The sequence below is a fragment of a genome, unplaced genomic scaffold (assembly GCF_019419815.1).
Source record: "Pyrus x bretschneideri cultivar Hongxiangsu unplaced genomic scaffold, Pyrus_bretschneideri_v1 Contig18, whole genome shotgun sequence".
NCBI lineage: Eukaryota > Viridiplantae > Streptophyta > Magnoliopsida > Rosales > Rosaceae > Pyrus > Pyrus x bretschneideri.
This window is the reverse complement of record NW_025999479.1, coordinates 6891275-6963363: the sequence shown is the minus strand read 5'-3', so window position 1 is coordinate 6963363 and position 72089 is coordinate 6891275. Positions and strand designations below refer to the sequence as shown.

General features: G+C 37.7%; 4 protein-coding genes, 1 non-coding gene and 1 pseudogene across 5 annotated transcripts in view; 2 read left to right on the top strand and 4 right to left on the bottom strand.

The window, feature by feature from the left end:
• The window catches only part of LOC103945763 (nuclear envelope integral membrane protein 1), a 4747-nt gene extending 267 nt beyond the window's left edge, over positions 1-4480 (bottom strand). The window contains exons 1-9 of the mRNA XM_009356355.3: positions 4298-4480; positions 3510-3726; positions 3154-3311; positions 2917-3062; positions 2723-2785; positions 2546-2638; positions 1229-1390; positions 935-1119; positions 1-532 (exon numbers count right to left, since the gene is read on the bottom strand). The exon at positions 1-532 is cut by the window's left edge and continues 267 nt beyond it. Coding sequence (XP_009354630.2) covers positions 223-532; positions 935-1119; positions 1229-1390; positions 2546-2638; positions 2723-2785; positions 2917-3062; positions 3154-3311; positions 3510-3726; positions 4298-4403 — 1440 coding nt within the window. The 5' untranslated portion in view covers positions 4404-4480 and the 3' untranslated portion in view covers positions 1-222. The remainder of the gene's footprint in view (positions 533-934; positions 1120-1228; positions 1391-2545; positions 2639-2722; positions 2786-2916; positions 3063-3153; positions 3312-3509; positions 3727-4297) is intronic.
• A 33186-nt stretch (positions 4481-37666) lies between these two features.
• Positions 37667-43024, bottom strand: LOC103945765. The gene is made up of 3 exons (XM_009356356.3): positions 42101-43024; positions 41747-41886; positions 37667-38200 (listed from the first exon to the last, which is right to left on the bottom strand). The coding sequence occupies exons 1-3, from the start codon at positions 42348-42350 to the stop codon at positions 37844-37846; spliced, it is 747 nt and encodes a 248-aa protein (XP_009354631.2). The 5' UTR covers positions 42351-43024; the 3' UTR covers positions 37667-37843.
• A 16256-nt stretch (positions 43025-59280) lies between these two features.
• Positions 59281-62446, top strand: LOC103945767 (heptahelical transmembrane protein 4). Its single transcript, XM_009356357.3, has 4 exons — positions 59281-59589; positions 59963-60225; positions 60474-60798; positions 61509-62446. Exons 2-4 carry the CDS (start codon positions 59966-59968, stop codon positions 62160-62162), a joined length of 1239 nt encoding a protein of 412 aa, XP_009354632.1. The 5' UTR covers positions 59281-59589; positions 59963-59965; the 3' UTR covers positions 62163-62446.
• A 65-nt stretch (positions 62447-62511) lies between these two features.
• Positions 62512-62585, bottom strand: TRNAT-AGU. The gene has a single exon. It is a non-coding gene; the product is annotated as a tRNA-Thr (tRNA).
• Positions 62586-65678: 3093 nt separating this feature from the next.
• LOC103945770 lies at positions 65679-68893 on the top strand (annotated as a pseudogene).
• A 1415-nt stretch (positions 68894-70308) lies between these two features.
• On the bottom strand, positions 70309-71173 carry LOC103945768. The gene is made up of 3 exons (XM_009356358.2): positions 71058-71173; positions 70667-70976; positions 70309-70514 (listed from the first exon to the last, which is right to left on the bottom strand). The coding sequence occupies exons 1-3, from the start codon at positions 71130-71132 to the stop codon at positions 70426-70428; spliced, it is 474 nt and encodes a 157-aa protein (XP_009354633.2). The 5' UTR covers positions 71133-71173; the 3' UTR covers positions 70309-70425.
• Positions 71174-72089: the final 916 nt, after the last annotated feature.

Below are 72089 nucleotides of genomic sequence, written 5' to 3'. Positions count from 1 at the left end.
AATTTCCATTCCGGTTGCTCAAAAAACATCAACTGCGCACAACTATGAATTTTACAACATTGCAACCGTTCCTGCTACTCTCTAGAGTCCAGACCACAAATTTTACAGATCCGTTCAACACATCTTTATTTTCTTCCAACTCAACTTTGAAATACGGCAGCCTTTTCTTGCATGTGCCATGCCCATGTTGACTTCGCAAAGGAGGTGTTGTAAGCTGCTTGTTTACCACAACCAAAGGAGCCACCAGTGGCGCGGTTGATCAGCAACTTTTCTAGTGCTCCGGGGAGTGACACTGATTCTTTCTACATTTGAGGAGCACCATCTGTGATACTCAGGAGAAGAAGCAAGTTCCTGCAAGGCATTTGTTGTTGTCTCTCTGGTGAATGCGTCCCACTCTTCTTTTGAGTATTTTCTCCTTTCAGGTGTGGTGTGGAAGGTAGAAGGAAATAACCATGCATCTGAAGGTGGAGAAGGCGGAGAATCAGGAATTTCCAATCTGCGGCGGTTCTTTTTGGGTGTTTTCAGCGATTTCCTGCAGGAACATTCCATATATGTCATGAATGACAAAACCCAAAACCCATGGCAAAAATCAAAGAAAGTTAAGAAACATACATGCTATACTGCACATCATCTAATACATGTTACTAGGACTCCAAAAAACCATTACCAATGTACCAGCATGCATAAGAATAACAAATCACATTGTCCCTTTGATTACCAGAATAGTGAGAAACTGAGTAACCATTTGACATTTGTGTTTTTCACACGCACACAACACAACTACTCGCAATTTAAGCAACTATTGACATTTGGAGATGACTCCTATGTAACACACTTCAATTATAAAAATACATTGCTGTATTAGAAAAAAAGTTGTTCAGTATTTACTGTTTACTTGTATTGCCGACTGAGGAATATTATGGTGGTTACTTACACGGTAGATATCGACGAAGGAAATGTTGGCAGATACTGGAAGGCCATGACTAAGCTCCAGAATTGGAAAGACATAATCTTGCACACGCGACGAAGGAATCTCCATCTAAAGATTTTCTTTAGTATAGCAGAGATGACGAATCCAAATACTATAGCTTCTGTTGCCAGTAGGTGATCGACAGAACTCTGAATGCAAAGGATACATAAAATCCCTTTTCAGATAATGAGATATATATAAGCACCATTAGTGAAACTTTGATAGACAAAATTTGAAATGTATACTTATCTAACGTACCTGAAAAATCACAGTAGCACCCAGAATTTTGATGGAACAATTAACAAACTGAGATGTCATTATATCGATTGATCCATCTTCTGTAAGGATGAGTTTGTGAACTGCCCAGAAGCCCAACCATGCTCCAGCCAGAAAAAGAAAAGCCAGAAGAAATATAGCCAACTGCAAATTATGAGAGAATTTCCCCAGTATTACCAACAGTTAACTCTGCAATCATTAAGCATACAGGTCGCAATAAAAGTAAAATAAGGTGCAGCAATGACTTAAATAATAATAAAAAGGTCAATTTCAGGGTATCTTAAAGAATGAAGAATGTGAAGTCTACTTGTAAACTATTTCCGCCCAAAAGAAGGAGAAGCATTAATTCCAACTTACAAAACATAAAACCTCTATATAATACAAGCCACTAGAACAATAACTAGCCTAAAGAATGAAGGTGTGACTTGATGAATATCTTGAGAATAGATCAATATCATTATGATCTATCAACTATTACATGCCTAACGGACTGACAACTTGATGCAAGATGAAAACCATAACGTAACAAAGACTAGAACAAGAATAACTATTATCAGAATATGGCATAAAAACCAAGTGTGTGCTTGTAAGCCTCTAAGGTATTACATGCCATTAAAAACTTGAATTCTGATTCTGGCACCAATTAGTAGTTAGTACACACCTGAATAAAACTAAAATCCAAGATGGTAAGAGAAATGTAGTGCAGAATTATAAGCAGATCTTACCTGAAAGAGAATACAGAGTACATCAAAACCCAAAAGAAAATAATGAAATGCATATTAGAGAGCATATTTTATTTGAAAGAGATGTTTGATATAAAAGATGTTTACCGGTTCGTATTTCATCAAAGCATTCAACTATATGCTGACGTCAATGCGATACAAGGAAAATTTGTTCCCCCTAATAGATGGCTATAAATTGATTATTCCATGCATATCACTTGAAATACCTATAACATAATTTTTAATGAAAACACAACTCTAAGGGAAGCTTTCACTGAGTAATCAAATGATGTCGCTATATGCCCCATAATTGTTATCGTTGTTTAAATAACTTAATAGTTATAACTATATCGGGCTGAGTAAACCTGCTAGATTTCAGCAACAATACCAAAAGATAAACACGGTAACATCTTGCAACTAGAAAACAAAAAACATGGATGATTTTATCTAAAATAAAGGTCACCGGCCAAACATGACGATACATGCAATAAAAAAATCTGGATGGAAAAAGAGGAAGGCATTTTTCTTTATGGTGAAGATAGTTAGGCAACTAAAAGAATAATTCAAGATAACTTACAGGATTATACATATCTTCGCTGATTCCAATCTCTATGAGTACTGTACGCAATAACCCAGGTAGGTAGCTAAGGAGAAAAGATCCCAAACCAACCTGATAAAGTGTGAGAATTACATCAATCATTATCATGTAAACGAAAAGTGTAGAAAGGTAAATTAACTGAGCTTTGGTACATACCACAGATGAGTACACAAAAATTGCAAGAGAATTCTTCCGACCGGTTGGAAGAAGCTTCATCCCCTGTACACAACCACAAAAATTAAAACATCATACTCGGTCATATCTTGGATGGTGTAAGGACTTCATTGGACAATGGACATTCAGCAATCTTATCAAGAAAAAGGATTACAGCAGTATGGCAACTATTTTACCTGAAAAAGTACAATCAATATTACAAGGACCACCCCAATTGCCATTCCACTGCCGTAATAAAATACTAATGAATTGCTCAGGAGGGACGCCAAGCTCATCATGATTATGCCCAATATCAAAAACGTCACGCGATATTTAACAAATTCTGCAAAACAAAGAACACATTAATCAACTGGTCACTAAATGGATTAGAGTACAACGTAAAATCATGTGCACATTAGACTCAGGAATATTACCTTCTTCAATGGACACCTCCAAGCTCTCTAAGGGTGAACCATATGTTCGTATATCTAAGAGTTGGTGCTCAAAAGGTGACATGGACCTTGACCAGGAGCCCTTGGGAACCTTCTGCCAACGGCTTTGAGGGCACATCCCTAGCCCAAGAGATGTATTTCTGCAAAGAAAGAAAAAATTCATCATTCCACACATAAATAACGTCAAAGCAATGGAAAAGATATCTCAGAGACACTGGTAATATGATATCGCACAATAATTAGTTTCTTCCCATTCAGTTAATTAAGTTCTGTATGCAGAGTGTCTGACAGGGGAGTTGTATTAAAAACTCACATGGCCCATAATATTGATGACTCACCTGTGGAAACAAACCTCAAAGGTCGGTATATGAGTGCTTGAATTTGTTCCTGATACCTTCACCTTCACCGTGTTGGCAAACTTCCCAATATTTTTAAGCCTTGACAGTCCACGGATATGAACTCTTTCACACAGCACTGAAACGCCAGGCTTGGAGCCAGGAGAATTTTTTACTAGCGCGCCATGAGATAATTGTAACCTATCCGACTCGGAAATAACTGCAATACCAAAAGAATAATCATGAGTAACAGAATTCTAGAACTCAAAATCATAAACATGAAATAAGCCATTTCTATCTGCCTACACTTCAAACTAATCTAAATGGCCATTTTCAACCTTAACAAAACGTTCCGAAAAGCTGTGTTCTTGGAGGCACATTTTTGTTCCCAAAAGAAAAACCCATTCTAATACATCCAAAACCTATAATGTAGTAGTTGTATCAGAAAAAAATAATTTGATATAATCAAAGAATATCCCACTCCAAATCAAAATTTGAAATTTCCCACAATCTTACTTCTTCAGAAAAATTAAGAAACCTAACGCAGAAATCTACTCCCATTCACTTCATATATATATATATATAAATTGGGTTTTCGAATCCTTGATCAATTCGTAGCAAAAGATTCAAATTTTCCCTCGGTATTCTCAGAAGCCCAACACATCAAACAAAAAAACAGTTTTGGGATTCAAATTACTGTTTATCTTACTTAAAACCCTAGATTTTATAACTTCGTTAAGCTGGATTTTGTAATCACAGTAAAATTTGATGGGGAATTGAAAAGAAAGTACCTAAGGAATGCTCATTGGAGGGTTCGACGGCGGATGAAAGCGGGAGCGAGAGGAAAAAAAGCCAGAGAATGGAGGCGAAGATCCGACCCGAATTTGCAGAAGCCATTGCTTCTGGTTCTTGGTTTCGACTCCGAAATTACAGAGACGGGGTGAGAAGGCGCGCGTGGAAAATACGAGATGATATTAAGGGTATTTTGGCTATTTTACGAAACGGATTAGAAGTCCTTTTAGCCCAACCGACTTTGGTGGAACCACGGCTTGGACGCGTTTGATATTAGCAGGCTGGGTTTGTTATTAAAAATAGAGGCTTGGATTAAGATCCACTTTGAAAAAGAAAATTTTAAGGCTAGACGTCAGGATGATAAAAAGCTTAACAACTCTCACTTTTATTACTTATATCGTACTATGAATCATTTGATTACCCAATAAATTACTTATTTCTTTTCTTGTGCATCGGGGAGTGAAATAGAACATAAAACCGTAAGCTCTCAAACAGTGGGAGAAGTCCAGGGCTCTAATCGTGTGCCAGTTGAAGAATGAGCCGTTTCGGTCACCTGTGCACCTGGGTTGTCCATGATTTGTGCATAACTTGCATTAACAATTGTCGCATCATATTAAGGATATCATGCATGAGCATGACTCGGCTAGATAGTATATTGATAATGTATCCCAAGCATATTGACAATATATAAATAGTGTATTGTGAGTGGCAGAGCCAGAATTCGCTCGCATAAGCGGCCCTTAAGCCATATAAAAGAAATTAGATCAAATAAAGTAATATAATGTGATGTTGTATTGTTTTGTCAATATAATATGACGACGTATTGTTCTGTCAATTTAATGTGATACATCATCAATACAGATCATTATGTTTTTTTTACGTTAAGTTTCAACCATGTTTCCTTGATGTGTATTCTTGTAACGACCCGTCCCGAATTTTACGAATTTTAGAACGAGGGTAAAGTAGTAATTTCACGTTTGAGAGATATTTTTCATATTTTTCTTTTATGGGATTGTTTCGTGTGCCAAGTGGGACCCGCATCCCACTTAACCTCTCATCCCCTCTTGCCCCGTGTCCTTTCCCCCTCCCCAAACTCTCGATCATCTCTCATCTCTCCCCCTCACTTCTCTCTCTTCTTTTTTCTCCCTTTCACCTCTACACTATTCTTTCCTCTTCGAGGCACTAACCCACACGAACAAAGAAACAACATTGGCGAACCGTCGTCACCACCACCTGAACGTCATCATCTCGGGCCCAGACCAAGGTCTTGGAAACTTGACAGTGGGCAGAGGCCATTGTTCACCTTCTTCCCGACAAACCCAAGGCAATTTTTCATCACCCCCGACATAGGTAAGTCCCTAGGACCTTTTGGGTTGTATTTTAGGGTTAGATTAAGGTAGGCTTTAAGTTGTTTTCACATGTTGGACGCAGAAACAGCTTGGGGATAACGAACCTAGTTTCCAGTGAGGGATGCCATGACTTGCAGGTCATTTTTCGACCAACACGGGCCACGACATAGCTCCAAATTGGTAAGAACCTCTTCTCCTCATTCCAAGCTTCATTTCCATAACTAGAATGTGGAAAATGGCGAAGAAATGAGCTTGAACGGAGCTCTAGAACCCTGCCAAGAATCCTCCCAACCCACGACCTGAAATTGGGTCGACCTGACTCGTAATCCAAAACTAGATCCAAAACCCATCAACCCGGCCCAACTCAGCAACTAGGCCTAACCAAACTTAGCCCAAACCAACAACTTGACCCTACCTGGATCCGACCTGACCTGGACTCGATGGAATATTCATCGAAATATTCCATTATGAAATATTCTAACGGAATATACCATAGAATTTTCTTGGAATATTCTCTAGAATATTCATGTTGACTTTTCATTGACTTTTACGAAATTTGCCCAGGACCCCTTTTAGGGTATTTCGATGCTTGATTCCAAATCTGCGCTCCGTTTTCCCAAATTCAATCATTTTAGTAGGATTTTACTAATTGATCCCTTTATGTGCTTAGATACATTTATCAATGGTGATTTCGTTCTCCCTTGTTCGAATGACTCTTCGACAACGAAGTTTCTGTAAGTGGACCCTTTCCAAAATGCATGATTTTATGACTGCGTTTTATGAAACGTTTATGAGTTATCAGATCTACGCTTTATGAAATATCATGCTTTATCGAATTCACGTTACTGAGATATTTATGAATATGATTTATGATATGATGTTTGAGCTATTGAGCTTCGATGAGATATATTTTGGAAATATTATGTCCATGATTTTCTATGCTCACTTAGTGGATATTTATTTATATATGCCTTCAAACGGTCGATGTAGGGCCTTCGGGCAGAAGATTTATATATGCCTTCGCATGGGCGATGTAGGGCCTTCAAGTGAAAGATTTATATATGCCTTCGAGTGGGTGATGTAGGGCATTCGGGCGATTGTGATACCACTACTAAGCACCCGATATACGATATATGTTTTATGAAGGTTTTTATGGCATGATGGGGCTTGCAGAAAACCTACTACATTTTATGCTATATGAGTTTTCTAAAACTGAGGGCTAGTACGTTTGAAGAGAACTTGTTTTAGTATTACTTATATATAAACTTGGTCCGCTCATCATTTGTTTTGTGCCTTATTCAGGACTTAGAATCGAGGCGTACAATCCCGACGTCAAGGCATTCCTGCATTGGTTTCTTTGAGTCATCTCGGTGTAGGACCCATTCCTTTATTTGTACATTTTCATAATATTCCTTCTACAGTATTCTTGATTAGTTGTATTATTTATGTGTACTATTTACGCTCGTTCTTTCTTCATAACTTAATTGCATGTTAATATTGATAGGAGCATATTTATGCTACTTAGTTATGATGATTCCTTGCATTTAGTTAGCTAATTACTACTTATTATAGTGTTTTAAGCTATTTTCATGTGTTTGTAGGTCCTAATGGCAAAGTTGGCAAGAAAGTGCATTTTGGAGCCATTTGGAGCAGTTTTGGGCATCAATTGGATAGCTTGTGGGTAGAGTAAGATGGATGGACGAATTTGAAGACCAAAGGTGTCTAGGAATGTGCTAAAGAGCAGGAGAAGCAAAATTGGAAGTTTTGAAGATAAGGAATCAGCTACAAAGAAGGAACCTTATCCTATCTTATCCAAAACATTATCCAAACAACCTTATCCTAACTTATCCTAATCTAATCTTGTTCTACCTTATTTCTAGCTGCAAGGGGACCTAAATACCTGATTTCTAGAAGACCCTATCTGTTCCTAAAAGGGTGCCGCACCCTTCCCCTTTATCTCTTCTAGAAGTACCAAAATCTGCCACAAAATACAAAGTTTCTAGAAGCCCTAATTTCTGGCGAATTTTCCTAACCTTCTTTCCTCTTGGATTTTGAATTGAATTGGCCTTATTCCTTGTGGATTTGGATTGTACAAAGCCTTTTAAAAAATTAATTAGGTTTTGACCCTTTTCTTGAGGCCTAAGCCTTGTGCCACACCCTAGTCCTTCTCCCACCTGATTTCTACCAAACCCTAGACCTAATTCTAATTTCCCTAGGGTTTTGCTGTGCATCATACATATATATACATTTATGCCGCACCAAATAGGGGAGAACTCAGAGAGAAAATCAGAAAATTCAATTTGTATTGCAGCAAGGAGAAAGAAGGAATGGAGAAGCCTTTGTGCCGTGCATATGCCCAAGCTTTTGGGAGTGTTGGAGCATCTCTGGGATGTCTTTTATCCTTGTCTTAGTTTTACAATTATGTTGATTTCGTTGTTAATTTTTGCAATGATGAGGAACTAATTTCTTTATAGTTGGAGGTGAATTCGAAGCCATGATTATATGTTTTATATGAATTGATTACATTCAATTATTGTTTCTTGATTCTTGAATGTGATTTGCTTATCTGAGTTATCAAAACTTGTTTATGTATGTTGGTTGAGGGTCGACACTTAATTTGCATGTATGAATTTGATGCTAGAGTATAAGGGAGTTTCACCTAATCGTTATGAACTTATATTCACAAGTAGTGGAAGTCACTAGTCATGATTGTGTTAAGTAAATCCTTGGTATGAGTATCATGCTTTTCATAGTTACGAATGCCTCGTCAATGCTTATGGTTTTCAAAGAACTTAATGACCTTTGATATGTCTTTCTATCATGCTTTTCATAGTTAGGGAACTTGATAAGGATAATTTGGTTGTGATGCGTATCTCATCCAATTCAATAAGTTAAGGAAAATCTGAAAGTTAATTTGTGCTTTTCACGGTTAATTTGGGGCATTGTCATTCATAGTCTAAAGGAATAATAATTGGAAATTGGTTTGTATGCATATGTCATGTGTGGAGATGAACCCTCTAACCAGTTTTTCACCCTTTTTCAATTCACCAAATTCATTTTTATAAAGTGTTTTATGCAAAGTTTCTGTTTTAAGTTTTAAATTCGTCAAAAACAATCCCCCTTTCATTAAGTCTTGTTAGTTGAGTCAAAATCTGTTTTCTTTTAGTCTTTTGAGTCAAGTTAAGTCTTATTTTCGTCAAAATCACTTGTTAGGTCTAGAATTGAGTCTTTTTGATTGTTTGTTGCTGTTTTGAGTGTTTTAAGTCAGTTTTGAGTCTATAGAGTCTAATTTAGTGTTTTTAAGTCTTATTTGTGTTGATTAGCATCCCTAGTTAATCCTCGGTCTAGAATGATCCCTACTTACATATATACTACAATTGTCAACAATAGGGTTTAATTTGTGTGTCAAGTTAATTTTCACATCAAATTTTGGTGCCGTTGCCGTGGATTAGCAGACTTGCTAATCCCTTTTGTTTATGTTGTGTCAAAGTGAGTCTTAAGGTCAAGTGTGTCATGTGTTTCTTTGTGTCTGTTTGTGTTTGCCGTGCTCTTTAAAAGTGGTTGCTGATTTGTTTTGATTCTTTGTTTTAAGTACTAGTTTATGACTCGCAGTTCTCAACCTATTCGTGCAAATATCTTTGAGTTTGACGACAATTTTGAACGAACTTTGAGAAAGAAGAGGAAGAATCCAGAACCTAGTCCATCTAGTTCTGAGGCCGAATCTGAAGAAGAAGAAGTGGAAGAAGAAGAACAAGCTATGACTGCGAACAATCGAGCAATCAAAGAACTTTCAGCCTCGGGATTAGACAATGCTGTGCCTTTATGCATTCAATACCCTAGGGCAGCTTAAGGCAAGACTGATAAGTTCTATTTGAAGTCTAGCTTGTTGCATCACATTCCCAAATACCATGGGCTGTCCATGGAAGATCCAAACAAGCATCGTAAGGAGTTTGAAGTGGTATGTTCAAGCATGACACCCATCAATGTCGATGGGAACATTTTGAAGATGAAGGCCTTTCCATTCTCTATTTTGGAAAATGTTAAAGCTTGGCTATACGAATTGGCACCCAGAATCGTCACTTCTTGGGAAAGCATGAAGCGAGCATTCTTAGGGAAGTTTTCCCTAACTTCGAGAGTCATTCTCTTGAGGAAGAGAATTAGTGGCATTTAACAAAACCAAGGAGAGTCTTTTCCAGCGTACTATGAGCGTTTCAAGACTCTAGTTGCATCATGCCCTCAACATCAAATGAAGGAAGAGCTCTTAATTCAATATTTCTACGAGGGACTCCTTTCAATTGAGAGATAAATGCTAGATGCCTCGGTAGGGGGTGCTTTGGTTGACAAAACATTGGTGGCTGCCAAGGTCTTAATTGCAAATCGAGCCTTGAATGCACAACAATATGAGGGAGTTGGACAAAGAAACCCTCCACGGCAACAACAAGTGAATGAGGTAAGTGCAATTTTTGAATTCAATCTCAATTGGCTAATCTCACTATTCTTGTGTCACATGTTGTCGATGGATCCAAAGTGCAAGGTGCAAGAATATGTGGAGTGTGCTCTATGCAAGGGCATCTCAATGATCAATGTCCTCAATTTATAGAGAATGGAGGATGGGAAAACACTAATGCCATAGGTTTTCAAGGCCAAAATCAGCAAAGGAATGATCCATACTCAAATACATACAATCCGGGATGGAGAGATCACTCAAATTTCAAGTGGGGGGAGCCTTAACAACCTTAACAACAAGGAGGAATTCAACAGCCACCCCCTGGGATATATCAAAGGCCATTTGCACAATCTCAACCTCAATCACAAACTGCCTAACAAAACTCAGGCTCGCTAATTGATAATTATCAAACTATTCAATTACTAACTTCTATATCGTAGGGATTACAAAATCAAAATTATAGAATACCAAACCAAGAAAAGGAGATGAGTGACATAAAGAAGCAAATAGGGCAGATTTTTGAGTTCCTTAGGCAGTTTAGAGAACAAGGCAAACTTCCTAGTTCAACCATTGTGAATCTAAATGGAGGTTTTGAAACCGCAAAGGCTATCACCTTGAGAAGTTGCAAGGAAGTTGGAACCAACCCCAAACCAACCAAAGCAAGTCAAAAAGAGGATGAAAAGTTGTTGCTCGAAGAAGAAGAAGTAGACAAAGCCACGGCAAGGGTAGAACAACCCTTGCCGCAACCCCCTAGTGTACCTAAGCTGTCCCAAACCACCAAGGTAAGTCCAAATTTGAATTTTTCTAGTTCTATTCCACTAAATGTGCTCTTTCCTAGCAGGTTTATGCAATCTAAGAAAATTGAGGATGAAAAAGACATTCTGGAGACGTTTAGGAAGGTGCACGTCAATATCCCGCTCCTTGATGCTATAAAGCAAATCCCGAAGTACGCTAAGTTTTTGAAGAAGCTTTGTACAACAAGGAAACGGATTCGGGAGAAAGAGGTGGTACATGTAAGTGAGAATGTCTCTGCAATGTAAGTAAGAAAATTGAGGATGAAAAAGACATTCTGGAGACGTTTAGGGAGGTGCACGTCAATATCCCGCTCCTTGATGCTATAAAGCAAATCCCGAAGTACGCTAAGTTTTTGAAGAAGCTTTGTACAACAAGGAAATGGATTCGGGAGAAAAAGGTGGTACATGTAAGTGAGAATGTCTCTGCAATGTTGCAAAGAAAGCTGCCACCTAAATGCAAAGATCCAGGTAGTTTCACTATCCCTTGTGTAATTGGTAATACAAGGTTTGAACATGCTATGCTAGATTTAGGTGCATCAATTAATGTCATGCCATATTTTGTTTATGCATCTATGAATCTAGGAGAGCTTAAAAATGATGGTGTTATTATTCAATTAGCCGATCGATCTAATGCATACCCGAGATGAGTTTTGGAAGATGTTTTGGTGCAGGTAGACCACTTGATTTTTCCTGCAGATTTCTATGTGCTTGACATGGCGGATTCAGCCCACTCTCCACCATCGCCAATCTTACTTGGACGACCTTTCATGAAAATAGCCCACACTAAGATTGACGTGGCCAAAGAAGCCTTAACTAAGGAGTTTGGTGGCGATATGATTAACTTTAAAGTTTCTGAATCAATTGAGAGTCCTAATGATGTTTGTTCTTGTTTTGCCATTGGTGTAATTAAAAATATAGGGTAAGAATGTTCAACACCACTCAAGAAGGATGCATTTAGAACCACCATCAAAGAAAGAATTGGAGTGGCTGCCCTAAAAAACCCAATCTGGCCGAAAGCAGCCATAGTGAAATTGTTGTCATTGCTGCCACTTTTGAGCCTCCATTGCAATATGATTGTAAGTCTCCAATCCCAATTCCAATTCCCATTTCAACTAACAGGTTGTTACCTTCTTTGGTGTAGGTACCCAATCGATTTCAAGGTGGTGGGAGCATTTACATGGACTTTAGGCACCAAAACACCACAATCAGGGAAGATCACTATCCCCTCCCATTCATTGAGCCATACTATGAGCACTTTGATGAGCATGTAGTGAAGGATATACCCCTATATGCCGTGGGCTCCAATAAAGCTTAAAAGGAGGTATCATCCGGCTGGAAGACGTTAAAGCAAACGCTTCTTGGGAGGCAACCCATCCATGCAAATAAAGAAGACCTAGGAATCTCCAACACTCCACAACCAGATTTATGTTCCTAAACTCTACTCTTTATTGCTTTTACTTTGCCATGATTGTCATGTTTGTTAGTTGTGTTATTTGTTTGTTTGTTTGTGAGTCTATGCTTAAAACATTGAGGACAATGTTTGGTTTAAGTGTTGGGGGGGGTAAACAAGCTGTTTTTGCATGATTTTCGTGGGATTTTATCACCTATCACTTCTAATGTTGTTATTCACTGTTTTAAGTGTTTTTAGTGTGTTTTGAAGTGTTTTTATGTGTCTTAAATAGAAAATCCGAAAATTTGAAAAAAAAAAATCGAAAAAGAGTGTTTGAAAAACCCAAAAAGAGTCTTTTTTTTATGTTTGTTTGTGTCTTAGGGTACATTCCAACACAATGATGAGGATTTGGTTTTTAATTGCATGATTGTTAAAGAAAGTTACCAACATGGATGGAAGTTTGATTTGCTCCTTGGTTTATGCTTAGTTGTAGTTGACATTTATGAATTTACATGTAATCACAAAAAGGAAAAAATCAGTTTTTGTAACATGCTTGAAGGAAGAAACTCAAACTAACGCTACAACCTTGAGAGACTTGAGCCTGAACTTTATTTGGAGAGTTATTAATCTTGATGTTTTTGTTTTCTAAAGTCGTTGCATGATCTCATTATTCTTTGCTTGGTTACTACTTAGAATGTGTTTCATCACTATAGTTCCAAATACTAGAACTCATGCCCATTTCATTCAAAGCATGATATTGATTGCATAACATACAATAAGATGAAGTTGTTTAGTTAAACCAGAGCCAAAAAGCCTTACCCTATGCATATGTATTATAGGTTTAACCCCTTTGAGCCTTAGTTAGCCTATTTTCTTTGTTAACCACATTATCCTTACCTAGCCTAGAATATGACTATCCATACCCTTGTTCTTAAAGTATAGTGAAGCATGACTTAGAGGCAATTCATTTTGTTCTACAAATTTGCAGAAAAACAAGTGTGGGGGAAATGATTTTTCATTTTAAAATCTATGAAGTTGTGTTTAGTGTGTCGAAAGAAAGAAAATGGCACGAAAAAAGAAAGAAAAAAAAATGTGAAAAAGAAGAAAAAGTTGAAGAAAAGAAAGAAAAAGAGTTGAAAATAAGTGAGAATGAACTCACAAGTGTTGGTTGTTGAAGAAAGGGTCCAAAAGTTTTAATATGGCCCTAAGTGTTGTGTGAAGTTTCCCTTGGTGTTCAAAGTTGATTTCTGCATTCAAAAGTGAATTCTAAGTGTTTATTTCATTACTTTGCTTACTATTGCTTTAAGAACTTTTGTTTAGCCTTACCTTTCTTTGTTAGCCAATACCTTAGCCCGTTACTACCCTTAGACTTCGATCTTGATTGTTATGTGGTTCAATATGTGGAGTTTAAAATTGGTACGAGAATATGGTATCCTTGATTCTCACGTCTAAGTAGTGACATTCCATTCATGAGATCATATACATATTAATAACTCCAGAAATTGCCTTCTTTGATTATAACTTATGGGAGTGCTAGTCTACATATTTACATCAATCTTCTCACATATACCTAGTGTAGGGAGTGTAGTCAGAGAATCTGTGTGAAAATATAGAGTATATCCGGTGAGGAATTGAGGAAATTCTCTAAGGCATGTTACTACATTCAAAATCATGTTTTAATTGATTAAATGCGAGCTAGTGAGTGGTGACTATGGTTAAGTATATGCTCGAGGGTAGGGATAACTAAAATCTATGTGAGTAGTGATTTTTAATATGTCGTGTTGCATTGGAAATCCCTGAGGCAATTGTTGGAAGGTTTAGGTTTGTTTTGTTTTGCTCAAGGACTAGCAAAAGCTAAGTGTGGGGGAATTTGATAGGATCATATTTATGCTACTTAGTTGAGCATATTTATGCTACTTAGTTATGTTGTTTCCTTGCATTTAGTTAGCTAATTACTACTCATTATAGTGTTTTAAGCTATTTTCGTGTGTTTGTAGGTCCTAATGGCAAAGTTGGCAAGAAAGTGCATTTTGGAGCCATTTGGAGCAGTTTTGGGCATCAATTGGATAGCTTGTGAGTGAAGCAAGATGGATGGACGAATTTGAAGACCAAAGGTGTCTAGGAATGTGCTAAAGAGTGGGAGAAGCAAAATTGGAAGTTTTGAAGATAAGGAATCAGCTACAAAGAAGGAACCTTATCCTATCTTATCCAAAACATTATCCAAACAATCTTATCCTATCTTATCCTTACCTAATCTTGTTTTAACTTATTTCTAGCTGCAAGGGGACCTAAATACCTGATTTCTAGAAGACCCTATCTGTTCCTAAAAGGGTGCCGCACCCTTCCCCTTTATCTCTTCTAGAAGTACCAAAATCTACCACAAAATACAAAGTTTCTAGAAGCTACTAGTTTTGATTGTGTTAAGTAAATCCTTGGTATGAGTATCATGCTTTTCATAGTTACGAATGCCACGCCAATGCTTATGGTTTTCAAAGAACTTAATGACCTTTGATATGTCTTTCTATCATGCTTTTCATAGTTAGGGAACTTGATAAGGATAATTTGGTTGTGATGCGTATCCCGTCCAATTCAATGAGTTAAGGAAAATCCTGAAAGTTAATTTGTGCTTTTCACAGTTAATTTGGGGCATTGTCATTCATAGTCTAAAGGAATAATAACTGGATATTGGTTTGTATGCATATGTCATGTGTGGAGATGAACCCTCTAACCAGCCTTTCACCCTTTTTCAATTCACCAAATTCGTTTTTATAAAGTGTTTTATGCAAAGTTTCTATTTTAAGTTTTAAATTTGTCAAAAACAATCCCCCTTTCATTAAGTTAGTTGAGTCAAAATCTGTTTTCTTTTAGTCTTTTGAGTCAAGTTAAGTCTTATTTTCGTCAAAATCACTTGTTAGGTCTAGAATTGAGTCTTTTTGATTGTTTGTTGCTGTTTTGAGTGTTTTAAGTCAATTTTGAGTCTATAGAGTCTAATTTAGTGTTTTTCAGTCTTATTTGTGTTGATTAGCATCCCTAGTTAATCACCGGTCTAGAATGATCCCTACTTACATATATACTACAATTGTCAACAATAGGGTTTAATTTGTGTGTCAAGTTAATTTTCACATCAAATATGGCTTCATCACCCTCGGGTGTCGACCAGCACGTGCCTACCTTGATGTTTGGAGGATATTGGGGTCGGACGTGTCAATTGTTCGCCTTGCTCATTAATGAAATTTTACTACTCAGCTTTAAGCATATTGCCAGAGCCTAGAATTCTATCAAGTTTACTGGCTTAATCTTTAAAGGGTCCTTGTTAGCAACCTTTCATCTAATGGTGATTTTCGGATGTATCAGATAGGAAGCAACGCTTTCAATTTCCATTCCAAAAGTTCAGAATTGTATCTGATCAATGTTGGAGTTATGCCCTAAAAACCAATTTTGTAATATTGGATATTCAAGGGCGGAGCCAAGTACAAGGCTACCTTGGGCTATAGCCTAGGTATCTCTTGTGGATACAAATCAATTATTTCCTATATTCATTTATTTTTATGTGCATCTCACTATTAGCCCATGTTATTTATTTATTTATTTACTTAATTAACCAATACTATTTATTTCCTAACAAAATCTATTTTACACTTCATATACTATCCATTTATGGTTAATCATGACAATAATTACTTACTCTAATAGTGCTTTTAATTCTTTTCAAAAGCAACTCGTTGCATGTTTCAGTTTTTGAATGATTTTATGCATGACTTTTATCTGTTTAAAAAAGTTTTACAGTATGTTAACCTTTTTCTATTTGTTTATGTATATATTTGCCATATTAATGGTTGATGAACATAGAATAATTGGACGACCTTTGCTTATAAGATTAACTCATAGTCATTTTTTTTAAAACCAACCTTTTTTATACTTCTTAGCTAGCCCACCGGCCATAAATTTTCTAGCTCCGCCCTTATGGATATTATGTAACAACTTCATTTTAATTAATGAATAATAGGGTAAGATTAAATCATTCATGAGTTTGACTTTATATTACAGAGATAATATACTATGAATGAGTCCATAGGGTTTGGGTATGGAAGTAATGTTTTAAACGAGGTTAAGACAAGGATACTTGTATTTCGTAGTCACTTGGCCCTTAAACTAAGGTCCTAGCCATTCAGAAGTTAACTGGACATTGATTATCCGAAAAGGCTAGTGTATATCGCATTAAGGTTAGTATTGTCTCATGCTACGGTGGTGGGCACATGGTAGATATATAGGTATTTGCTTATTGAACAAGTTCACCTAACAATGACCGTCCAAGAAGCTAAAACGTATGGATGGATGCTCACCACATGTCAATTAATATTTGGTATACTTGTATACTAATCCTTTTTAATATATAAGTGTATGTTTAATATAAAACAATCGATGCACTACAACACAACAACTCATCTACCATGACAATTTTACCATGGACTTTATGAGCTCATTATAAAAAGTACAAATTTACCATGGGCATAATAAGTGTTGGAAATGTGTCCTAAAGCCAATCATATGATGATACTTTACGGACATTTCACATGTTAAACTAATCTAGTTTAATATAAAGGGCAACGATTATTGTTTAAAGCTGTCTCATATAAATGTTATATGCTTAAACGATAAGTCCAAGGAATATGTAATTGGGAGAATGTGATCTAAACAAGTTAGATTCATGAGACCATTCTCTTTCGTATACATATCCTAAACGTTCCTGATTATAGGATTGCCAATTGGGCATTGACAGTCCGTTAAGATCAATACGTGCTATGTCTTCTCTTAAAGAGAGTGATTGGTCTCGAGTCATTGGTGTAACTGACACCAAGACAAGCATGTAGGTGCTCAATAGAGAATGAGTCCACTGAATGCGATCAACGAAGAGTTCTCATACTCATGTCACATGAGAACTCATGGTTGGGATAATGCAAAGTAGTCATTTGACCTGAGGCATCATAATTGTCTTGTGGTTAGGTCCTTGATCTTTGACTATGTCAAAGGGTATCCACGACATAGTTGGGGTTAAGCCACTTAACCACGGAGGCAAGTGAATGCGCAACAAGGGATCTCTAACCTTCAAACCATTTGAGGGAGAATACTCTATGATATGATTAAGAATCTCTAGCCATAGTATGAATGAGATTTAGGAAGTCGTTCCAAATCACATTCAAGGTAATCATATAAGTAAAAGAATCATAATGGATAGTAGACATGAATAAACTATCAAACCAAACAATGTGGTCAAGAGTATTGTATTAGAGAAAGACCGTATTGCATTGTAATCCCAAACTGAATAGGTTCTCCACCTGTTCTAATTAGCTTGGGTAGCCACGACATACTGCTAGGTGTCACTCATGGTTTATGGAAGCCCTAAAGGTGTATAATCGCCAAAGGGAGAATTGAAAGTAAGTTTCAATTCACAATCGATTTGAAGAGTTCTAATCACCCATTGCCTCACTAAAAGGAACCTAATGGATCGCACACCATGTAAGGTAATGTTTGAAGGATTTAACGGAGATGAGTAAGCACACCATGTAAGGTAATGTTTGAAGGATTTAACGGAGATGAGTAAGGATAATTAAATGGTTTAATTATTTATGGTGAGGATTAATTAATATGTTAATTAATCAAACGAATAAATTCGTTATAGACCTCGGGTTAGTTTTGGGCCGCAAGGCCCAATAAGATTTGAATGTCAAGCCCATTAACATAAAATGTATGACAACTTATTGACTAAAGACCCAAAAGGGCCCAAACAGCCCATCGCCTAAAAGAGGCCGGCCATATAGAGAAGGAAAGGGTTTGTGGTTCTTTTAGTCACTTAATTGAAGGGACTATATAAAGGACTTTATAACCTTTTCATCATTAGGGTTTTCTAAGGGAAGAAAAGAGAACAACTCTATCTTTTTCTCTCTAGAACAGCCAGCCACCACGGGAAAATTTACTAGCATCTACTTTTTCCATGGTCACTCATCTTCTTCCTTAACCATCCTTGGTGTCAAAACTTAGAGATCTCCAACTTTGGTGACTTTTGGAGAACCCAATTCTTCCATCCATATCCAAGAAGACATGGAGCCAAGAAGCAAAGTTCCTCCATCCAAATCCATGGAGCCAAAGAGCAAGGTGACAAAGGAAGAAGGCCCTCACATGGGTGATTAACCTTTGCTAAGCAAAGAGGTGCTTCAAAGGTATAAAGTTTCTCAACTCACTTTGTTTTGAGTTGAGTCTTGGTTCACCACAACTACTAGGCCTTGAATTTCATGGGTAAAGTTTTGTTTTTGAGTGCATACAAGCATGATTCTGCCTTTTAATTGTTAATAGCATGCATAGATGTTACTTAAATGAACTAGTTTTCACAAATATTTCCTTTAATAAGCACGTAGTAATAAAATTTTTTTATCACAGACAAATCTTAGCTTGTTGTAAAATAGCAATGAATGACCACGCGCAAAATTGCATATTAGAAATATGCTAAAACCACCACAGACAATGCTTGTGGTTAATATTGTTAACAACCACATCGTCTTTTTGTTATCTGTCACAGACATAATATGTGGTGGAATCACACACACTTAACGAAAAAATTTAGAGGAGGCGGGACAAGAATTTTGCAAAATTTCACAACACTCCCGCACACTTCTCAAAATATAAAGGAATTTCAAATTTCATTTATTGGTTTATCTCATCCCATCAGCTAGTAACTGCAAAACTCCCCCTCCCCAAATTGTGAGAAATTAAATCGATCTCTGTCACTATCCTCTTTCTCTCTCTCTTAACATTTCACCCACGACAACCATTTTTCAGTTTTCTCCTTTCTTCCTCATCCACTTTGAGTCCTCAGGTATCTCCACTACTCTTTCTCCTTTGTTTGGCTACCGATAAAATCCCAATTCACCACTATTCCATTTCCCAGGTAACCAAATAGAGAACCCGTTTTGTAAAGCTCCAACTTTCTCCTTCAATTGGATTAAAATTTGTTAATTTTTTATCAAATTCGTTGACTTGCAACTTTGTGGTTCAGTTTGTGAAGGGAATTTATGGAAATTGACATTGATGAGATTCTGGGTCGCAACCGGCCAGTGAGCATTCCGACGAAGAAGGTGATTTACTTGTAGGGATATTGCAAGTCTGAGCAGACGGGTCGGTTTGGGAAGGAGCAACAATTGAGGATCCCGAAGCAGCTTTTCGAAGCTTTTTTGGGTGCACATCGGGGGCTAATTGGCGATGGCTGGACATTGTTTACGACCACGAGCACACCGCCTCTGCTACCTCAGATGGGTTGCTTTTCACTTAGGGTAATTAAGCTTCATCTTTTTTTTTTATTGTTTTAATGTTTATAAATTTCAATTCTTCTATTTTTTTAATTTAATTAGGTAATTATATATTGTGTTTGGTTTATGTGCATTAGATAACCTGAATGTGTAAACAATTGATCAGGAGCTAGTGACTTCGGTCAATTAGGAGATGGAACGGAGCAATGAAGAAATGCTAGCTTTAGAGGTGGAGTAGATAGGAAGAATATCTTAGGAATTTGATGATTGTAATTTAAGTTCTGGGCTACATTTGATCCATTCTCTGTAATGCAATCCTAAATTTGCACTACGTAATCTTGTTGAGGTTAGTTATGTATAAATGTTCAAGTTTTTATTGATTAATTTTTTGGCGTCATGTGTGGACTGTTAGAGATTCGTCTATTTAAGTTTTTACTTGTTAATTTTGCTTCAAGTTTTCTTTTTCTATTCACTATTTTCATCCATATGCTTATGTCTATGCCGATGGATAGAGAAAGGCACCAATTTCTGAAGCTCAAGCATTAGAGTATTTCACTCTCAAGTCCTTTGTTCAGAGGTGTTCAAAGAAATGTGTGGTCTTCAAGTAACAATATATTTGTTATTAGAGGCCTATTTGGCACTTAGTATAACTCATTGGTTTTGTTGTTAGTTTTAATGTACCGCTTGTAATATTTGAATCTTTGATATGTTATGTATTTATTATAGGGAGTTTTAACGAAAAACCCGCGGTACTGTTCACTTTAATGAAAAACCACATTTTTACACTAAAAAGTCAATCCTGGTACTATTCACTTTACTCTTTATTTTGTCCTTATCATTAAAACTCAAAGTTTTCAAGCCTTTTTTTTATTAGTTTTCCTTTTATTATATTGTAGTAAATATACAATTTTGTTAGTTATTTTGTATATCAATATTTAAATATATACACATATATTTCTTAAATAGTTTTTTTTTTTTTTTAGTTGTGGAAAAAATTTTATAACGTGCATTGGCACATGGTTAACTAGTGATTCGCAACGGTCATAGTACGTGGTGTTAAATTCCAATCTATCACAAGCACAATCCGTGATTACATTGTATTTGACAACGGGTATTGCCTATGTAAAAATGGTTGTTTTTTTTTATCACATCCAGAATCCTAACGGGGCGCAATGCTCGTGATGAATCGCAATCTACCTCTCTTTAGTGTAAAAATATCGATGTACTAAAAAAATATATATAAAAACAATGAACCAAAGGTATCCAAAACCGAACAATAAAATAAAAAAGTTGATTACAAACTAAATAATTTGAGTAAATAACTATAAAAATGGGTATATTCAGAAAACCTTTTTTTTATTTTTTATCGGAATACGTTTGGAACATTTAGAAAAATTTGGGTCGGAAGTTCGGAAGTATTGGAATACCTAATAATATGTTTGGATGAGGAAATTTAAGATTTGCAAGAAATTCCAAAATGATGGAAATTTATTTTATAGAATTTGTAAATTTTCTTATTTGACTAACTTGGCTAAAAGAATTTTTAATATGTATCTAGAGTCATCAATACATATGCAAGAGATAATAGTTAGAAAATGTACTTTTTGGAGGTGGTGACGGTGGTGGCGGTGGTGGCATCGACGTACGGTGATGATGGTGGGTTGTTGTGGTGGCATCAGTAATGATCATAAGTGGGGGTGACGACAAAGGTAATGATAGTGGGTGGAGGTGACATCAACGATAGTAATAATGGTGTTTGGAGGTGACAGCGATGGTGATGGTAAGTGTAAAGGTACATTCGGCTAATTTGACAAAAAAACATAGTAATGTTTTCTTTTATAAAAAATTATTATTGAATTGCACCACTTGAATCACTTTACATAAATCTAATTTTGGTATGCATCAGTTTATATTATAAACCGACATTTGAGATCACAAGATTCTTAACTGCTGGACTCTTGGTCGCTCATTTAAAACTCTTTTCATCAAATCCAATGAAATGACATACATTGGGACATTGTAAAATTTCGCTATTAGATTCACCTTCAATACTAATTTATTAGGTCGTGTGTAGCTCGTAAGCAAATATGTCAAATGGCTTGATGCATTTGTTGTTGAATATTTCAAGAATATATTCATATATTTGTTGGCTGAAAAGTTGGGTATTTCCCCAACTGTTGCTCTTCTTCGAGTGAAGCATCACAACATATGACATACTATAATATATATATATATATATGTATATATGTTATATATGTATATATATGAATATAATATATATAATATATATTGGTGCTGCATTGTGCAGAACGTGTGTACGAAAATGATGGTACCAAAAGGTTGGATTTAATTCAACCTTGTATCTTTTGGTTGAACTACAACTTTTGGTTAAAAAACATGACTATGCCTACTCAAATTGACACACCCCAACCGAGATCAGGGCATGTTGGCCGTCACGTGGAAGTGACGTAGCCATGTGCACAGTGCGGAAGCTAAAAACAGTAATATAAAAGTACGAATAATTTAAAACTAGCATACAAAATGTGACAATGCGAGTGCTAGCGTAAGTGAGACGCTGAATTCAGAGCTTAAAGCCTACAGCAGTCCAAAAGAAACGATACAACAATAGTGCACCCGAAGGTGACCCTACATAGGTGAGTGTCTGTCAGAAATGCCGGGACGTCCTCTGGGAAAACCACCGAACCCGCTAAGCTACTAGAACCTGGAGGGGCGCAAAACAAAAGCGTGAGTGGGTAAAAACAAATTCTTTGAAAACCATTTCATAAAATATTCTAACCCCTCGCCGTAAAACCTGTATACTTCCCAGTAAATAACCATATACACGTATGTATAAATATGCCAATCATGCTTGCTAATATGCCATGTCAAACCTCATAATGAAATGCAGGTGCTCAGGTATAAATCACATCAATATCGTGACATCTGACAGCCAGAGTCCCCTAAGTGACCTGTACGGCTGAATCTAGAGCTCAAATCTCAGTTTCCATAACTAAACTGCCCACGAGTCGGAACCACCTAAAGTGGTCTGTACGACAGGCCTGGGTGTAAAACATATAAACGCTCTAGTGCTACGATCACGTGAAGGCTGTGCGAATAATCGCGGGTCACCTACGAGTCGGAACCACCTGTAGTGGTCTGTACGACAGGACTGTGCACCTAACTTGGATTCAAGCTGAGCGTGTGGTGCGGGAGGTGAACAACACGTGAAGGACTGTGCCCTACTCTGGGCGGGAGCACTAACACCGGGGGTGCAGGTTATGAGCTCTCTAAGCATCTCTAATCACTATTTAATGCAATCGTTAAATAACGCTTACCTGGCACTTACCTATGCCTCCACAGCACCAACATATATATATATATGACATATGCATAATTGAATATATAATTAAACGTATATGCCACTAATCATGCATAACCACCAATTATATAAAAGGAATGGCATATAACGAAGCATTTATACTAATTTCTGGGAATTAATATGTATATAGGTATATACGGAAAACAAAAGCCCACTCACTGGTATGTGGAAGGGTCGTAGCCCCCCTGCCTCGAGTGTGCACGCTCGTCCTCGGGATACGTGTCACCTATATGCGAATTAACTATAAAAACGTTAACTTTAAAGCACATAACCGTCCGTTCAAAATAACTTCTCACACATTGCTCAAAATGGACAAATGAATATACCAACGTGATCTACACAACCTCAGGATCACAACCATATTTTTAAAATAATTTTTGGACCTCTCACGCGCCCCCACGCGCCAAAATAGGCACGGACCCACGCGCCCCCACGCGCGGCCACGTGCCATGCACACTGACGGTGTCAAGTGACGCCGTCAGGAATATTCCGTTAAACCAACGGAATATTCCGTTAAACCTAAACTGACGCCGTCACTGCCGTTAGGAATATTCCGTTAAACTTAACGGAATATTCCTGTTTCTTCTCCGATCAGTCTCCGTCGCCGGCGCCGTCGCCGGAAAACCTGCAAATCGCGATATCTCACTCGTTTTTCCACCTTTTTCCACGTTTCTTGCACCAAAATCAATCTTAGAACTAGTAGAACACGATCCTACAAGTTTTAAGGCCTAAAACTACAAGATTATACCTGTCCAAATTTCCAAAACTCGGCCAACTTCGAACCAAGCTTTCCCGACGTCCAAATTTGTCCAACGAAGCACTCCCAAGCTCCTGGGAACCTCACAAACACAACTACAAGCTTCAAAATTCCAAAAACAAGCTAGAATAAATTTGCATGAACAGTGTTCAAAACGGAGCTTACGAGATCGACGTGAAAACGACTGGTTTCTCACCTGAAAATGGCACCGCTAGACTCCTCTCAGCCTCACCAGCACGATGGTGTACTTGGTTCCCTCGATCTGCAAAGATTTGGTGGGTTTTGGGTTTGGTCCGTACGTATATGGTGAAAAAGAAGGGGAAAGGAAGCACGGGAAGGAGAGAGAGAGAGACAGGGAATGACAGTGAGAGGGATAGGGACAGGGTGTGTGTGTGTGTGTGTGGTCCAACTCTGGCCAACACCACACAAAACAACCAAAAACATAACAAAAACAAACTAGGGGTAAAATGGTAATTTCACACGTACGTTTCCGATAATCCCGGGACTGGATGTCACAACCTACCCACCTTAATAGAATTTCGTCCCGAAATTCAAAACAACCAAAAACATAACAACCCCTAGCAGCCAAAGAACAATCTAGGATACAAATCCCTCATCCGATCTTCTGTCTCCCACGTCGCTTCCTCGACTGAATGATTCATCCACAAAACTTTCACTAAATTCACCGTTTTGTTCTTCAGAACCTTCTCTTTCCAATCGATGATCGTCACCGGTTCCTCGTCATATGTCAAATCTGGATTAATTTCTAACGGTTGAGGAGGTATCACATGAGATGGATCAGCAACATAATGTCGGAGCATAGACACGTGGAAAACGTTATGCACCCTGGCTAGCTTCGGAGGCAACTCCAACCTGTAGGCTACCTCACCAACTCGCTCTGTGACCATGTATGGTCCGATGTACCTGGGACTCAGCTTGCCTTTCTTCCCAAATCTCACTACACCTCTCCACGGCGAAAGCTTCAAAAATACCCAATCTCCGACCTCGTACACTCTGTCCGTAGCATGCCGATCCGCTAAGCTCTTTTGTCTGTCCTGTGCTGCTTTCAGATTAGTCTTGATTACCTGAACGTTCTGAGTAGTCTCCTCAACAATCTCCGGACCCACTAAAACTCTTTCTCCGACCTCTGACCAACACAACGGTGTGCGACAAGCTCTACCATACAATGCCTCAAATGGCGCCATGCCAATGCTCGAATGAAAACTATTATTATAGGCAAATTCCATCAAATCCAACCGCTGGTGCCAAGCATCACCAAACTGCAACACCGAAGTTCGCAACATATCCTCCAACGTCTGAATAGTCCTCTCCGATTGCCCGTCTGTCTGAGGATGATACGCCGTGCTGTAGAGTAGTCTCGTACCCAAAGCTTCCTGGAAAGCCACCCAAAACTTAGATGTGAACCGTGGATCACGATCCGAGACAATACTCACCGGGACACCATGGTACTTCACTACCTTCGAGATGAACAACTCCGCTAAACGACTCAAAGAATACTTCTCTCTCACTGGAATAAAATGTGCGGACTTAGTGAGTCGATCAACGGTCACCCAAATGCCGTCAAAACCGTTATGTGTACGCGGGAGCTTGTACACAAAATCCATAGTGATATTTTCCCATTTCCACTCGGGAACAGGAAGCGGCTGCAACAACCCAAACGGCTTCTTCCTTTCTGCTTTAACCTGCTGACAAATGGCACACCTACTCACATACTCGGCTATCTCCCTCTTCATACCCGGCCAATAATAAAATGGTCGAATGGTATGATACATTTTAGTAGCTCCAGGATGCATGGCGTAAGCCGAGATATGTGCTTCATCAAGAATTTCCTTCTTCAAATCCACATCATTTGGCACGAACATTCTTCCCTCTTGCATCAACATGCCATCCGATTCACGTACCCTGAGGTCTCTCCTCCTACCTTGTTCTCGAGCTTGGATTAATTCTTGAGTCTGCTCATCAGCTGCTTGGGCTGCAAGCACCCGATCAACTAAGATGGGCCTAACTTGAAAATTAGCAAGTAAAGCCACATCTCGATCTTCTGCTTCTAACCTCACTCCCGTAGCACGCAAGTCCGCCAAAAGAGGAATACGGCTTACATACAACGCATTAATGCGGCCTTGAGACTTCCGACTAAGTGCATCAGCAACTACATTCGCACGACCAGGGTGATAATCAATCGTGCAGTCGTAATCGCTGAGCAACTCCATCCACCTCCGCTGGCGAAGATTAAGTTCCTTCTGAGTAAAAAGATATTGGAGACTCTTATGATCAGTAAAGATCCTACACTTCTTGCCGTAAAGGTAATGTCTCCACAATTTCAACGCAAAAATGATAGCAGCCAACTCCAAATCATGAGTAGGGTAATTCAACTCATGGGGTTTTAACTGACGCGAAGCATAAGCAATCACCCTACCATGCTGCATCAATACACATCCCAGACCATTCAAGGAAGCATCGCTATAAACCTCGAAATCACCACTATCGTCCGGGAGTGCCAGAACAGGTGCTTGAGTGAGACAATGCTTCAACTGCTGGAAACTCTGTTCACACTTATCATCCCACTCAAATTTAACATCTTTCCTTGTCAATCTCGTCAGTGGTAAGGCAATCAAGGAGAAATCCTTAACAAATCTCCGATAATACCCCGCCAAACCAAGGAAACTCCTCACCTCGGTGACGGTTCGCGGTTGCTCCTTCTCCACCGCTGCAACCTTCTGAGGGTCAACCAGAATACCCTGAGCAGAAATAACATGCCCCAGAAACGTTACTTGGTTTAGCCAAAACTGGCACTTGCTAAACTTAGCATATAATTGATGTTCCCTCAACCTTTTCAGCACCAAAGTAAGATGTCGAACATGTTCCGCCTTCGACTTAGAATACACCAGAATATCGTCGATAAAAACAATGACGAACCTATCCAAGTAAGGCTAGAACACCCGATTCATTAAATCCATAAAAGCTGCTGGTGCATTCGTCAACCCAAATGGCATAACCAGAAACTCGTAATGACCATAACGAGTCCTGAACGCCGTCTTAGGAACGTCATCCCTATTAATTTTCAGCTGATAGTACCCAGACCTCAAGTCAATCTTAGAGAACACACAAGCACCTCTAAGCTGATCGAATAAATCATCGATACGTGGCAACGGATAACGGTTTTTAATCGTCACCCGATTCAATTGCCTGTAATCAATACACAGCCTCAAAGTTCCGTCTTTCTTCCTCACAAACAAAACTGGAGCTCCCCACGGAGAAGTACTAGGCTGAATAAAACCCTTATCCACTAATTCCTGCAGCTGCACCTTCAATTCTCTTAATTCAGTAGGTGCCATACGATAAGGAGTCAAAGAAATAGGATTAGTACCTGGAAGCAACTCAATAGTAAACTTCATGTCTCGATCTGGTGGTAAACCAGGCAAATCCTCGGGGAAAACATCTGGAAAGTGTCGGACTACCCTCACATCCCCAAAACTACTAGGAGGAGCCTCATCCAACACCACATGGGCTAAGTACCCCTGACAACCTTTAGTCAACAACTTTTTCGCTCTCACAGCAGAGATAACGCCATGTCTCACCCCACTCTGCTTACCCACGAAAGTAACCACAGGTAGTCCAGGACGGCGAAACATAACTATTTTCCCGTAACAATCAATATTGGCACGATTGGGGTGCAACCAATCCGCGCCCAAAATCACATCGAAATCAACAATATCTAACGGGATAAGATCAGCTGGCATAACCACACCCTCAACTATCACTGGACACCCTGGGTACACACGATCTACAATACATCTCTCCCCTCTAGGCATAGCGAACTCTAAATCATACCCTAGAGGTGTGGGGCGAGGTTGCGTCACGTGAGCAAATGTATGAGAAATCACAGAATGTGTAGCTCCGCAATCAATTAAGACTCTAGCAAAATAACCAAGAATATTTAACGTACCCATGATCAGATCCGGGTTGTTCTGAGCATCCTGCAGAGAAATGTTGTGAATACGCCCCTGGCCCTGCTGCCGTCCGCCACGACCTCTACTCGCCTGAGCACCACGACCCTGCGTACCACGCCCTGACTGGGCTGACCGGTCTATCTCGAAGACCCTGCACTGCTAGTAGCAATCTCTCCTGGCTGAAACTGTCCTCCCTGATACCATTGAGAACCACTGGCTGGAGCTGGAGGATACGGCATATAGCCGCCCGAATACTGAGGGTAACCACCCTGGGAGTAGGGGTCCTGAGGATACTGATACTGTCCCGAGGCATAAGGAACAATATCACCCTGGTAGTGGTAGGCACCACCCCGACTTGCCTGTCCATAACCACTCGGACCTTGAATCTGCTGGATAGGGGCAGGTGGTGGCAGGAAAGTCTGCTGCGGTCTCTGCTGCTGACTCTGGGGACATTGCGCGGCTCGATGTCCCATCTGCCCGCAAGTAAAACAACCACTACTGCCCCGCCTACACTCGCCAGTGTGCCGATTATTACACCTTTGACATCTTTCTTCTAATTACCATTCTTCTCATCTTCATCACTCTCGCTCGTCATGTTCTCAAAGTCCTCAACTCTCAGCAAAACCTCGTAGAACTCCTGATAAGTATCACAATGAGTGGAGGTCGACATCGAACGCCACTTCTTCTTAGTGCCGATGCGAAAACGACGAAGCATCTCTGCTGGATTACCAGCAATCTTAGGGTGGTAGCGAGACAAGTCGGTGAACTTCCGATAGTACTCGTTCGCAGTCATCTTCCGCTGTTTCAACTCAGTGAATTCCTGTTCTTGCGATCGATGTACTCAGGGGGCACAAATCTCCTCTTAAATAACCTAATGAAAACATTCCAGTCAGTCTTCTCGGTTGGAGTCAAACTACGAAGCTCCTGCTCCCACCAGGATGCAGACTCCGTACCCAGAAACCATGAGGTCGTCTTGACCCACCTCTCAACAGGAAGATTCCCCTGATTGTTCAACACTCGGAAAGTCTTCTCAATATGCTCTAACCAACGCTCTGCGCCCTCATGCCCCTCGTGACCGTGGAACTTATCCAATTTCAGATTGTACATAGTTTCCAGAGGAGTCCTCTGGGGAAGGCGGATAGCTGCCTGGATAGCGGTAGCAATAGCTTCCCCCAACTGAGTGATATCGGGGAAACTGGACTCATCTGAACGACGTGGTTCCCGACGAGGCGACATAATTCTAACAGAAGGCACCAAAACCATTAGAATACTCACAAAAGACACAGGACTGCCAAACCTAAGCTCTGATACCAAACTGACACACCCCAACCGAGATCAGGGTATGTTGGCCGTCACGTGGAAGTGACGTAGCCATGTGCACAGTGCGGAAGCTAAAAACAGTAATATAAAAGTACGAATAATTTAAAACTAGCATACAAAATGTGACAATGCGAGTGCTAGCGTAAGTGAGACGCTGAATTCAGAGCTTAAAGCCTACAGCAGTCCAAAAGAAACGATACAACAATAGTGCACCCGAAGGTGACCCTACATAGGTGAGTGTCTGTCAGAAATGCCAGGACGTCCTCTGGGAAAACCACCGAACCCGCTAAGCTACTAGAACCTGGAGGGGCGCAAAACAAAAGCGTGAGTAGGCAAAAACAAATTCTTTGAAAACCATTTCATAAAATATTCTAACCCCTCGCCGTAAAACCTGTATACTTCCCAGTAAATAACCATATACACGTATGTATAAATATGCCAATCATGCTTGCTAATATGCCATGTCAAACCTCATAATGAAATGCAGGTGCTCAGGTATAAATCACATCAATATCGTGACATCTGACAGCCGGAGTCCCCTAAGTGACCTGTACGGCTGAATCTAGAGCTCAAATCTCAGTTTCCATAACTAAACCTGCCCACAAGTCGGAACCACCTAAAGTGGTCTGTACGACAGACCTGGGTGTAAAACATATAAATGCTCTAGTGCTACGATCACGTGAAGGCTATGCGAATAATCGCGGGTCACCTACGAGTCGGAACCACCTGTAGTGGTCTGTACTACAGGACTGTGCACCTAACTTGGATTCAAGCTGAGCGTGTGGTGCGGGAGGTGAACAACACGTGAAGGACTGTGCCCTACTCTGGGCGGGAGTACTAACACCGGGGGTGCAGGTTATGAGCTCTCTAAGCATCTCTAATCACTATTTAATGCAATCGTTAAATAACGCTTACCTGGCACTTACCTATGCCTCCACAGCACCAACATATATATATATATGACATATGCATAATTGAATATATAATTAAACGTATATGCCACTAATCATGCATAACCACCAATTATATAAAAGGAATGGCATATAACGAAGCATTTATACTAATTTCTGGGAATTAATATGTATATAGGTATATACGGAAAACAAAAGCCTACTCACTGGTATGTGGAAGGGTCGTAGCCCCCCTGCCTCGAGTGTGCACGCTCGTCCTCGGGATACGTGTCACCTATATGCGAATTAACTATAAAAACGTTAACTTTAAAGCACATAACCGTCCGTTCAAAATAACTTCTCACACATTGCTCAAAATGGACAAATGAATATACCAACGTGATCTACACAACCTCAGGATCACAACCATATTTTTAAAATAATTTTTGGACCTCTCACGCGCCCCCACGCGCCAAAATAGGCACGGACCCACGCGCCCCCACGCGCGGCCACGTGCCATGCACACTGACGGTGTCAAGTGACGCCGTCAGGAATATTCCGTTAAACCAACGGAATATTCCGTTAAACCTAAACTGACGCCGTCACTGCCGTTAGGAATATTCCGTTAAACTTAACGGAATATTCCTGTTTCTTCTCCGATCAGTCTCCGTCGCCGGCGCCGTCGCCGGAAAACCTGCAAATCGCGATATCTCACTCGTTTTTCCACCTTTTTCCACGTTTCTTGCACCAAAATCAATCTTAGAACTAGTAGAACACGATCCTACAAGTTTTAAGGCCTAAAACTACAAGATTATACCTGTCCAAATTTCCAAAACTCGGCCAACTTCGAACCAAGCTTTCCCGACGTCCAAATTTGTCCAACGAAGCACTCCCAAGCTCCTGGGAACCTCACAAACACAACTACAAGCTTCAAAATTCCAAAAACAAGCTAGAATAAATTTGCATGAACAGTGTTCAAAACGGAGCTTACGAGATCGACGTGAAAACGACTGGTTTCTCACCTGAAAATGGCACCACTAGACTCCTCTCAGCCTCACCAGCACGATGGTGTACTTGGTTCCCTCGATCTGCAAAGATTTGGTGGGTTTTGGGTTTGGTCCGTACGTATATGGTGAAAAAGAAGGGGAAAGGAAGCATGGGAAGGAGAGAGAGAGAGACAGGGAATGACAGTGAGAGGGATAGGGATAGGGTGTGTGTGTGTGTGTGTGGTCCAACTCTGGCCAACACCACACAAAACAACCAAAAACATAACAAAAACAAACTAGGGGTAAAATGGTAATTTCACACGTACGTTTCCGATAATCCCGGGACGGGATGTCACACAAATTGTATGAGTAAAATTAAAAGATATAAATAATCAATATTTATTTTCTAAAAATTCTAAATAGAAAACATGTCTTTTAGGTCAACACTATTAAAAAGGGTTGTATATCTTCAACTAAAATGAAAGGACTCGATGAACGGGTGCTTTAATGCCTATAACTACCATTGTGGCATAATGTTTTACACACAATTTTCAGAAATTTGTTTCTACATTCCTTGCTCTCTTTTCTCTCCATCACATTCATACAATTTCATTCTAGTTATTTCTAAGGGAATACAATTCGGTTTTGCTAATTGAATATTCCATACTTTGTTGTATCCTGGAAGTGACTTGCCAAGAACCCTTTAGCAAACTCATTCGAGTGGGGGCAAATAACACTTTAAAGAAACGATTCAAGTCGTACCTCAAAGTCATCATTCGGATTATTCTCTATATTTCTATATTTACTCTAGCATTTGTGGGAAATTCTAGTATGAGACTGTGGCTAGGATTTTGGACCGAACACTATAGTAATGAAGAATCAAAGCTCTACAGCATCTGGCCTCAGCCACAGTTAGCATGTAGCAGTATATGTTGTCCACGTAAATGCCAATGCATATCTTTGAAGCAAGTTTTTAATACTTTGCTTTTATACACACTTTCTTTAGAAATTGCAGCGACCTATTAAATCTCTTTCAAAATTGATTTAATTAGCTTGTAAGATCAGGATTACGACTGCTTTAGTTTTTAGAGTTGATGTCACGTCTTTAAGCTTGCGGATACGTAATAATTTGTGAACATAGATACCTTCTTGTTGAAGCCAAAATGTTTCTAAATCTTCTGAAGCATGTTTACAGCTTCTTGGCATGAAACTCTTAGTATTTCCATATTGTCATCCTCAAGAATCCTATTTAGGACATACAACATCCTTTAAGGATAATAAGTCTATAAATAATATTTTTTTTAACTACACCTCTATTAAGTAATAACCTCCTTAAAATTATAAAATGTTTTTGGTCCTAAATTTGTAACTTTTAGAGTGGTTTTACGGTATAAAGAATATTTGAAATGAAAACAATGACTTATTAGATTTTGATTTAGAGTTTTTATTTGGCTGGCTTTTTTATTAGCACCTCACAAAATTTTGAATGCACCCTACATTAAAATTTAATATTAAATGACTTATTTACCCCACTTTGCAATGACAATTTTGACCTTATTATGTTTAAAAAAAAAAAATTCTAAATACACCCCAAATCACTTTTAGCGTATTATTTATCTTCTCAACTATCAAAACCCTCCCACCCTCCATTGTTGAACAAAACCCTAAGCAATGAAACTACAAGCATGTTGATTGAGAAAAATTGCTTTTGACGAATGGAACACGAAATCGATGTTTCGGAAGCTTCACATGAGGTAAGACTTCATGTTTTTCATTGTTTTAGTGATTTCAACGACATCTATAATTATTTAATCTTGCATTTGCTGCATTATTTAAACTTCTATATTCATATTCATCTTTTAGGGATCACAAGGATCCCTGAGGCTGTTCATCAGTTTCTTTGCTGCTAGGGTTTTGTTGATTTTTGGGCTTTGTTTTTCTCTGAGAAACTCTATAATCTGGTTACTGGCATGAAATTAGTAATAGACTGAACACGAGATCTCCTAATAGACTATTTAAACTAAGGTTACTGCAGCCCTAGCATCCTAGATCTTTGGTACTATCTTAAAGCAAAAAAGAAACTGCTAGCAAAGACAGAGGGATGACATACGGGCATCATTAAAGTCGAGCATACTCTTACGACTCTCTCGACCCAGGCTTGACTTCTCCCCTTAAAGCAGAATTGCAAATTTCATGACAACCTTGGATGAGAATGCTTTTGCGATCCGATTGAACACTTCAGGACTGTCCACAGCAAGTACGACACTGTAGTAGTGATGAAACTTAAGATTATTTTATGGATTCATCAAGGAAAAAAGAGAAGGAAACATGTGTTAAAAATGCTTAAGATTATTTGAAAGAACAAATTTTCTTAAAGCATGCGACAAAAAGAGTATACTTATAGTAGATAAGGATTGTAAAAGAGTTTTGGATTTTGTTCAGGTGATATCCTTCATTGCTAGTTTTGGTGTGTTTGTTTGATTAATTCTTGATAATATTTTTGGTAATCCGATGAAACATAAGTGTGGTTACGTGTGTATTTTTGGGTGAAAGATACAAAAAGTGAGCATTGATATTTGATACACCAATAGTAGGGTTTTTAACACACAAGTGGTGGTTATTTAGTTTCTATGTGTACATTCAAATGCATGGGGGAATACGTGTTTAATTGAAGCTGTGCGATTGTTATACGAAATATTTATTCTGAAAGTAAACCATAAATGAAGTTCACTAGATATTAGTCAGTATAATGCCAGAAATTAAGTTGTCACAAGGTTAACTCTTCCCAATTTATGTACTGTATGAAAGTTTTGTATGAGTAGCATTTGTGAAATACAATTATCCCATGGTTCTGGTGTCAAGGGAACTATGAAATCTTGGGTGGGGAGGAAGGTGGGGCATGACCCTTATGGCCTCAACTATGTTTCATCAGTGGTGCGGGATAGTTGTCCATCTTTTCGGTTGTCATGAGGACCGAGCAAGAAAGAGAGACAGATCTCATGAAAGTTTATTGTCTTTCATGAAAATTGTGAGAAACTTAGAGTTTCTGTTCATTTTCACTTTCGTTTTTTTTTTTGGTGTGATAGTTCTTTATTATGCATTCTTTATTGTGGATAATGAATAATTATGTTTTTGATGTTATAGTTATTGATTTATTTATTTTTATTGAGGATCGTTTGCAAGTAATAGTTTTTTTTTCCTAATGTTAATTTCATATTCCTTTTTTTTTTTCTTCCATTTGTTATTCATTTTCTTCTTTGCAGGTTACAAATCCAGCCATGGATCCTCTTAGAGAAGGTTTGGTTATGTCCCTTGAAATGAACATTGGAAAGCGACAAAATATTTTGGAGGTTGGACCTGAAAATGCATCGCAGGTTTGTTAGCATGTGCCACTCTGCCTATTGATATTGAGTTGTATGGTTCTTAACAAATAATTGAGGTGTATGATTCTTAGTAAATAAATGAGGATTTGATACTAATTTTTGGTGTATTTAAATAGGATAGCATACAAGGCAATACTTTTATAAGGGATACTAAGGTTGCAACAACGAGCATCGTTGATTACACAAACGCATTTAAAACCGATGAGGTAACTATTTTTAGTATATTGAATGTGCATATGTGAATTTCATGGAAACTCTGGCATTCTTTTATGTAGCATAGTGCATTAGGTTCATAATAGGGAATAGCATATATATGGGTTGGAATCTTAGCATGTCTACAAACATTTTGTTAGTGGCAAATGGCAATGATCTTGTATGTACATGTGTTCAAAAGTAAAAATGATTTGCTTGATTGGATTCACGCACAAGGAAAAGGAATAATTTGGTTATTTTCATTAAGAGGTCTGATGCGGGAGGGGTTGATCGAAGGAGGAAGAGAGCTCGAATAACATTTGCTTGTGAAAGACATGGCGAATATCGATCCATATTGAGGAAGTCTGATATTAATGACCAAAATTCTAATGCAAATAATAAGAAGAAGAAAGAACCCAGGAATACCGGTACTAAAAAATGCGGATGTCCATTTATGTTGAAAGGAGTAAACGTTGGAGAAGGAGATGAATGGAAATTGGAGGTTGAGTGTGGGGTGGATAACCATACTTATTCATTGTATCTTGAAGGGAATTCTTTTGTCGGACGATTAACTAAAGAGCAAAATGAACTTTTAGTTGACATGTCTACAAGTTTAGTGAGACCCAAGTTATTTTGAACACCATCAAGAAAAAAGATCCACTTAATGTAACAACGATGATGACAATATACAATGCAAGACACTATCATCAGACAAAAGAAAAAGCAGGGAGATCAGAAATGCAACAGTTGTTAGGTAAGTTGGCTGAGTACAACTATATTGAGCATCATCGAAGTACTGGTGTTGATAATGTTGTTAGTGACTTGTTTTGGACTCACCCAATTAATGTCGATATCTTACATTGCTTCCCACATGTACTTATCATGGATTACACGTACAAGACTAATAAGCATCGTTTTCCACTGGAGATTGTAAGGGTAACTTCAACTAATATTACATTTTCGGTTGCATTTGCTTTCATTGACCATGAGAAGGAGGACAATTACACATGGGCATTGACAAGATTAAAGACTCTAATGAATGATGATTGTATTCATGGTGTGATTGTCATTGATCGAGACTTAGCACTGATGAATGCCATTCGTAATGTTTTTCTTAGTACTCAACATTTATTGTGTAGATGGCATATAAATCAAGCAATTGCAACCAATTGCAAAAAACTCTTCACATTAGAGGAGGTTTGGAATATGTTTTTTAATGATTGGGAAACCTTGGTAAGTTCATTAACAAAAGAGGAGTACTTATATAATTGGCATGCCTTTGATGAACCCAAGTTCCACGACACTTACAGAACCAGTTAAAAAAAATTAAAACCAAAGGATGTCCACGTAAAGTTGACACTTCTACTCATCGTTTGTCATCGGCCTTTGAGATTGCAAAAGCTCTTTCAGGTCATGATGTCCAGCCACAACCCTCTAAAAAGAAACAAAGGGGAAGACCACGCAAATTGAAGGTATGCACTTATCTTTATAGTTGTGATGTTTGATATACTAATTGTAACTTCACTGAGTAACCCTTGATTACTATACAGACTTATAACTCAATTTTACGCAATCTGGCACCCTTACGCATCAATGTACGTGACAGTTCCCTGAGGCAATAAAGCAATACATTACTATTGTGATTGATGTCCTTGGAAATGGTAATTGTGGATATAGATTCATAGCTGAGGCAATGGGATTTGGTCAAGATCATGGCCAGGGTACATACTGACCTATTGGCGGAAGTACAGTTGTTGCCCATTCCTATATCAGCAAGCTTTTGGTTGGAAAGAGAGGCGTGCTGAGATTGACCAAGCACTTGACTATTTTGAAGATTCATATGCACTGGAACTCTACTGGATGAGCATACCAGATATAGGCCATCTTATAGCTTCATGTTATCATGTAGTGGTGATTTTTTTTATCCCGTTTGCAATGCCTCTCATTCCTACCTTTATATGTATTAGGAGATGATGAGGCCACTAATCTTCATGAGATTGCAAATGGTTTAGTCAATGACAATCACTTTATACATGTACTAATAGTTGACTTACTTTTTTTGCAACATTGAACGTTTTTTTTTAAAGTTAATTGACTCCTTTTGTTTTGTACAGCTACATTTGGCACCAGGACATCCCATGCCACCGGTTGCACAAAATTGGCATACTCTTGCAGTAAATAACACTCGACACCCTTACGCCAACTACCAAGATTGTATGGAACAATTTAAGCTATTACCAAGTCTAAATAATGTAGCCACCACCGAAACGATATGTCTTGATTGTGACTGATTTATGTTTTACAAACTGAACTGAAATATATCGATTGCCAGGCGAGAGTACATTTGTAAAAACAAGGTTTATTTTTTAATGGTATCTAGCGGGCATGCAAAGCAACCTTGAAAAATATTTGAGCTAATTCCCCAAGCCATTCCTTACTTTATACAAGCTTACTTGGCCACCAAGCTTAGAGCCCCTCACATAAATCACGATTATATTTAAGTTGGTGACGATGAACATGTATCATCAATTAACAGCACTCATACAAACTGGCATGCATGTATCATCAATTATCATCAATTAACAGCACTCATATTTAAGTTCGAATGTGAGAGGCCGATTATCATGTTCTTGGAGGCGGAAAAGGTATGTAATGTTCATTTAAACTGGCACGCATGATAAAACCCTAATTGGTGATCTGCTAATTACTCTTAGTCATATGGCGATGAATCGAACATGAAAGATCATAGATTAGTAATTAATCGCATTAATCTTGCAGTTGCGGATGTGTTGTTGTGGAGGAATATAAGGTGTATATTGAGAAATGTAGGGTGTATAGAAGATGTGGGGTGTATGTACAAAATATAAGGTATATATTGAGAATGTGGGGTGTGGGGGTATTATGTGAAAGTATGTAGGGTTGTATTAAGATAATTTTTTAGTGAAAAAGCAAATGTTATGCGTATTAAATATGTGGGGTTTATTCAACTATTTGTGAGGTGTTAATATAATAAGCCTTTTTATTTTCAGTTTGTGCATCTTTCTTTATACCGTTCTTCTATATTCCTTCTTCAACTTTTTTGTATCTCATTTCTTTCATGTATTTATCATCTTTATCTCTAACACAAAAATAAAAACTAAAAACTAGAAAATAAAATTAAGGGTTACCGAACAGGTTCATGGCATTGATACTAAGCTACGCATTCATTGTTTGATAAATACAAAAGAAGGTGAAATTGATTAGCCTCATAAAACGGAACTAAGTTCCCCTTGGGCAATACAGTTTGCAGTTAATTACAACAATTTAAAGGTTTAACCTAATCTGCAAGGGTGGTATACGTACGACCGTGTCCAAGTTCAATGAGTTATGCATGACATCTAAAGATTCTAAACTCTGGAAAAGCTATAGGTCATGGCTAGTGAGCAAGGACGTACAATAGTGGAATCTGTCAGTCTAAAAGAGAAAAGAGAATATGAAGGTATTGGAGAGAGCGAAAGGAGTAGCTGCTTCTGCTTGTTTTTATTGGTGGGAGAGAACGACAGAGAAATCAAGGGTTCTGATGAGATCATAGGGTGGTGGTGCTTCATGCATAATATTTCAAGTTCCAACCTCTGCAATGCTTTGCAAGGCAGGCCTCCACTGCTCCCCAGCACCTCCACCACCATGGTTCTTTCCCACACTCTTCTGTAGCTTCTGCCGTTGTTAGTGCTTTTGCTGCCACGGTTGCTTCCCACACTCTCCATCTGAAGAAATTAATAAGTATTTTAAAACCATGCATCGATATCTTTTCTATTAGATTATAAGTTTAATTAAGCATACCTAACTAAGGTTGTTTACCAGATTAAGCCTAAGTAGTCATGCATTAACTACACGTCTTCTAAGAAAAACATAACTTAATCATTTGGTTAGGAGTTGAACTACTTCTATCAGTTATGATATTGGTAGAGGAAAATGAAATCTCTGAACCCCCACCAAATATTTGCTAGAAAAGAAGTGTATCATTTTGCAAATCGTAAAGTGATACCTTTCCACTGTCATCATAAATCTGACATTCCTTGAATAAAGGGGTAAATGCATCCCCATGAACCATTGGAATGGAAGACTTATGGAATGATGACATAAGCCATGCCAGTTACTATAAATTTTGCACACAGAAAATTATTTTTGCATACACTTTTAATTCTTCTGCATATCTTATATATTTTTGTTCCTTTTTTAAATTTTCATTGACTTATTCTATTTAAATACTAGAAATAAGCATGAGTATTCATGAAAATAAAATGAATGTACTCGGGGAGTGGATCGTACATAGTGGCCACCATTGCTTATTGTCAAATATGGCAACGCAAAATTCCAACAAATGGATGAGATCCTAACCATGGACGTATGTTATGCAACAACGATTAAAATACATGAAAGAGTTTTACTTTCTTTCACAACTCACTTATGTTTTGCAGCCGTATAATTTTAGATGAGCTAAATCAAGTCAATTGCGCAAATATGCAAGGGGAATCACATCAGATGACAAACCTTTCAATGAGTTATAAACATGTTTTTTATTGTCAAACCGAAAGGTAAACAACTCTTTAACCATTTTCCAAACCAAAATGCTCATGCGTTCGACCTTGTATTTGACCCTATAAATTTAAATTCTCAAAATATATTTTATCATTTCTATCTAAATATATACGTTCGACTCTTTATTCAACTCAATATACATGAGTATGAATTGGATGGTAGAGTTAGAAAAAATGGGGCCCGAAAGTTCAACAAATAAATATATATGTTCGACTCTTTATTCAACTATATATATATATATATATATATATTAATTAGATGGTAGAGTTTGGCAAAATGGGGCCAAAAATGTTTTACAGTTCAGACATTTACCCAATACATAATCAGTGGTGGAGCCAGAATTTCATGTGAGGAAGGGCCTTTCACAAATGCAAAAAAATATGACGAATAACAGTTACACAACTACTAACCAAAACACCATAATAACACATGCATCTATAATATTTTATATTTTCAATAATCATAATTGTCTCTCACGAATTTTCATATTTTGAAACTGTTGCATGATAACCTCATTATCTATACTATTAAATTTAATAAGAAGAAGTGATCAAAAGGTCCAAACTATAACACTTAAGTAAGATGTAAGACGAGAAACAATAAAAAAAATTATAGAAAGTAAGATAGATTTTACAAATAGTATTGTTTTTGTTGAATTAATCTGAATTTTATATGAAAATAGGTATGAAATTTCAAGAAATGAGAAGAATAATAGCTTTTTAGTCTTGGACTCTTGCTCCTGGGTTGATTGTGAAAGACCAGAAAAGTTTTTTGTTTTAATTAAAAGTGAACGGGTTTAATGTTAAGAGATTTTTTTTTTTAATCAAAATGTTAAAGGTTATTGATTTTATGTCCAATAAATAAATATTAATTTAGTGTTGGAATTAAGCCTGACAATTCCTAACACGGACCGATAATCCGACACGACATGACATGAAATTAACAGTTGTTCAGATCGACCCAATAACGAATCGGATCGTTATCGTGTAAGCCGATAAGCAAAATATTAATTTTATAATTTTATAATCCTAAAAAAATACTATAATACTTATATATATATATATATTAATTTAACTATTTTATACCCCTAAAAACTATAATAATTATATATATATAAGTATATATTAAATTAAATTTAAAAAATTGGTGACCATTGGATCGGTTGAGATTTAATCTCAACCGTCCATTGTGCATTAGGTTGGAGGCTATGATTCTCTTCTCTCTCATTCACTCTGATTTTTCCAGTCCAGACTTAATCCCGCGTCATCTCCTTAATCCGTATCTCTCTCGCATCCTCTGTTCACTTCCTTCAACTCAACTCCGGCAGCCACAAGAAAACCACACACAGGCAAGCACACGCTAAAGGTATGAATTTTGTATTTTTGGGTATTCTGTGTTTTTTTTTTCAAAAACTAGTGATTTGGGTTTTTTGTTAAAATTAAAACTAATGGCTGGGGATTTTCTAGGTTCAGGGTTTTTGGGGTTTTCTGATTTTGAAGATTCTGGAGTTTCTGGGTTGGGGCATGTTTGCAAACATTCAAAAAATATATTTTTCTTAACGGATCATAACCGGTCAGATAAAGTGACCTCACCTGTTAAGGACCCGTTAAGATAACGGGTGTGACATGACAAGACCCTTTAAGATAACAGGTGTTACACGAAAACGACATAAACACGACAAATACGACCCGTTTACCAGGCCTACTTGGTATGGAATCAAATATGGGAATTGAAATTTTAAATAGGAGATAGTTTATAATGTGTTTTGTATTATTGACTAATAGGAGAAGGGTTGTAAAGAAGAATAATGAAAGATGTTTATTGGGGAAGGGCTGCAAAAAAATGTGAGGATAGGCCTAGCCCTATCCTATTCTCTTCTTCCCTCCGCACATAACCCCTCACTTTCGGTGGTTGCGGAAACTTATTTGTGCCATGCATACCTGAGTAGAATATTACCGTGACATCTCGTAACTAATTAATAATTATACAATATTATGTATGAGGTTTTTTTTCCTTCATGTAACAGTTAAAGTACTAATTATTCAATAGTATTTACAAGTTCTCTTTTCATATAACAGTTAAGGGATTCGTCTCCAAATCATGCTTATACTACTGTGGTGCTGCATCTTACCATTTTTAATGGGCACTCCTGAGCGGGTGAGATTCTTACATATATATATATCATCCTAAAGAGATTTTTTAGTATGACGGTACACAATTCGGTACAGTAAATATCATTATACAAGCAGTGGTGGTGGGATAATTGAAAAAAAAAAAAAAAACTTAACCACTTATATTGTAACATTTAGAATATTGGATAGTGTTCCAAGAATATCTAATTTTTTTATCCTAGGTAAAGTGTCTAACAAAAAGAAAAGATTTACCCAAAATTTGCTAAAATTGTTTTTTTGATGTTGTTTATTTTATAAACTAACAAAACTTTAACAAAACTGCTAAAGATGCTCTAATAAATTGAAGTGACAGACAAAAGCAAAAATGCCTGACACACATTCATAAATACGTATTCCCGCACTACTGAATAACAAAAGACAAAGTCTACAAAGTACTTGATAATCCGAGTTTCATATCATGGAGTTATCACGTCAATTTTGAATGACCAAATTAGCCTAATGAGTTCATATGATTCAACTATGATTGATGCCAGGATGGTTTAATGAAGGGTCTTTAGGGTCAAATAATTTTATACTTACCTTGATGGAATTGTTGTTCCCGGACTTCAAATTCTGAACCGCCAAGTCCTTCATTTTCATTTCCACACCAAGCCCACCTCTATCCTTCAGCAACTTTCCCAGCTTCACAGACTTCTTGGCAGCAAACTCCTTCAACACATCTGTGCATATATAACAAAAGAGACCTAATATTTTAAATGTTTAAATTGTCATATGGTGAGTTTCTTTGCTAGAAAAACGTTTATATTGTCATACTGTGAATCGGATGTAACATTTACATAATCTAACGGAAAAGCGTTGTTCTTTAAACAAAGGAAAGCCTAATTGATTAAAACTCGTTGCTGGAAAACTGAAAAACGAAATTAGAAACTTGACCTTCAAAACTGATGAGGCGATAAACCTGTCCAATGAGTAAAGTGTCGTCTGGTCTGAGAAGCTGGAGCTGCTTCACTGGAGCTCCGGTCTCAGACTTCATAGTGGGAGAGTTGACGACAAGAGCCACGTAGTGACCAGGGTTGGAAGTCATGACCTCATGAGCGCCCACAGACCAGTAAATCCTCTCGATCTTGTTGGCCGGGTGCTGAATCACCACCGTCGCTGCCTCCGCCGCCTGACAATTTCCCATGTCAATGGCCGGTGATATATATCGATCTCCTCAAATACTCAAAATATCAACTGGATGGAACCCTTTTGGTGAAATTGTGATGGTTTAACTCTAAAACGAATAGGGTGGTGGGTTTTGTTGGTGACAGAGGTGACGTGGAGTTTGGGGTTTTGGGACTCTGGACACCCAGCTGCAGACCCAGCAGTTGCTAATGGTAAATGAAATCTGACTATTTCAAGTTCGCCAAAGCACGTCAAGAATCAAAACTCAGAAGGGATGTGACAAACTGACAAACTGACAAACACAAAGCACCTCGATCTTACGTCCAATACCAAGAAACCTTTAAAACCAAAAAAAAACAAAAAATGGAAGCTGGAAATTTCGGAACCAAAGATTTGGGGTGCAGAGAAATGAGAGGGAGAAGGGTGTTGGGTTGCTGCTTATATAATATAAGATTATAGATTATGGTTGACCGCCAAACTGCAAGAAAAGCAAAAATTAATAATATGGGAGCAGACGTGTTAGATCTGCAAAGCCACTTGGTTGGGATCTACAGGGAGGGAGATAGGGACCATGGGGGCCAAGGGACCCCATTGGATCTTTAACGCCGTGGAGAAAATATGGAAGAATTTGTTTTTCAATTTGATCTTAATTAGAGCATATATTTGGGGTCTGAGTGAGATTGTAACTGATTTCATTGCTTGACCATTCTCCCCAAACATGTCAATGCCCTTACCAAACGAAACAAGTTAGGCTAATCCTTAATTAACAATCTTTTTTGGTCAACGTACCATAATCTTACAGGGTCAAGGTGTTTGGGAGGGTGAAAAAGCAACCAACCACCCTAATGAGGTTGCACCAAACTGCTTGTCCCACCACTATTTGCTCCCACTGCAACATGAAAAACCATGCATGCACCATGCACCCTTCCTTCCACCACCAAACTGCATATTTCTCTCGTCTCTCTCAATTGGAGCTCCCTTTATTTAAAAATATAGTTGAGATTAACAGTTTATAACATAACTAATAACTTCATTTAGTGAAAATTACTATATTGCTCCATTTTAAGTTGTGCATTAACTTAGTAAATAAGGCATTACTCTTCAATGCACTGCATGCGTTTCAAATTTGAACTCTCTCCTCTCCCATTAGAGAAAATGTGTTAGTGAAAATTACAATGTTATACTTGGTTATTAAGATTATTATAGGATTTTCTTTGGTCATGTTTATTTTTGTGCTTTGTTTGGTCCATGTTCAATATTGGGCTTTATTCGGTATGGCAAATGAGTCCATACTCATTTAGCTTTTCAATGTTTATTTTTGGATTGGCAAATGAGTCCATACTCATTTAGCTTTTCAATGTTTATTTTTGGATTGGCAAATGAGTCCATGGCTATTGTGGTCCAACTTACGACTTCCTAAGAGCATCTTTAAAGGAGATGTCAAAATGTCCACATAAGTTATAATAGTAATAAAAGACTACACTAATATTCTCCAACCGAAATGCCAATTCTTATGTGGCGCTGACATGGATTGGCAGCAAAGAGGTTGCTGTCAAATTTGACAGCAGCTTCAAATATTTTTTTATTAATTTTTTTTTATGAGAAACGCTGAAACTGAAGGCAAATGAAGAAGGGTTAAGATCCTCTTCGGATCTTGACAATCCAGATCCCTGCAGATCAACCAGAAAGCAGCAGCCCCACTGCAAACTACGTCGTCGCTTCGTTCCCCATCTTCCCAGCTGCCAGAGATCCATCAGTTTGACATGAATTTGGGCTTGGGCATCGACTTGGTTCAATGGATCTCAATTCGGCACGGTTTCTAGAGAAGCAGTGGGACATCAACTTGGCTCAATGGACATCGATTGGACGACGGCCTTCACCAGAGAAACAGTCGGGCATCTCCTAGAGACGTTGTCGACCCCGTTCTGCAAGTTGCATTTGATTGTATCAGTGTCGGGGTCGAATTGGGTGTGAGGGACTTGCTGGAGAGAAGCCTTTCTTGGTGAGGTTGCATTTGATTTTATCAGCGTCGGGTTTGAATTGGGTGTGAGGGACTTGCTGGAGGGAAGCTTGCAGAGCTTCCATGGCTGAAGGTGTGAAATGAAGAAATTCGGGGGTTTTGAAAGATGTCAAAAAGGGTACTAAATAATAGTTTAATAAATAAAAGAAAAAAAATAGTGTAAAATAATATTTAATTTGACATACCAGGTGGAGAGCAAAATTTTGAAAGATGTCAAAATGCCACATAGGCCGTCAAATTAAAAATTTATGTTTAAAATTTGACATCTCCTTTGGAGATGCTCTAATGCTTTAAAAACTCAGACTTTTTTGGCGCAATTTTGTGTTCAATTTTTTCTTTATATACAAATGGTTCCTGATATTGACTTAACTCATCATTTTGGTCTCTAACATTCTAAATCAATAAATTTAGTCCATAACATTCGGTGCCACACATCAATGTGGTCTTTTTGTCAATAATCCGTTAAATCCTTCGTTAAATATGCACGTGCTGTCTCACGTGACCCTTTAAGAGAGGGCATTTTCATCCAATCACCTCACTTGTTGAATTTGGCAGCAAACATTTGTTGATTCACGTGCTGACTTGACTTTTTCCCTTTCTTGCTGAATTCGGCAGCAAACATTTGTGATTGTTTCCTTTCGAAAAGTTAAAATGAGGCATTTTTCCCACTTAAAAAAAATGCCCAGTCATTTTAGTAAATGGTTTTGGGCAAAATGCTGATAGCATATCATTCCAAAAGAAATATAACATTCCCAAATGACATATGTTCAAACGCATAAGAAACAAAATCTATTAATTTGCATATTTCATTGTCAATAGCATATCGTTCCAAAAGAAATAACCATTGTTCATAACAGTATACCCATTCAATTCCAAAAGCATTAAACAACAATAACATCTCATGTTTTCGAATGCAAAAACAGAAAACCTTAAATATTTAGATAGTTATCAAAGACTTTAGGTTAAAGTACAAAAAACTACCTCAACTATTGGTGTCACAACACTTTCATACCTCATCTTTTACAATTGACAATGTCATACCTTATCTTACGAATTTGTGCCAATGTCAGACCTCCGTCAGTTTTTCTGTTAATTTCTCTATTAAATGCTGACGTGGCCAGAGACGAGACCCACTCACTAATCTAACTGGATTAAAAAAAAATTAAAAATTAAAAAACTAAAAAAATAAAAAATGGCCTAAGGGATCTGGCCTTCCCTTTACTCCACCCGCATAACCTTTTTTCTTCTTCTCTTCAACAGCCATCAAACCCTTCCCCGTCCCCCAACCTTCCTCGTTGTCGAAGCTCGAGCAACTTCACACCTTAGCGCGAATCGATTGGAAGGCAAAATCCCAACCCAAATCGGCAACCTTACTAGGTTGAAATGGCTGGTTCTTTACGACAACCAGCTCAACAAGCTCGACAATAACCAGATCTCCGGTTCGATACCAGTGGAGTTCGGAAACTTGTCGAATCTTTCTCTTCTCTTCTTGTGGCAGAACAAGCTCGAAGGAAACGTTCCGTCATCGATTTCCAAATGTGTGAATCTCGAGGCCATTGATTTGTCGCATAACGGCTTGACAGGGCCGATTCCCGGAGGGCTCTTCAATCTCTAGAATCTCATGAAACTACTGTTGCTATCTAACAACTTCTCTGCTGAAATTCCGCCGGAGATCAGAAATTGCTCGTCGCTGATTCGGTGTCGGGCCAACAGCAACAAACTCGCGGGAGGGATTCCGCCCCAGAAAGAAAGGGTGGTGGAGGAAGGTTGGGGGGACGGGGAAGGGTTTTGGTGGCTGTCGAAGAGAAGAAGGAAAAGGGTTGGTGCGGATGAAGGAAAGGGAAGGCCAGATCCTTAGGCTATTTTTAATTTTTTTTTAGTTTTTAATTTTTAAATTTTTGAATATTTAATTATTAAAAATATATTTTATTATTTTTTAATCCAGTTGGATTAGTAAGTGGGTCCCGTCTCTGGCCACGTTAACATTTAACTGACAAATTAACGGCAGGCTAACGGAACGTATAACATTAGCACAAATTCGTAAGATGAGGTATGACATTGTCAATTTCAAAAGATGAGGTGTGAAAGTGTCGTGACACCAATAATTGAGATAGTTTTTTGTACTTTACCCAAGACTTTAAAAACACAACTAAGCTGCCAAATTTTCACCAAATCCTTCAAGGCTTGCATGGCTTTCCTCTCTTTGCACCAAATCCTTGGGTTGACTGAACATGTTAAATTGATGGAATGGTGGCTTGTGAGCTTGAAACCATGCCTCTTTCTTTGCATGTACCTTTTCCCATGGCTCTTCCTCTAACCACTCTGCTGCCCTCTTCCTACATACATACTCAAGATATCAATACACAACTTCACATTAAAAAAATTGAAAATAAAAATGAATTAGGCCACACCTTCCGCATCTTCCACATACCTTATTACAATTAAAAAAAATACAAAGATTTCTACTCTTCAAACTTCACACATATCTGTCTTGTTTGAGTTGATGTAGGCTTGTTGTTAGAAGATTGAGTTACTCCTTGAGTGGATTGACTAGTAGATGCTTGATTTTGTTGCTTTCCACATATCTTGGAAGTATAGCCTTCTTGTCCACATGACCTACATGCATATGGCTTGGTATAAATCCATCTTTTCAACTTCTTCCCTTCATGACTTGTAACTGGGGGCTCTTCACTATGATGTTTAGACCTCTTTTCTTTGGTCTTCCAGTTTGCTTCTTGTAAATGGGAGGATCAATTTTGGTGGTCTCATTACTAGGCTTGTCCCATTGATCTTGGCTAGGCAATGGTGAAATAACAGATGCATAAGCCCTTAGGTATGTTGCTTGCTTGTAACAATCAACAACATACAAGGTAACATCTTGTCCCTTCCTCAAAATACAGGCAATAGCATGAGGACATTGGATTCCACAAAGATCCTATCTCCTGCAAGAACAAGTTTTAGCACCCAAGTCAACTGCAACCTTTCTTCCATAAAGGTGTGAGACTTGATATTTCATATCTCCAACTAGATATGAAATGCAATGCCCACTCTCATACTTGAATTTTTCAATAATTTTCTCAATTCTTGGCCCCACAAATCCTTTCCATTTCAAGGCATCGACTCTTCTATTTGCCATCCTCACTGTCAGGTTCTTTCTCCGAGGATGAAAGAAAAAATGCTTTGCGGGGAACTCGTTTCATGTCTTTCATTGGGGGAACGGGCCTGGGTGCTCTAGTCGGAGCGGGATTTGCAACATTGTCAAAATTGGCTTGTCCCTTGCCTTGACAATTTATGCATTGAAGGCCTCACACAAGTTGTTAAGCAAGATGTCACATTTGTAACATGTCCTAAAATGTGACCTACTCCAATTATATGCTGGTTTAGCATGTAACCAGTCCCCAAGCATCTTTATTTTCTTGTTGCAGGTTATCCATAATGTCAGGGATTAAATTTATTGATTTCAAATGTCCGGGACCAAAATGATGAGTTAAGCCAATGTTAGGGACCATTTATGATAAAAATCCACAAATATATATACACACCAAAATAAAGAGAAATAAATTAATTCTGAACTCATCATTTACGAGATTTGGACATGGTATACAATTTATAAATTAGCTAAAACATCTATCATAACCAATACCAATCATATATCAATTTGTTCAATTGAAATATGATTATTTTTTCCGCAATTTCTAATTAAGAAGTCAGACATGCATATTAGGACATCTATCCTAACCAATAAGCAATAATAGGAAGAGGCTCGAGATTATTTAGACTAGTAGGCAATGTTTTTAGTCTCCCACGTAGAATTCATACTTTGTGCAATGCATACAAATAAAAAGTGGATGACATAGGCTTGGTTTGGGATTGTGGTGATTATATTAAAAGGAGCTTATTAAAAAAAATCTAGATTATTAAATGTGTTTGGTAAAACATACAAAAAGTGTTTTTTTTTTTTTTAAATTGTTGTCAATGATAGTAGAAAAGCATAGAAAAAACAGAAGTAGAGTCTACCATATTTCTATAAAAAGTGTTTTTTTTCAAGGTAAAGTAATTAGTGCTCATTTAATGATATTTTCAAATGGCAAGTATATCATCACATGTTTTACAAAATTACAATCCTTGCTCTTACATTTTTGTCTTTGACAATTATTATATCACATTAAATATTATATCATTTTTAGTTATTTAATATATTCAAAGCAATTTATATAAAAATTTACTAAGCACTCAGACACTGCCTTTTTTAATTAAAAACACTTTTATAAAAAATAAAAAAAGTTTACCAAACACTCAACAACTTTATTTTACAGCTGTTTATTCTCATAACAAATTAGAAACTGTTTTTTTTTTTTTTTTTTAAGCACAACAATACCAAATTAGCCCATCGTTATTAATATTAATTAATAAAATTGACGGAATGCAACAGCGCCAGTTGCATCATTAAATTTAAAATAAAAGATAATGAATTAATATATTGTTCCTTTTAGAATTGTGATGCAAATTATGTTACCTTATATTGTAATTAGGCCTAATTGGAGTAATAGTCTCATGGTGATAGGGTAGTTGGAAGATAGCCCCTGTAGTAAAAAAAAACTAGGATTTAAGCCCATGTGGTAAAGTCTATTAGGATTTATGCACTAAATTAAAAATTCTGTCAAGTTTTTGTTAATTATTAGCATGTGAGCTGCACATATTAGGCTAAAACAGAACTCTCCATACACATATTAGGCTAAAACGGACCTCTCCATTAATTGTTAACGCGTGGGGCTAGCTCACGTGCTAATAATTAACAGAAAGTTGACAAAATTTTCAATTTTCAGCATAAATCCTAATAAACTTTACCACATGGGCTTAAATCCTAATTTTTTTACCACATGGGTTATCTTCCAACTACACTATCATCACAGGGACTATTAATCCAATTAAGCCTTGTGATTATGTTTCACGTCATTAATAACACTTGGCCTAAAACGGCAATCTTATTATTTGTACTTCACCATCTTCCTTTAGCAACCAAAAAAAAAAAAAAAAAAACAAATAAATAAATAAAAGAACAACTCATTTATAAAAGATGGCAAGTTCCAACAATTTTCAAACTTTTTGCTGCAATCTTGATTTTAATTTGTAGTTGTGAGATGGTGCCATGGTGGTTTTGTGAGGACATGCAATAATAGGTATCACACTTCATCCATGCAAAAACAGAACTGCAGCTAAGTGTGGAAAAGAAATATATGATGATACTGAATTGTTGGCATGTCAATGACACCCACCATTATTGCATTCAACTTGTAGGAATGGATCAATATCGTTACCATGTATTAGCGTTTGACGTTCTTTCAACACCTCTTTCCAAACTAGCCAAGTCCGAGGCTTTGGTAAAGAGTGCGCAAATTTGGGTGAATTGTGTTGAATTTTCACACTATAGCTCGCCATCTTCAACTCCTTCTCCAAAAGCATAATTAGTGTTATCTATCTACTCTCTCTATATCAAAATGTAGTTCCGAATGAAATAAAATAGTGTTCCAACATAAATTTTGACCAACCAGACAGAATACCTTACAATAAAAAACTTCGAAACCAACTATATTGACTAATCAAACGTGCTAGTCAACTAAGTACAGATTATTAGGTGCTCACAAGTATATAAACCAAGCAAACTTATAATGCTAAAACAATGTAGTGTGATCTTCAGTTATGTTTTAGCCTTAATTCTTGAGTTATGTTTACTTGGTTAACAAAGTGTCAATACTAGCAAACCCTACAATGTTTACCTCTAACAATGGTTATTTGGTCATAAAGGAACTTTGTAAAGTATTGAACACAAGGAAGCTTTTGGCTGGAAAAACCCACCTCTGGGTTAAGAAACCGGGGACTCTCCACTGAGTCCAATCCACTAGTGTAAACAAAGGTTCATACAAAGACCACACAAACTCAATTCCTAAATCCCTATCTACATAGTAGCTTTACCTTTGTGCAACCTTGCCTTACACCAAATGGACTCATTCGGTCTTCACGAAGTGGTAGCTCTTCTTGAGCTCATCACCTTGTCGCACCGAGATCAGCACGATCAATGATATGATAATGATTTTATGATATGCTTATAAAATCTGAATTCAAATGACTAGTTAGATTCTCCAGTCAAACAGTTGACGGAAGAATCTAACTTGAATCCAAAAGCTTGGTCTATGAAGGATGTGAAACTTAAGGTATAGAACACAACTTAATGTAAAACCATGAAAACAATGCAACCCTAATATGCAGTGATTGGGTGTTTGTGCATGAGATGGTTTTGTGGCTAGGGTTTCAATTTGGAAGCTTAAGAGCTAGTTATAGGCTAAATGCACTCTTTCTCTTGAAATGTAAATAGCTTAGTCGAATACCAAACGAAACCTTGGTACCTCTTTTAATGGAAGAGTTTGATGTTTCAGACAAGAGGAACCAGGGAACACGTGTCACAAACCAAAGAAACCTTTTCAAATCAAGGGTGAGAGATCCATGCACGGAAAAATATGTTAGATGGCCCATGTGGGCTGTCTTAATTTACGTGTCTAGACAGCTGGACAACAAAAGGAATTTCTGACTGGACAACTACACTAAACAAAAGGAATCTGGAAAAATAAGCTTGATATGCATATGCAAATGTATAGTTCAAACCTTTTGCAGTGAAGAAGGCTAGTGCTTTGACAAGTTCAATCCCAATAGTAATCCCAGATCAACATTGTACTCTAACTCTAAATTATGAGCATGTGTGGTAGCATTTACAAATTTTGACAAGAGAAGTCAAACAATAAACCTAGTACTTAACAATCTCCCCATTTGGCATTGCTTGACAAAATAACCCCAAACCTATAACTAAATTCACACTTCACCACACCCAAGAAATCATGCAGTGACAAGAGAAGAGCAAGTAACAACTCCTGCAACAAACATACATTTCTCAACAAGAGACAAGTGAAATTCATCATGGGTTATTATAACATAAGCTCATCTTAAAAATGACACCATTGCATGAACAACATAGGTTATTCCAGTCCTACATTTAAAACACTTATATTTTTTTTTCTCCCGCATTTTGTCATGGTAAGACAAAGGAAGAACAATGAAGGAATAAACAATGAAGCATAACAAGAACAAAGAAGGGTCAATGCATCTAGGAAAACCAAAACAGTTGTTGTGCTCTTTTCAAGTGCAAAAATAAGGATAGTATAATGGCATAAGTAAGGGTGTCGAACCACATGGACTAATTAAACCTCTACAAATTACTAGTTTTATGTGAACCCTAACTAAACAATGAAAATGCAAACTGAATATAGATTTTTCAATTGAAAACTAAAATAACTTAAAAATGCAAGAAAGATAAAAATAAATGATAGGTCGATTCAGAAATAATGGGAATGGAACTAGGGATACCGATTTCACCGTTACAAGCCAATTCCATGAAAATTAAGTCAAAACGCATTTAACTCTCCAATCTGCAACTAAGGTTATTTATGATCATCCATTTGATGTGTGGTTATGATCAAGTACTCCTAATCTGCAACCTAGTTGTGATGTTCAACTTAGATTACCAGATAAGAATCCAGTAAGACCTCGAAAACTTCCAAGAACCAAAGAAATCACATGGCAGGATGTATGCATAGCAGTTTCTTCATTCATTCACATGTCTACCAAGATTAAGCATGATGTGTATTATAACCTTGATCAAATAATCTCTAAGAAACCATAATGGTGATCAAACATTAAGATAAACAAACAAATTAAACTATAAAATCAGTGAATGAAACAAGAAAACAGATTGATGAATCGAATTCTTTAACTTAATAACATAGACTAGTTGTGCAAGGCTACATCGAAATCCCCAGCTATGAACTTAATTACACAACATGATTACAGAATATATAAATATGAAGAACAACATGAGTTGAATTAAATGCATAGAAGAAACCCCCTTGAAGCAATTCTGATGTTGAACTTTTCCAAGAACAGCGCTGCTGCGTGGTTTCTTTTGTGGCAGCGGATGGTGAAGGAAAATAGGGTTTTGTTTCTGGAAGAAAGGCCAAAGAAAGAAAAGAGAGAGAGCTCTGAGCGACCCCAAGGGGGCTTTTGAAAAAGTGATCTGAAACCCTATTATTTATAGGCTAAATGAGGCTGTAGCTGATTGCAAGGTGATCTCCACCATTAAGCCAAAGTTTTGAACGTTTTTCCTTATTTGGCTCCTCCAAATCAAGCTCGATATTCCAATTCCTTTCCCATTTTGCTCCTGGTCTTCTAACAAGCCAGATTCGTCTTGGATTCTTTATTTGGGCTTTAAAACAGGCCACTAAACTTCTTTCCACGTTTGAATAAGGGTCAACCCCCAAAATGGCATGTTTTCACTTATTTTGCCTTCAAATTGATCCTAAAGTACATGTAACTGCACACTAACACAAAATAAGGTAAAATGCAACCAATTTAACTCAAAACATCACAAAGAGGCTAGAAATAGATGGTATAAATGCATGAAATATATGAGTTATCAAATACCCCCAAACCTGGTTTTTGCTATTCCTCGAGCAAAAATATAACTATACCAGTTTTGTTGGCTAAACGATTGCACTGAGCATGTGCAACAAGCCTCTAAACCTCTAGGTGTCCCTAGTCGGAGGAGTTATGTCTCCTGAAGGTTTACAGTGATGATGCCCACAAACATCTACAGACTCTGCAAACAAATTAGTTAAAGCATACATGAAACAAACTAATAAGAACCAATGAAAGCTTAGTCATACATTCAAACCAAAAGTCTACCACTTCAAAGAATCATATCATATGTAGAGTGTAAAAAATATTACTCCATGACTCATGACTTCAAAAACACCATACTCAAATGCCAAAGATAGAATTCGCCTTAACTCTAGTCCCCACAAATATCACTCAAATTTTCATTCATATCCTAAAGTGTAGTCTCTCCACAAACACATGTGAGTGAAATTATGTAAAAGGGATTAAAAAATTCTCACATATGAAATATGAAATAAAGGCACAATTTCTGAACAGATCTCATGAAATGAATCAAATACTAAGAATATGGATAGTACACGTACTTACCAGCACCTATGAATACATTCCTAAAGATCAGCTAGGTCTTTCACAAGGTTGTAATGTAAGGCTTAGGCTATGGGCTATGAAGGAAATGATAGGAAATACTAGAGCTTGGGACATACCAAAGTGTCTTTTTTATGAAATAAGCAGGCTCTTCACTTGCATTGGTCTTTGTTATTTGTTATTGGCGTCCAAGACCATGCATGTGATAGTGAAGGATTTGGAAATTGTATCTTTTTTATTCATTTTTTTATTTCTTTTCGTCTCTTTTTTTTTTTTTTTTTTTTTTTGAAACTTTTTCTTTCTTGTTTTGCAATTCCAGCACATGTTACCTTGATACACGCCACATTCTTGATCTAAAGCTCAATCTATCTGTGTTTTCATCACTTTAGTATTCCCAAACTATAAGGTATGGTTGTAATGGGCTAAGATGGGTAGAGTTTGGTGAGGGTGATGAAAGAACTAGGTTAAAAGTGTTTGGCTGCAACAAGGGTGAATGGAGCACACAAAAAGATGGGAATTAAGACTTTTAGTGGTTAAAACATGCATAGCCTAACATCGTCTCAATGAGTTCATTCATAGGATAAACACATGGTATCTGCAACATAAGATTATTCTTAGCATTCAATCAAAGAGAAATACTGAGATCATTTGAAGTAAGTCTAAAAGAAAAAGATAGGAATAGAAACACTTTAAACCCTCTCAAAGAAGCAAATAGGCTCAAAATAACTCACTAGGGTAGTCTCCACTATTCTTCTTCCAGAATTTGAGCATGGTACTATTACCATCATAATTCCAAGAGTAACATCTTTGTATAAGAAAATAAGATACGAAACTTTTTCATGACAACACTGTAGTTTTGTTTGTAAACATAGCCCTCGTATACATTCACATTAGTAAGCAAAAGCAAACTTAACCAAAACTAAAAACAAACGAAAACTTTCAATCCCACACCCCCAAACCTAAACTAAGCATTGTCCTCGATGCGTAAAAAAAATGAATGGAATCCAACAATGCAACAAGGTAGAGTATGCATGAAATGAAATAAGACAAAAACTAAAAGACACAAAATAAAAGGAAAGAATACAAACCCATCTAGGTTGCATCCTAGCAAGTGCTTTATTTAACGTCTAGGCAAGACGCGATGGGTATGATGGATAAACGCCTAGGGTGGCAGGAAGTCAAGGTACCTCCGAACCTTGGTCGGAAGAAGTGGTTTCTTTCAAGGGCCTTTGAATATGGTGCGTTAATTCCACAAGGTTAAATTTCCACAAGGACTTGATTGTGATGGTGTTTTTGTCTCTCCCTGTGAATAAAATGCAAGACCATATCCTCTTCCTTTGTTTGAGATGGCAGTAAGGTCTCGTTATCGAACTTCAATTATTTCCCTCTTGAAATGGCAGCAAATCATCTTCCAAAGACTCCAAATATGGCACCTGAAAAGATGTAAAACAACATGGAGAATTCGGCATAGATTTTGAAAAATATTCAATTAAATTAGAGGATAGAGGAAGAGCTTCAAACACTATGTCGCAATAGTTTTCACCAAGCACATCTATGGGTGACTCATCATGCTTTTGTTTGACAAATCTCCCTGGAAAAGGAATTGGTGGAATATATGGCTTGGGAAGAATGTAAGGTTTCTCATCTTCGTAAAGCTCAGGAACCTCACTATGAAAATATGCACTGCAAGCTTCCTTTGGTTGTTCATCCTCCTCTTCTTGATCATCACCACAGATTGATGTTCATTTAACGCTTGGCCAATCTACCCCAGTTGAATTTCTAACTTGGTAAGTGCAGTGGAGTGTTCTTGAATCATGCTACTCGTTGATTGTTGAAATTGTATAGTGCTTTAAGCAAGTAGCTTCAAAATGTCCTCCAAAGTAGTGTCAAAGGATTCCTGTTGTGATGGAGGTGCACATGCTTGATTTAGAGCTTCTATGCTGTTCCAAAAGACATGATCAAAGTTCCTCCAAGCAGGGCTATATGTGTTTGAGAATGATTGCAATGGATCTTGGTTAGAGAAACACATACGGTGTGAGTGCTCTCGGACAAACGTAGGAAACTCATCTCTCATTGGGCAGAATTGAAGAGGATGGCTAGTTTTAGACATAACGACATTCACTGTACATTTCTGTATACGACCTAAAATCAAACAACCTAAAATGTAAATTAAAAATCTAAACTAAGAAAAGAAAAATAGATAGGGTTTCTAAAGCAAGCAATTATAGGGGACTGAAATCAGTCCTCGGCAACGGCGCCAAAATTTTGTTGTGTTCCTTTCAAGTGCAAAAATAAGGATAGTATAATGGCACAAGTAAAGGTGTCGAACCACATGGACTAATTAGACCTCTACAAATTACTAGCTTTATGTGAACCCTAACTAAACAATGAAAATGCAACCTGAATTTAGATTTTTCAATTCCAAACTAAAATAACTTAAAAATGCAAGAAAGATAAAAATAAATGATAGGTCGATTCAGAAATAATGGGAATGGAACTAGGGATATCGATTTCACCATTACAAGCCAATTCCATGAAATTTAAGTCAAAATGAATTCAACTCTCCAATCCGCAACTAGGGTTTGTTTTACTTATTTATGATCATCCATTTGATGTGTGGTTGTGATCAAGTACTCCTAATCTGCAACCTAGTTGTGATGTTCAACTTAAATTACCAAATAAGAATCTATTAAGACCTTGAAAACTTCCAAGAATCAAAGAAATCACATGGTAAGATGTATGCATAGCAGTTTCTTCATTCATTCACATGTCTACCAAGATTAAGCATGATGTGTACTATAACCTTGATCAAATAATCTGTAAGAAACCATAATGGTGATCAAACATTAAGATAAAAAACAAATTAAGCTATAAAATCAGTGAATGAAACAAGAAAATAGATTGATGAATCGAATACTTTAACTTAATAACATAGAATAGTTTTGCAAGGCTACATCGAAATCCCCAGCTATGAGCTTAATTACACAACATGATTGCAGAATATATAAATATGAAGAACAACATGAGTGAAATTAAATTCATAGAAGAAACCCCCTTGAAGCAATTCTAATGTTGAACTTCTTCAAGAACAGTGCGACTGCGTGGTTTCTTCCGTGGCAGCGAATGGTGAAGGAAATAGGGTTTTGTTTATGGAAGAAAGGCCAAAGAAAGAGAAGAGATAGAGTTCTAGGACAACCCAAGGGGGTTTTTGAAAAAGTGATTTGAAACCTAGTATTTATAGGCTAAATGGGGTTGTAGCTGATTGCAAGGTGATCTCAACCATTAAGCAAAGTTTTGAACATTTTTCCTTATTTGGCTCCTCCAAATCAGGCTAGATATTCCAATTCCTTTCCCATTCTGCTCCTAGTCTTCTAACAAGCCAGATTTGTCTTGGATTCTTTATTTGGGCTTTAAAACAGGCCACTTAAACTTCTTTCCACATTTGAATAAGGGTCAACCCCAAAAATGGCATGTTTTTACTTCTTTTGCCTTCAAATTGATCCTAAAGTACATGTCTTCTTTTTCCTTCAAATTGATCCTAAAGTACATGTAACTGCACACTAACACAAAATAAGGTAAAATGCAACCAGTTTAACTCAAAAATATCATAAAGAGGCTAGAAATGAATGGTGTAAAAAAGATAAATATCCAACAATTTAAGCTTAAGGGTCACGAGATTCAAGATAAAACCAAACTAAGAGTAGCAAGATTAATTACAACAAAATCCAAAAGGAAATGGAGTTTCAACTTTAACAACCACTGTTTAAGATTTAACAAAATGGAACTCTCCTATAACTCTTGCTCTCAAATAAACTAAAAATCCCTACAAGAATTCCCTCATAATCCTAAAACTCCTTCGATTGTGACGAGTCATCTGAGCCGACAAGAGATCCAGCAATAATGACATCTTCAATAGGGCATCTCCAATGCCTGGACCACTACCAAAATCTTCTGCATCTTCATCTTCATCAGATGAATAAGTAAATCTGATGTGTTTGCCCTTCGAGGTAGGAGTGGAAGAGACATGCTGATGAACATTGATGGTCACACCTTTTCCTTTAACAGCATAGATTGCTTAGCAGCAATGGCACTTGAATGGCCAGAGGATGCAGCTAAGACACCGAAGATGGATCCACGGGACGTTGAGGGACAAGTTTTGTAGGTTGCAGAGACGGCTCGAGGACAAACAATAGAGGATTCATGGATGTTTGACTCATAGATAGTGTGGAGAACGAGTGACTGACAAGTGGTGAAGACACTAATTGACTGACCAAGGACTTAAAATAAAAAAATTGTTTTCTAAGGGAGTTGATTTCGAACTCAAGATATGTTATTTTCTATCCTGGAAAGCATTTAGTGGATGGACTGGTCTAGGATCACCCTAAGCAACAACACACATTACATTGCCCAGGTTCATCATATTTATGTCAAGATCCTTAGTGGTTCTAGGACACAAATCATCCAGGACACTTTTGAACACTAGCATGCTCACATAACTGAGTGATTAGACAAGGATGAATAGTAGAGCCCCCTTGTTGAGTTCTAGAGTGTTTAGACTTAGACAGGATTGACTTGAAAATCAGAAAACCAAAATGCACATCACAACAACACTCTGGCTGACTCAAGGGTAGGGTTGCCATTGTTTGACCTTAGTCTGATCAGTGCAATAAAACAAGATTGTGACAAATGATTCCTTATAGGCTTAGTACCTAGTGTCGGAGTAAGGTGGTACTCCAATGATCACACTGAAACTCTTTATAGATACTAATTTTGGGAAGTGATATTTCTCAGAATCAACGTTATCTAGGGGGCTTCGAGCTTTGTCTTGGGCCTACAAACTTACCCGTGTTTCGCCTCAATACTCCATACTCTGAAGTAAGCTTACTTCAGAAAGATTGGAGGATTATACTATGTTTCACAATGTGGAAGCAAGTGATGAGAAATTTGAAGTATTCTACTCTATCAGGCTTAAAGATCTAAGTAGGACTACTTAATCAAATACGATCAACATGTAAAAGATCAATTCGTTCAAAGAAAAGGTGCAAGAACCCAAGTCCATGACTTGGGCACATTTTCAAATTATAGAAGAAACAGGCCCCTTCCAGGCCAATTAAATCGTCTTAGAATTAAATGTAAAACTACATCTCAGAACTAGTCCCAACATCGATGACATTACCTTATCTGTAGCAGACAGAATTCCACCGGGAGCCTTGGATCAGTAGGAGTGGCTTCTTCCAGTGTTGCCTCGAAGTCGAAACCTGACTCAACTTCTTCAGACACCTCCAGCACCGTGACCTCCCCTATATATATGTATGTATGTATCAAACTCAGGCTGTTTGATTCCTATATAAGTATCACACTCACTCAAACTGCAATGAAGGCTTACAAGTAGAGAGAAATATTTAGATAGTACATATTCTTTAAGAGAAAAGCTTAACTCCTTAAGATTGAGGAGGAGTTCCTCATCAATTTACTTCGTGTTCTATTTAGAAAACTTTTTGTTTATAATCAAAACTGTTATGTTATAAATATCTTTTCTACAAAAAATAAAAAATTAAAATCAAGACCGTTTATTTAATTGAGTTACAAGTTAATTATGAATCACATGACACATACAAATCCTGATAATATTAAACTTCAAATTCAATATCTAAAATAAAAGAACACCTCAATTTTAAGTCAGTTAGAAGATGACAGATTGACGGTTGATGATGAACACTTTTACCGCTGAAAGACTGCCTTGACTTAATCATAAAGCACGGTGATAAAATATCTTCATTTTCATTCATCACGAGACAAGTCATTTTCCTACAAGACGTGCCAAACTTTGTAACACTTATTAATTGGCGACCCAATCGACCTCCTCGGCATCTCCGCATCTCCCCAATCGAATCTCTCACCTCAATTCCCAAATCTCTATTTTAATAACCCACGTCCACGTTCCCCTCGTGGGTTCTTCTCATAATCCAATTATTTTTTTTTGGCACTTTCTCACAAGGACAACTCTCTTTTCTCTGATTATCACCGCTCCGTTGTTTACACAAATATATATAAAAAGGACGAACTCCGAAACCCCCATCTGGGACAGAAGAGGGATCTCCGTCTGGGGGCTGCTTTGGTTGTTCTCAGCCGGCGGGTCTTCAATTTTTAGGTATGTTTTCTCATCTGGGTTTTGCTTGAAATGCTTTGATTTCCCACCATTACTTACTAATTGTGATTAGATTGTTAATATTGGATTTGCATGCCTTTAATTTGGCTTTGGTTTCCAAGAAAATGTGGCAAAAGAAAATGGACAGTGAGATTAGGACTAATGGGTTTGCGGATTCTCTCTGCAAGTGTTGAATTTTGACTACAAAAGTAAAAAAATTGATGCAAATTTGGATTTTTTTTACGTTGGATTTGATAAAGATCATTGCTTTAGGATCTGGGTTCACTTTTTGGTATTTTATAATTTTGTCTGGCGACCAAATGGAGAATTTTTCATTTCTGTTAAGTGTGACATTGTATGATTTGGGGTTGAACAGAAAATGGGGAGCGAAGTCGAAAATTTTGAAGATCCAAAACTTGCACCTGAAGCAATGGAGAACAATCGGGCATCTTCGTCAAAGGAAGGCAAAGGAAAGCGGCTGTGGAAGAAGGTGAAGTATCAGCTGGTTGAGTACCACAGTTTGCCGAACTACTTGAGGGACAATGAGTTCATTTTGGGCCATTACCGGTCCGAATGGCCATTGAAGCAGGTCTTGCTTAGTATGTTTACCATCCACAACGAGACGCTAAATGTTTGGACGTAAGCCTCTATCCGTTTACGAGTAATATTTTTTGAAAATTGTATGTTTGTACATAAATGGTTAATAGGTCTGATGCTTTCAGATAAAAGCTATTAATCGGGTGTTTTTTCAAACAGTTGCTATGTTTCCCCTTTTGAACTTTGCAATATTTAATGAGAAAGTAAAAACTGTTTACAATATTCCTTTTTTCTTCTGAAGTTAACTATAGTGGATTAAACTGTGAATATGACAATTTATTGCTTTCCAGGCATTTGATCGGATTCTTCCTTTTTCTTTCCCTGACCATATACACTGCAATTAAGGTTCCAGAGGTTGTTGATCTTCATGCTCTACAGCATTTTCCTGATGTGCTCAAAAAGGCTGATCTGCACAAATTAAGTGAAGAATTCATGACATGCCTCCCTTCCCTACCCAACATGCCAGATCTAAACAGACTTAGAGAAGAGTTAAAGACATCATTAACTTCAATGGATCTGCTGCCGTCACTCTCTGGTTGGCATGTTATGGAACTTCTGAATAATTGTTTGCCACAACGATTCTCCCATGGCAACCAAACCGATGTTTGTGTTCTGGTAAATGCCCTACCTTTAAAGCCCCAGTACCCTATTTATAAGGCATTGATGTTCTAGCATAATGTGCTTCGAGTTTTATCATTTATTGAGATCATTTTTAGTATAAATGTGGTTTGCAGAACTGTTTCCCTTAATGGTTTGGCTTCTTAAATTTTTGTATAGCTATCCATGTAAGATGATAGGTAAGAAAGTCGAGTGATTGTTGCCCATTATTTCCTAAATGGTTTATCTCATGTGGTGGATGTGTTCTTAACGGTGAACGATCCATTATAATCTTATTGTGTGACTAAATAGTGCTAGTTGCAAAGCATCCGTAGCCCCTTGATATTAAATTTAACACACACACCCCAATCCATTATAATCTTATTGTGTGACTAAGTAGTGCTAGTTGGAAAGCATCCGTAGCCCCTTGATATTAAATTTAACACACACACACCCCGATCTATTATAATCTTATTGTGTGACTAAATAGTGCTAATGACGAAATAGTGCTAGTTGCAATGCATCCGTTGCCCCTGATATTAAAAATAACACACACACACACAGAGAAACGCACACAATTTAATCATGTGACTCTTTGGAGCATTAAATTTGTAAAAGGATGAGCAGTTAGAATCCCCAATTCATATAATCCATTGTCAATGTTAATGTAGTTTTGCAGATGCGTCGAGCTAATAGATTACTTTTATTTGTTGTTTGCATTAATGCAGCGTAGCATGAAGGAGGATGTAGCAAACATAATAGCACCACTGATGATTAGACCAATCACAAGATGGCCGTTTTTTGCGTTCTTGGGGGGAGCCATGTTTTGCTTGCTGACCAGCAGCGCATGCCATCTTCTCTCTTGCCACTCTGAACGCATGTCATATATCATGCTCAGGATGGACTATGCTGGAATTGCAGCCCTTATATCCACTTCCTTCTACCCTCTCGTCTACTACACCTTCATGTGCGACCCTTTCTTCTGCGCCCTCTACATGGGATTCATAACCCTCTTGGGAATTGCCACAGTCTTGGTTTCCCTCGTCCCAGTCTTTCAAAATCCCGAATACCGAATTGTCCGTGTATCTCTTTTTCTTGGCATGGGCCTGTCCGGGATTTTACCCGTTATGCACAAACTCATCTTGTTTTCTGATCAACCTGAGGCACTCCATACAACCGGGTATGAGATTCTGATGGGGCTTCTTTACGGGGTTGGAGCCCTGGTTTATGCCACAAGGATTCCAGAAAGATGGATGCCAGGGAAATTCGACATAGCAGGGCACAGCCACCAGCTGTTTCACGTATTGGTAGTGGCAGGCGCATACACCCATTACCGTGCAGGGCTCGTCTACCTCAAATGGCGCGACTTAGCGGGTTGCTGAATTGTTGAAATAGGAAGATCTCCTCTAGACTCTAGTACTTGTGGTAAGGTCTTTGTTGTTATCTTATGTGTAGGTGAAGAATGGAGTTTGTGTAGTGCAGATAATGTAATTTCCAATTTGTGACCGAATCAGGCACAGAAAATCGTGTTTGGTTAGGGGGAAAAGGAAAAAAGAAAAAAAATTGTATTGGAGCATTTAATTGGACATGTATAGAACTTGTGGTAAATAAGGATTTTGTGTTCATTTCAAAATTCAATAAGATGATGAAGCCGGATTTGCGATCACTCTTCTCGCAGGTGCGACTGTGCAATACTTGAGCAAAGAGGAAGTAAAAAAAATACTGAACTTTTGCTTTCATTGAGAGTTGAACTCAAGACCTCCCGCTTACTAAACGGGTGCTCTAACCAACTGAGCTATGAAAGCTGCTTGTGGGTTATACCATCAGAATTATTTTTGACAACACTTCCGCCTGTGGGTTTACTTTATCCAGACATTTTATCCAATTTTCCTTTTCCCATGCGGTCGCTTTTCCCATTCATCCGTACTTTCTGAACTCATTAGCATGGAAATTGTGAGAAGAAAATTTGTATATTTAAGTGATATCCCTATTGCCAGAAGTTTTAAATTTGATTCTTGCAAAATGTGGATTTGAACTACATTCTTGCTACTTTATTATGATGCTTATCTCATTAATAAATGAATTTCTAATTATGATTAATGAATTTTTTTTTTTTTTAGTGTGTATAAGTAATGAGTTTGGTTAAAGTTTTACTTTAATTTTATTAATTCTTCGATATTAATTTTAAGGGTCAACTAAATTGTACAAGAAATGTCTCATACGTGTTCCGGACGTTCAAACTTAAATTAGCAGAATTAGTAAATTATTTAAAGTCGTGAAAATTCCCACTAAATTAAATTAGTAGAACTTCGTCCAAACTACAATAGTCGCAATCATAACTACACAATCAAAGGAGATGCCACGGAGCTTTGTCCCCCTCCATACTTAATGTCTCACAATGAATCACATATGCATTTTGAGGTGAACTAAACAACAAGAAGTTCATCTAAACTACTAAAGGAGGGAGGTTGGCTCCGAAATGTGGTGAGCTTGGCCTCAAAACCCGGTGAGAAGCGTTTCTCAGAAAACAACAAAGATGATAATCCAAATTTTACATTGTCATTTTGTGTTTGGTTGAACCGCAGTAAAGTAGAAGCCATAGTCCAAACTTGACCTTTCTTCTTTCTCCTATCATAGGTCGTTCATTTCTGCTCATAAAATCCCAGACCACAACAAGCACTGCAATTATTACCTGGTCCAACTTCAATTCCCCGAAACTACAATGTATGTCATTTCAAGTAAATGATCCTTACACTTCGGGGTGTGCAGTCAGGTAGTCAGAATTTTTAAATAATGGGTCATAATATTAACAAAAAAATTTCATAAGCTATTTCGTCAAGCACTTAGTAAACACTTGTTAATTCCTATCAACATATGCCGGAACTTTATGCCACCATATGCCGACAATGAATATTACTTGTAAAGGCTTGTTAAGAGTGGATGCAAGATACTATGGAGTAATTTTGAAGACTACCAAGGTTTTTCAAGCTAAAGTATTTCATACAAAACGAGAGAAAATGAAGACAAATATGATAAAAGAAAATAGTAGTAGAAGAGGAGGTTGTAATTTAGTTTGTCTTAGTTGTTTATATAGGTCAAATACACTGTACAAACAAATATACATAGGGTTTTTGAAGCTATTAGGGTCAAAGACAACCTAAGACCCATCTATCGCACTTGTGGTGTGTACAAGTGAAGGTTTGGAATATATAAAGAAATCGGAAGTGCTGCCAAATTGAAAAACTTTGGTCAATATAAAATCACATGACTATTCTTATGTCATTGTTGAAGAGTGTATTCTGGTGCGACGATCGATCACACACTAAAACATTAGATTTTTGTGTATGTTATGAATCAGTGTCACAATGGTGATATTAATAATGTGCAGATTATTAACTTGTAATTTTAAAAACATTATTTCCCTCTAGGTGTCAATTAGGGCATTTTCTTCAATTGTTAGATGCGGAGAGAGATATATACGATGCTTCTTCTTGTAGCTATTATGTTTCTGGTTATCGCCTACTTACAATTTTTCAACTAGTAACTTGAATGGCTAACCACTTGAAACTTGATCCTGCATTCATCTCGAGGGTCGGGCGAGAACCAACAGATCTACGTCTTTGTTTTTAATGTTCAATTTTTTTATCAGCTTAGTTAATTAAAAACATTCATTTTTATATTCGAGATTTCGAGTTTAATTTTCCATCCCCTCATTATAATTTGTAAATATAAAAGAAGAAAAAAAATTACTTTTTAAAGTAATATCGAATTTGTTACAAAATTCTCTCTTTTGTTGGTTATGTTTGGAGAAAAGCGAACTCTAAATGTATACTTATATTAACTCATTATCTGCATGTGGTCAATATCCTAGTAAATTGGATTTTGAGTGTTTTTACCCATGCGCTTTGAGTTTGAAATTCTATCATTCTCTAAATTAATGTACTAGTTTATCCATGTTCTTAATAATAGTAAATAAAAATAAAAATAACTCATTATCTCACAATGTATCATAGTTTAGAATGACCAAAGAGGTTAATTTTACACCGTCTTACGAATATAACTAAACCAATCATGAACTGGACTTCAATTAATCATTGAGGCTTTGCTTTGATTGATCACTAAAGCTTTGCTTCGATTTGATCACTGAGGCTTCCCACATCCGCCTTCAAGCTAACAAGGAAGTACACCGCCTTGGCCGTCTTGTTCCGGAATAAAGATTTTTTCCGGATCTCTTCTATCAAATTCATCAAATCTATCAATATTGGTATTTAAAATTTGATTCAATGATTAAAGTTATTATAACTTTTAAAGGGGGCTTCTGTTTATGGCTGTTGAATCAAATTTCAAAGATTCAAATTGATGAATTAGGTGTATTTAATGGAAGGGATCCGAAAATGATTCCTTTCCCTTCATTCCGGCTATGATTTCACATTGTTCAAGAAACCCCCTCTGTAATTTGTGATCTACTTATGGGGTCTCCTCCAGTCATTGTACTCAGTAGCCTTTTAGCCTTTTAATGAATCTATGCTTCTTATTTTAAAACAAAATAAAGAAATAAATTATGAACTTGATTTCTTTTAGAATAATGTTATTCATATACTTATTGTTATTTGTCACACATTCTTATTAACTTCAGTCATTGATCTTCTTTAATTCATTTAACCTAATAGTCGAAAATTAAGAAATATGTGTAAGAAGTACAAATAGATGTGTGAATAACACTATCATTCTTTTATACAAGTGATATGTGAAGTGGCGAAAATCAAATCCTTAACCGCAAATGCAAGGATACACGCTGCTTGGTTACTTGAACTAAAATCTCTTTGCTATGATCTTGAGATCATGCGACAATGATTTGCATTAGTGGGTTGCAAATTTATAAGCTGAAATCTGATGGATCATCACTTGTTTGAATGTTGCCACCGAAATATAAATGGGTTATTACCAATCAACATCATACCTAAATCAATTCGAGATTATGCCCACTCTAATTACCAAATCAATTCCTTCCCAATACAAGTTTCGAAACATCCCCATGTTCATTATGACACGAAGTGGGTCCATGTCCTTTCTTCCCTCACAAAAATGACCGTAATACCCTCAGCCGTTCCACTCTTGTGAATCATGCCCACACTGTAAAAATTGTATATGGTCTGGGTTATAAAAGTAAAAGCACAAAATTCTAATTTCCACCCCCAAAGTGTCGGTTCGTAAAGACATGCATCCACGTGTCAGCTTGATGAAGGCGTAAGCCAGACAACGGGACCCCAACGACTGCCGTAGATCATGGCGCACTTTAGCATCTTTGGCTCGACTAAACCGATTATGCACTCTACACTCCCCCGCTTAAACCCTTCTGCTAACAAGTCCACAATAGAAGCTGTACGAAACCCTTATTCAGTGGCCGCAAAACGACACCGTTAAGAACCCAACCCTGTCGCATTTGCCATTTCCAATACTCTCCTCTGAGCTTCCTCCAATGTCGAAACCCTATACCAGAACCAGGCCTTCTTCCTGGGTCGCCGACAGCCTGCTCTTCTTCGGCGGCGCATTTCTCGCTCTTCTCCTCCTCCTCACTCTCCGGACCTTCGTAAGCCCTTCTTCCATCCCCAATTTCAGTCGGACGGTAACTCGGCCGCCGACCGCCGCCGAACCTGATGAATGCGCCGACGACGATAACCTGCGCCTGGACCCGACGAACCAGACCTTCTACGACGACCGGGAGGTCCGGTACACGCTCGGGCAGCCGGTTCAGGACTGGGACGAGAAGCGGCGGCAGTGGCTGCTGCACCACCCGTCGTTGGCGGCGGGAGCCGAGGGAAGGATTCTGATGGTGACGGGATCCCAGCCGTCCGCGTGTCGAAATCCTATCGGCGATGACCTGCTATTGAGATTCTTCAAGAACAAGGTGGATTACTGTAGAATCCACGAACACGAAATCTTCTACAACAACGCGTTGCTGCACCCGCGGATGGGGAGATACTGGGCCAAGCTCCCCGTAATCCGGGCCGCCATGGTGGCCCACCCGGAGGCCGAGTGGATCTGGTGGGTCGACTCGGACGCGTTGTTCACCGACATGGAGTTCAAGCTCCCGCTGGACCGGTACAAGAACCACAACTTCGTCGTCCACGGGTGGACCCACCTCGTCATGGAGACGCACAGCTGGACCGGGCTCAACGCCGGTGTGTTCCTAATCCGGAACTCCCAGTGGGCCATGGACTTTCTCGAGGTGTGGGCCAGCATGGGCCCGCAGACTCCGGACTACGAGAAATGGGGGGAGACCCTCCGGTCAACGTTCAAGGACAAGGCGTTCCCGGAGTCGGACGATCAGACGGGCCTCGCTTACTTGATATACAAGGAGAAGGATAAATGGGCGGACAAGATTTATCTGGAGAGCGAGTACTATTTCGAAGGGTACTGGGCGGAGATTGTGGGGACGCTAGATAAGATCGAGGCCAGGTACGCGGAGATAGAGAGAGGGGAGGAGGACAGTGCGGTGCGTTTAAGGAGGCGGCACGCGGAAAAGGTGAGCGAGCAGTACGGTGCGTTTAGGGAGGAGTACTTGCGTGAGGCCGGGTATGGTAAGGGAAGCTGGAGGCGGCCGTTTGTCACGCACTTTACCGGATGCCAGCCTTGCAGCGGGGCCCACAATGAAATGTATTCCGGGCAGTCGTGCTGGGACGGGATGCGGAAGGCGCTGAATTTCGCGGATAACCAGGTGCTCCGTAAATATGGGTACGTGCACCCGAGCACAGGGGATAGTGCGGCCACTCCGGTGCCGTTTGATTACCCGGCCGAGTTCTGAAAAGGTGCGCATTAGCATATAGCTTTTGATTGATTGCTTTTTTGCTTTTGGCTTTTGCTTGTCCTGCTTTTGGAAAAATTTGAAGGACGGAAATGTACATCTATATAAGTGGTGAGAAATTTTATTTTGTAAGTTATTAACTTTTTAATACACATATCTCACTATTTATATAACGACACGTGATGTACCATCCTGTGTAATGGGCACACTGAAAAATCTCTCTTGCTTTTAAGGGTTTGGCTTTTGTAAAGCTGAATTAATTAATTAAAAGAACGGTTAATGACATTCCAAAAATCTTATTTTATACTCCTTATAAGCGTATTTTTCTTTCCAAATATAAAAAGTTTGAAATGTAAAATGAGATTTTTGGAATACTAATAACAAGTCCCCTGATTAGTTAGCTAAATTATGGTTGATCGGAGTATGATGAGATTAAAGCAGTTGACTTGGACTAAATTCTATACATGGCAACTACGAAGGTAACTAAAATATTGGATGTTTGTTCTGAGTTTGGAAGTTAAGTTGCCCATGTCAAATGTATGTAGGGCAGCTGTTGATGATGATGAAAAATTGGGAAAAACCCTAATGAAATCTTAATTGTTGTCAGGAATAAGGATGAATGTAATTGTTTTTTTTAATGGGAAATTTAAGACTTGTAAGTTATATCAAACACGAAAGAAACACATTTATTTTTGTTAATTTCTCATGATTGTTTTATTAGGGATTTTGTGTCACATAGCTATCTTACCTACCCCTTTTTATTTTGGCATTGTATCAATTCATTCAAAACGATAACATCTACACTCAGGGAGTGGGCTAAGCCTTACAATTCCTGGCCATAATGATGTGGTTTAACTTCAATATTTAGCTAAGAGGAAACCACTAGACTACGTACTAAGGAGCGAGAGACTTGCTTCTTAATCAGAAATATTGACAGATTTGCATAATTAATGACTTTATGTTGGGGCATTTCAAGATAGAGTTTGGTGGATTCAAAATAAATGACTTTATTGAAGTTTATGATGTTTTTTTTTCTTCATGTTTTGATGGCATGCAGATGGCAGGAGCTTATATGGAGGAGGCACTTTCACGTTACGTAGGAAACACTTTAATCTCTATTTTCTGTTGAGATTTTCTTCTACATTATTTCTCCCCCTCCTACTTCTTACTCTATTTACATACATACATATATATATCGGAGATGTATATATAAGTTATGAGTGCATCTCTCCCTTCCCTCTCGCCTCTGATTTCTTTGGATGTATTTCTTGTAAATTCACATATCACTATGCAATAAATTTGGTTCACCAAACTTGCAAGCTCCCACAACTTACAGCCTCTTTACCATTCTAGCCGAAATTTAGCAATACCAAGACTTGTGCCAAAGAGCGAACTAGCTCTTAATTCATTGGTACATGTTTTAAGTTTGAAACACCCCGCTCTCTTCCCTTTGCTATAACAAGAAAAAATAAACAAAAGAAAATGAAAAAACTTAGATGTGATGAATGTAGGACATCAAACGACATTGCACAAAACTGGCAAGTGGCAACGGTACAACTCCTAATCAATGTTCTTGTTCGATATCTAGGATTAGAATGCATTGTCACTTAGTACTACGATCTAGTGGTATTCCTCTTTACTTGTAAGTGAGAGGTCTTAGATTCAACTATCACCGAAGATAAATTTGAATCACATTATTGCTAGCTCATTGTGAGGCCAAGCCTATTCTCTCCCCGTAGTGTAGCCAACATCATTTGTTAATAATTATAATAATAATAATAATACAAGTTCAATGAGTATTAAGGGTAGAGGTGGATTTTGAGGAGATTAGACATAAATGAAACTTCTCCCTTCTAATCCTACCATCTTATAGAGATTGGGACGGATAGTATTCTTGACAAGTAATTTATCATCCATCTTCAAGTTGGACATAACTTTTTTATTTCTTCTTTCAACATATCTTGAATATAGTGGATTATTTATTCAATCCAATCTTAGACATTAAACGAGACTAATAAATTGAAGGTAGAAGATACATTCGTAAGTTACTCCTTTTATTAATGGGAACTTTAAATCCCCTCAAAATAGTAGGATTATGAGTAATAAGTTTTCTTTATTATAATTTGAAAGTCGCATTTATTTCTTCATCCAACATCCAAAATAAGTTTTGCGTACCAAATCGATTCGAACCCATAATTGCGGTGGAAGATTGGGTAGAACAATGTCAAACCCAAAGGCAAACCAAACAATGAAGTTGCTAAGCCGATGGTTAAGATGTTAATTAGGTAGTCCACTAGCGCTTCAACAATAGTGTTCAACCGAGTTACAGTGCCGTCGCTGTCTGGTGCACAACGTCAGGTTGTCTACGGCGTTTTTGGAGGCAATCAGTTGTTCGCGCCTATTCTCAAATTTCTTCATACCGATCCCATATTTGGAGCAAAACCCACCTTCTTGAATCCCAGGTATGTCGTTTTTGCCAAAGGGTAACAAAAAGTATGGAACGTAGGCCACATCCAGTGTGCTGAAAATCCCACTTCAGATAACAGTGGTACCACGCCCGGCCAAGTTTCTACTGTTATCTGACATGGGATTTTCAGTTTCATTTTCCAACAATTCAGTTAAAGAGAATGCCATTCTCTAAAGCTAGCCACAGTTTTCAGTTTCAGTTTGATTTTAATACAATGCAGGAGAACGAAAACTGTGATGGGAAAGAGAGAATTCCATGACAGTAATGTAGGTCAATAACATAATTCTTGTATGCGATTCAACACTTAAGTGTACAAACCAATACAAATCATTCATGTAAGCAACATCGAATAGTTTAATATTTGCCCTTCCTTTCAAACTTGCTCTCTTTCTCTAGCCTGCTTCTTTGCCTTCCTCCTTTGCTTTACTTTGTTCTGATTACTGCAAGCAGGTGGCTCATCTCCTGAACAAATGCAGCCTCACGTTAATTTTTGGAGCCGTTTGATAACCATTTCCTTTTCGGTTTCAAAAATTTGAAAACTGAAAACAAAATGGGTATTGATGCCCTTCAATTTGTTACATAAATTATCAAAACAAATCTGTCAACTTTCTAACCCGGTTCCTCGGTGACAGCAGCGCCAGGTTTCTCAGAGGCGTTACGTCGAACACCTTGTGCTTCATTGTCACATTGATCGGTTGCTGAAGGTAATAGAGGCCCAATAATTTCCCTACGGCGAGAAGCATCTTCCTTGAGCTTCTTTTTGCGGAGTCTCTTCCTCTGAGCCCTTGTAAGTCTCTGAGCCTCACTTTCGTCATTGCCGTCGTCTTCGCTGCTCGTTGCTGAAGACCCACTTTCCCCTAAGCCGTCTGCTTCAAAGTCCTCGCCTAAAATGCTCAACGGTACGTTTCCAGGCTCATCTTTTGGCTGTAAAAATAATCCATGTATAAAAAGTTGCAGAAAAACTGTAAAATCAGAGAGAGAGAGAGAGAGAGAAAGAGAGAGTACTGGAGGTGATGGAGGAGGATGGAGCATGTTGAGGACGGCCTCATGCAGCTTGCGTCGTTTCTCCTCCCTGAGCATTTTTATGGAATAAGACCAATCTCCATCAAAGGAAATGTCAAATTATAAGAATCAAATTACAATTGATAGCTGATGTGACAATTTGAAACCTTATGTCAAATTTGGTAATTCTCCGACTTGTCAAATGTTATTTTATTATTTAAATAAAACTTTAAATGATTGTAATTATTAAAAAAATGTTGAAATAAAATTTTTATTGGTTGAAATGTTACTGGAATAAGGGATCCACTATTAAAATGAATTAAAAATAAATTTGACATCAAATCACTAAGCTTCCAAATCCAATAAACAAATAACACTTCGGTTGGAGAGACTTTTGATGTCAAATATGCACAGTGACATTCTACCTAGGATTTTGATATCTCCTTTGAAGACGCTAAAAAAAACCCAATTGGTTCAATTCGTTGCTTCATTTACATGTTATTTAACTCAAGCTTTGTGTTTGAAGAAGAAAGTTAGCTAACTTAAGCTTTTGAGTTTGAAGAAGAAAGTTTGCCTGCCACTCTTTTTTTATTCACAAGTTATAGTTGACACTAATTTACGGGAGCAACTTACTTAGTTTTTATAAAATGTAGTGCAAAAAAATGTACACATTCAGTCATATCAGTAGCTCAGAATACCATAAATGACAGTGCAGTCGTCCTAATTTTCAAAGAAGAGATTAAAATTTGAGTGCAATTTTAGTGCAAGAAGCGGACACAGTATCCTGACTAACTGATATCATCAACGTCTACTTTAGTAGTATAACGTTGCCATGCAAATTTGTAATTGCAGCTTTCAATTAAGAAGATTTTTAACATCTAAAACAAATTGAAGTTACATCCACATCCAATACTCTTTATGTCCATAGAGTTATATATTTACAAATTTATTGAACACCATTCCTTATTCGAATGAGTCAATTGTTCTAAACTAAACCAAAAACCAATCAAGCATTAAACAAAACATAATGATTTT

Bases quoted from the DNA above. Each gene is read 5' to 3' on its own strand.
- LOC103945765 (XM_009356356.3), bottom strand. From the start codon at position 42,350: ATGGGAAATTGTCAGGCGGCGGAGGCAGCGACGGTGGTGATTCAGCAC. The intron at 41,887-42,100 runs GTCAAGTTTCTA...ATATATGCACAG, and splicing joins TCGCCTCATCAGTTTTGAAG to ATGTGTTGAAGGAGTTTGCT. The intron at 38,201-41,746 runs GTAAGTATAAAA...TAATTTCTTCAG, and splicing joins GGAACAACAATTCCATCAAG to ATGGAGAGTGTGGGAAGCAA.
- LOC103945767 (XM_009356357.3), top strand. From the start codon at position 59,966: ATGGGGAGCGAAGTCGAAAATTTTGAAGATCCAAAACTTGCACCTGAA. The intron at 60,226-60,473 runs GTAAGCCTCTAT...ATTGCTTTCCAG, and splicing joins GAGACGCTAAATGTTTGGAC to GCATTTGATCGGATTCTTCC. The intron at 60,799-61,508 runs GTAAATGCCCTA...GCATTAATGCAG, and splicing joins AAACCGATGTTTGTGTTCTG to CGTAGCATGAAGGAGGATGT.
- LOC103945768 (XM_009356358.2), bottom strand. From the start codon at position 71,132: ATGCTCAGGGAGGAGAAACGACGCAAGCTGCATGAGGCCGTCCTCAAC. The intron at 70,977-71,057 runs GTACTCTCTCTT...TTATTTTTACAG, and splicing joins ATCCTCCTCCATCACCTCCA to CCAAAAGATGAGCCTGGAAA. The intron at 70,515-70,666 runs GTTAGAAAGTTG...GCATTTGTTCAG, and splicing joins TGCTGTCACCGAGGAACCGG to GAGATGAGCCACCTGCTTGC.